This window comes from Prinia subflava, assembly GCF_021018805.1.
Source record: "Prinia subflava isolate CZ2003 ecotype Zambia chromosome W unlocalized genomic scaffold, Cam_Psub_1.2 scaffold_22_NEW, whole genome shotgun sequence".
In the NCBI taxonomy this organism is placed as follows: domain Eukaryota; kingdom Metazoa; phylum Chordata; class Aves; order Passeriformes; family Cisticolidae; genus Prinia; species Prinia subflava.
In genome coordinates, this window is record NW_026960606.1 from 2,996,490 (window position 1) to 3,068,258 (window position 71,769).

Sequence of the window (71,769 nt, forward strand, 5' to 3'; positions counted from 1 at the left end):
CCATCTGTATAAAAGTGTACCAGAACCGCCCTCGGGGCAGTTGCAAGAGCAGACGCAGGCGTGAGAGATTGCGCTTGCTGCTCAATAAACATCGCTGCCTCACTGCCTTCCACCCTGCCTCTGCTTTGTCACTTTAAGACCGCTGCCAAAGATCTTTCATAACAAGAACCCACAGGAATCAGTATCGTGGCACGGCGAACGAACTGATCCTCGTCCCGTGTTGCGGTGCCGGGGTTGGTCGTGCGTGGAGACGCTGAGGTCTCAAAACACAGCACTGTGACACACCTCTAGTGTAAAACTATGTGTTAGGGATAATATTGGAGCTATTTCCATATAAGAAAACAAACCCAGGGACCAGAGAGGTATTAAAACCTCAAAAAAGCTTTAGGGAATAGAAACACAAGAAGGACTCCATTCCTAGAGACATTATGAATTCAAGCAGCAGCATGGCTACTGACTGTTTTATCTCCAGACAAAGTATAACCAAAATGCAATCAATAATCAATACAAGTTTTTTCCACTCTCTCAAGCCCTGCAGTTGGACACCAATAACAAAATGTATTGTCTTGGTTTAGGGCAAATTTGGGAGGAAACCTCTGAAAAGGGTCTCTCTGGAAAGCAAACCCAAAAGGCGCCTCCCCTCAGCCGGTCTGGGAAAAGAACTTCAGAGAAAAGTGGAAAAAACAATTTATTTAACAAACAAAATGCCTACAAGCATAAAGAATGAATAATATGAAACAATAAAACCTCTCGCTGCTCCAAAGAGAGATGGCAAACTTGAGAAAATCTTTTCCATAGGTAGCTCGGCTCACTCAGTTCTTTATCAGTCTTAGTCCCTCTGGAGGTCCAGGCCCAGTGGGCAGCAGTTGCGAGCCCTCGGTGCTTCTCTGGGGTTTTCAGTCCAGAGCAGATTTAAAGAGTCCCAAGAAAAGGGAACAAAACAGTCCAGGGAACTTCTCTGCCCTAGCTAGCTAAAACTAACTAAAAAGCAAAAAAAAATCTTTGTCTCAGCTGCTGGTCTGTGCTTCAGACAAACCACTGTCTGGAGAGGAATGTGCAGGAGTGAGAGATGTTTTCAAAACAAACTTGGTGCTTCTTCATTCTTTGCTTTGCTCTCAGAGCCAGTCTTAAAGGCACAGAACTCAATATACAGCACAGACAGAAGAGACGATTGGGGATACAAGCATCATAAAGTCACCCTAGGACACGACTTCACCTGCCTGTGCTCTCTCCAGCCAACACACCTGTGTCCAGGCCTGGCTTGGAGCCCCACAGGTGATGTGCCAGGAGAGCCTGGCACACATCTGGAGCTCTGCCCCTGCCAGCTCTGTCACCTCTTGCAAGCAGACGATTTTTTTTTCCTACTTCAATTACCAAGCAATATTGAGGTTCAGTGGTGGGTTTTTTTTAGTGTTTTCCCTTGTTTTCCTGGGGATTTGCAGCTTTCTCTAACTTATGGGGACCATGCAGGCAGGCTGCAGGCAGGACTGGTCCTCAGCAGCTGGGGCTGCTGGACTGTGGCTGTTTGGTGATCACCTGCTGTCACTCAGGAGCCTCACTCTGCTGGGTTGCTGTTAGCAGTGGGCACAACATGAAGGACACAGTGAAATGGGCTCTGCTCAGAGCCTGTCCTGCCCTTAGGGACACTGTGCCAGTCAGAGGGGTGTCCTGCCATTGCAGATAGGTAACAAGGACACTGCTGCTCACGTTGCTGATGATTGTAAGCTATTTCTGTTATTACTGTTGAAATAATTGTGCAGTAATCCTGTGTAGTTTTGCTCCCCTGAGGCTCCCTGCACCCTTTCCATAGTCTGGCTCCACGACCAGCCCGCAACCCCTGCTGCTCTGGGTGTAACCATCACACTGCAGTTTGCTGCACTGCCTTCAATTATCCAACACGCCACCAGTGACTTGTTCACTAGGTTTGCCTGGACTGGATAACATTTGATTTGGGCAGTCAGTATTTTGCTTTTTTGCAATAAACTTGACTCCAAGACTTGAGCATGGAGCTGTTCTGTGCAGTTCCTTAATCCTCCTGTGGGAGGAGGGTGATGCTCCTGCCGCCTGTGCGCTGCAGGGGATGGCAGTGAGTGGCAAACTGGTTTAAAGCTTGATTTACTAATGTGTAGCCTGGTGAAACAATTTAACTTCTGTTTCAAAAGGTCTTCTCTGCCTCCTGCCCTCACCTGGCTCCTGCTTGGCAGCAGCATGGCTGCTGGGTCAGGAAAAGCCTGTTTTGCCCAGAGGCTGCAGTGACTTCAATATATATATATGTGCATTAAATATAGATGCATGCAATATATGCACATTAAATATGCATATAAGCAATATATAGAGATGCATTAAGTATATATATTTATTTTTGCTTATGGGCTCTTTCTCAGGCTTGGCCAAAACCCACAGAGCTGCTGGGCAGTGATTGGCACAGGGCACCACTCTGATGGTTGCAAAGCGCATTTGGATACTGTGATAAATGATGTGGGATAATTCGTGTTTATAATGTATGTGTAATATAAACCAAGTTGTGCTCTTTAAAATAAATGGTAAAAATCATTCGAGCTGGGGGGATAAATGGATTCGGGGATTCGGGAATTGAAAATGGATTCAGGAGGATTCGGGAATTGAAAACGACTCTGCCTGGAACCCGGGAACGACTGAATTTACAACAGAAAGGAGGGGAGGTCCAAGGAAGATGGGTCTTCTCTGGAGATGGAACTGCGAACCCAACCATTACCACTGATATGGATTTCGCTCCACCATCCAGGATGTGCATCTCAATGCACGTATTTAATATTCATCTCCCCTTGGAAGAACTATTCAACCGACCAGACTGCACGAGGATGAATCTACATGAATATGAAGAAAAACTGAAGGGACAAGGAGAGTATGAAGTAATACCCTGTCCTGTGGAATTGCATTTTATTGAAATGGTATGCTCTGGCTCACCCTTCGAAGTGTATGGTTTATCTCAAGTCTGTAACCTCCCCTGCAGTATCGTGTGTCTCTAACCCCATTGGCTTGAAGATCTATCCACGCCCACTTTGAATCTGCCTGTTAAGGGTGCAAATGGAGAGAGCTCGCTCTCTTTGCCCTGGAGGCCTCCAGAGGCTCTGCTCTTCTCCCCTTCCCTCTCCCTTTCCCTCAATACCCCTCCTCTCCCCTCTCCCTCAGTGACCATGTTGCCTTCCTGGGGTCGAACTCCAAATAAATCCTCATCTCATCAGCACCCTCACCAGCTGTCTAGAGTCTCCTTGCCTGCCTGCATGCGAACACCAACAAACCTAAGGCCTGGGGAGCTCCCGGGGAACCTTCCCTGGGGACCCCCCTCAAAATCTAAACTGCAACACTGTCCCACTAAAAAAACTGTATATAAACAGAACTCACAAAACCAAAGATGTGAACAGGGGAGCTACGGTGCGATAGAGGCCGCAGCTAAGGTTCACCCAGTGCCGATCTTGGGACTCGACACTGATTCTTTGATTGCTGGATTACTCAAAATTCTGTTCATTGATGTTATAAATGCCAGGACAATTTATTACCAAATTCAATATTTTGGTTTATTAAAAATTCAAATCACAAAATTTGGAATCAAATTACAGAATTTTAAGTAATAAAAAAAACCAAAACCCCACAAACAGCGACACTTACTTGACAGAATTTCTCCCGGGAAAAATGAGCCAAGGGTGACCCAGAGACAAAGACCCTGGCAGCCTGAGTCTCTAGCTGGGTTCACACCTTGCCCACCTAGAGGCTTAACTTAAATACCCTTAATTTCACCCTCAGCAGCCCTTCTCCCATTTTTTCCACTAAGCACCGGCCATTAGCTTTGTTTATACTAAATCCCGAAAGGGTCCCCTGGCCCATTCAAATGCTAATGTCCAGAGTTAGTCCTTGCTTTGAGTAATTGAACCGTCGTAGAAGTGTGTGATGATTCCTCTGCACGTAGCATTTGATCAGTGGGAGTCCCTGCTTTGCCTCTTGCACGTAGCATTCGACTGGTGTAAGTCCTGGTAATTTTCGCTGCACGTAGGCAGGGGTAGGTTGGTCAGTGTTCATTGTCTCATCAGTGCCTTGTGTTCTCACCTTCTATTTTTGGACCAGGGAGATCAGGAGAGGTGCTTTACAGAAGTCCGTGAAACGTGCGGGTTGAGCAGACACACATACCCTTATACAACATATTACAGTTTCCAGTCTATAATTATTTATAGAACATGAATTAAATAACCCTATTTTCCACAATTCCCCCATTTCTCCTTTTTTGTCAACAATTTTAATTCATGTTTTGCATTTTGCCTAATTGTTCTCCTCTATTACTGCCCATTAACATTCTTTTCCCAAATTGTATTTCAAACCTTTTTAAAATCTGAGCAGCCCTTTTTCGTTGATTTTTCTTCGTATTCATACTTCTAAAAGGTCCCATTCTCATGGTAAATCTGGGATTTACCAGGATCCATATCATTCCCATAGCACATAATCCTATTATCCCTCCTCCCCCTTTTATTATCCACCCCCACATTGGAAAACGGGTGTCCGGATCCTTTAGCTTGCTTAACCTATTTTCTTCTTCCCCTTTTATAAGACACTCCACCCTTTTTGACTGCACATTTGTCCAATTTTCTATTTCGGTCCAAATTAAATTGGTTTTACTTTTCTGAGTGTTGCCTCCCACCAGTCCCATTACCCTTTGCAGTCTTTTTAATTCAATTTGTATACTGATTAGAAATTCGTGGATTCTTATTCCAGCTTCTGCTATTTGAGCCGGGTTGCATGTGATAACCACTCCCTCCAAGGTTCCTTCTGAGGGGGTACTCTTGAAAGAAGAGGGTATTTCTGGCCACAAATCTTTAGACAAGGTCTGTGGGCTGGAATTTCTTTTAATCAATTTTCTTCCCGTATCCAGATTTCCCTTTTGAGGGTGCTCCATTTTGGACATTATGTCAACTTTAAGACCGTCCTTTCTAGGAATCCCCAGGCTGAGTCCAGTTTCATTGTACTGACCTTTTGTAGGTATTACAGTTAAGCTTATGGTCAGTAGGGAAGTCCACAGACGAGTTCCTCTGTTTGTACCAAAGCCCATTGGGTTGCGACCAACGGCTGGTTTCCAGGTTCTTCTCACAGCAGGAACAGGTTGCCTGGACCCCCTTCCTGATCCTTCCTTCATTTTCTGCTGGGTTGTTTTCCCTGGACGGCTTGAGATGCCCTTTTGTCACAATAGGAGCTTCACTGGATCAATTTCTCCACTTCTATGCTTTTCGCACTCTCTCTCTCCCCTGTCGGCCGAATTCCAGGTATTTGCCAGATTAACCCACACTACTCCCAGCAGACTGTAATTTCTAAGATTGTATGACCAAGGAGAAATACCTTCCTTCGGGTTACCCTTCCCTCTTTTAGTTCTCCTTTTCGAGTGGTTACAAAGTTTCTTTTGAGGCTCCTTTAGGCTGCGGCTTGATGTTTCCAGGGCGGTGGCATCCTCGGTGCAGCCGGACCTTCAGATCTCCGGGGGAAGAGATGACTTTCCACTCGGGGTTTTCCCTCGGGGCTGTTAATTTCTTAGCCCTGGAGGCGTGTGTCCAACCTCTCTCAGCCGTTCGGATGGCTGTATCTGTAGTTAAAAGGACAAGAAAGGGTCCCTCCCAATGAGGGGTTAGTGACACCGCTTTCCAAGCTCTTATCAGTACTTTATCTTCTGGTTGTATATCATGAATATACATCAAAATCCTGCAACTTTCCCAGATTGAATTTACCAATTAAGAACACGTACCTAATACAAAATTCCAAACCAGCCCAGTAGTACAGGAATATTTTACAGAAAGAATCCCTGCCATGTCTACCATTCAGAAAATCTGAATATTAGAACAAGTTATCTAATAGTACATTCACACATTCACCATAAAAACAATTTTGTCCCTGGATCACTATGATTTCCACCTCACTATTCACACAATGCACTATACAATCCAGAATTTTTCTTTAATAAAAAATGATTCCAACGCATCATCCAAAATTTAAATAATTCAATACAAAATTCAAAAATCCTTTTTGTACTGTTCCAGAGAGAAAGTAAAACTAACAGGATGGTTTTACCAATACATCTGAAAAATGGCTGCTTGGTACATGGATTCTGTACAACAAGTAAATAATAAACACTAAGACAACCTTAAACCCCATAAACTAGCTCCAGGTAATATGTTTCTACTGAAGAATAGCTTCTTAAGTAAAATGCACATGAGATAAAAATTTTAGACATCAACCATAATCCTGGGGAATACTTTTAACAAGTCATAAAAGAAATGAGGTATACCAAATAAAAGGAAATGACCTCACAAATGACAGAGTCTACTCCTTTACCACTTATAAAATATTCTAGACATATAGAGATGCTATAAGAACAATACTGGCAGCAATATAGAAATGGCATCGCCTCAGACACTTCTAACTTATTGCGGGTCTGAGCTTCTTCAGTTTTTATCAAAAGAAGTGAATAAAGTAGCAAGACTAACTCACCTGTTTTAGATGGAAGGCATCAAAAGCTATAGTTAAAATGCATCAAAATACTCTGTAATATACCATGCATTACTTAAATTCGGAATTTAAGACTCGGGAAAGTTTTCCAAAGCTAGGAGTCACTGTAAACTTCAGGCCCCGGTAATCAGACAGCTTTATCTAGTGCAATTGCCAGAACATTAACACCACTGCTTTTTACCTCAGTCCTAAAAAAACTCCACAAACTTAGCCTCTCTTAACAAGCAAACTCGAGTTAACCTATGCCTAATTCCCAAAGCAAAACTCCAGTATTTGCTATCCATTCTTGCGTATTATTAAACCTAAATACATGGCTCGAAAGACCACAAGCAAACACCGACCATACTTAACACCGGTGACACAAGAGCTGCCTCTCATACATCACTTACTCTCCACCCCTGAAACACAGGCACCAGGGCAACTTCAAGGTTCACATCCTCCAAATTGAGGAGCAAGTAAAGAAGACATAATATCAAAGGGACAACACAAACTATCTCCTTCTAAGGAGTCAGTAATTAAAATTAAGAATCCCTGTTCCCACTAGACAAAATACATACAGAATAGGAACTGCAAAGAATAAAGAAAAGACCTGTAACTACCAACAGAGAATTATACCACTTTCCCAACTTAATGCTAGAATCCTGACTCCAACTACCATTCTAACACTATCTCGACAGAAAGATTTAGTTTCCAGCCTCTCAACAGCCGCTTTAATTTGGACTCCACCAGGCACATGCTTCAACCTTTTAAAAGGAAAACTTAAACAAACAAAACCCTTGCAATACATTGTCTGCCTACACAAATGCCATATCCCTGCTCAAGCTAACAATCCGAATTCAAAATGTAGCAATTGTTTCATAGACGAACTACATCCACCATACTATCAACATTTTTGATTTGAACGAAATCCTCACATGCAGCAGACAGGCAACCAAAGGGAAGATATATTTTCAGCTTTTCAAGAACAAACACCTAGGTATTTCCCACGCATAAGTATAGCTCTCATTCTTGGTCTCTTTTCTCAATACTTTTATCCATTTTTGCTTCCTATTTTGCCTTACATTGCAGTTTTCTGCCCCGGGCAGCCTCGTCTAGTCACTTTAAAACTGCCGCTTTCCTTCGTCTCCCAGCAACCATGGACTGACTCGCCCTGCCGCTTGCGGGAAGGGGCGGGTTTCGTTCCTTTTCCCATGTTAGCGAAAAGAGAAAAAAAAAAACCCCAAAAAAACTCCGCCGATCTCATCCAGGAGAAAAAAAAACCCTTTAAAGCAAAAGACACAACTCTAGGGAGCCTCCAAAATGTATTCAGCCTGAAGTAAAAGATCCACCACCACCAAGGAAAAGAGTAAGCAAGATTCCTTTTAATTCCTTTTTCTATCTTTTTCTCCTTTTGCAGACTTGCGTGAATTCTCACATTTCTAATTTGCACACTTCTCAACACCACCAGTTATTCTTTAATGCATTCCAATTCACCTTTGGTAATTTCTGTTTTGCTCTACTGTCTAGCTAAAATTTCTTACGGGAATGCTTCTTTTTCCCCATTTTTCCTCCCGGGCCGTTCTTGCTCTCACACCAACTGTCCCACCCTGAATCCCTTCTGGGTTCTTCTAGGTCTCCTTCGGGGGTCCTGGTTTTAGCCGGGGTTCTAACTGGTGTATACCTGTCTGATTTATTCTTCCACCCTTCGTTTTCCTTACCCTTCTTCTCTTTTTCTCCATAGTTTAGTGTCGGTGGCCGAGGTGCGGGGTCAGGACCAGAAATGGGGGCAGGATTCCCTCTCGGGGATCTCCTTGAGCAGGAGGAAGGTTTCTGGAGTGGCCGCTGAGCTCGGGGCTCCACATGGGTCTCAGATGGCAGCGCTAACGCTGCCACTGAGAAGGCCGAGGAGGAGGAAGGGGTAGGGGCTGACAGGACATGGGCCACCGAGCCGTGAGAGAAGCTTATCCCGTAGTCCAGTTTATTCCATGTTTCCCTTTCCTTAGAATACAGCTTTACTCGTACCCCATACCATAACAGAACATATGCCAATTCCTCAAATTCTCTCCTTTTCTTCTTTGCTACATGTTCCCACAGAGCTTCCCATGCCCATTCGTCAAAAGTACCAAACACAGGCCATATAAGATTAGGTCTTATCTCCTTTCCTCCCCAAACATTCATACACAAATAAATCATCCGATCGTTAGATGCCCTTCTCCTAATTGGGCATTCTTGCCAATCTTGCAACAACTTTCCTAATGGACTTTTCCGAGGGATTTCAAGAGCAGCCCCCGCTGAGGTTTCCCTTAAGGAATCCTCCCGATCTCTACTGAGATCCGATCCCATACTCCTCGTGGCACAGAAGTTATGGGATACTATATAAAAATTAAATCCCGAGTTTCCGAACTCGGTGCCGTTAACTTAATGATCCAACGGATGACCGTTCCGTGGATGTTTCGGTTAACCGCAGGGCTCTGTAACCGCCACTGAAAAAATTGACGGACCCCACTCGGTCGCGGTCAAGAAGGCTTACTAGTCCCCGAACTCGAAAGGGACGTCCTCTTTCCTTCAGGACCCCTGGTGACTCCCACACCCCGTCGGGTAACACTCACACACGAAGCGAAATATCACGCGTTCCAATCGCTTCCCCGTCGGTCGGCCGTGTCCCTCGCAGGAGCAGCGGAACCGCGACCTTAAGGTCCGCTCTCGCTTCGTGATAAATCACGTCTCGTTCACGCACACTCACACACATACACGTTCTCAAACACTTGGTCACCCCACTCAACCACGCTATACTTACTGTCCTTTTCCTGCGTGGATTCTTCGTGCACTTAGACTTTTACGAGTGAAACAATACCGCGGTTCCAGGGGAAAACCCCTGCTGAGTTCCCGAGCCCTCCCCAAGCTAGCTTGTCCTAATGCCTAATACCTTCGCTATTGTGGGTTCTGGGTTCGTAAAGCCAGTTCGTTCTTTCGGACTTACCTGCTCTGCCGGGCCGCTTTTTACAGCGGGGCACCCCCCGGTCAGAAGCAGGGATCCGTAGAATATTCAAAACTGGCCCCACGTTGGGCACCAAAATTGTTATAAATGCCAGGACAATTTATTACCAAATTCAATATTTTGGTTTATTAAAAATTCAAATCACAAAATTTGGAATCAAATTACAGAATTTTAAGTAATAAAAAAAAACAAAACCCCACAAACAGCGACACTTACTTGACAGAATTTCTCCCGGGAAAAATCAGCCAAGGGTGACCCAGAGACAAAGACCCTGGCAGCCTGAGTCTCTAGCTGGGTTCACACCTTGCCCACCTAGAGGCTTAACTTAAATACCCTTAATTTCACCCTCAGCAGCCCTTCTCCCATTGTTTCCACTAAGCACCGGCCATTAGCTTTGTTTATTCTGAAAGAATCCCTTGGCCCATTCAAATGCTAATGTCCAGAGTTAGTCCTTGCTTTGAGTAATGTATCTGTCATAGAAGTGTGTGATGATTCCTCTGCACGTAGCATTCGACTGGTGTAAGTCCTGGTAATTTTCGCTGCACGTAGGCAGGGGTAGGTTGGTCCGTGTTCATTGTCTCATCAGTGCCTTGTGTTCTCACCTTCTATTTTTGGACCAGGGAGATCAGGAGAGGTGCTTTACAGAAGTCCGTGAAACGTGCGGGTTGAGCAGACACACATACCCTTATACAACATATTACAGTTTCCAGTCTATAATTATTTATAGAACATGAATTAAATAACCCTATTTTCCACAATTGATTATTTAAAAATTAATAAAATAATTTATTAATTTGGAATTGGCTTTACATTTATTACAGATACTGAGCTGCACATGAGACAGTGGGGTGGGGAGAGGAGCTGAGGCTCCCTGGTGGGAGGGAAGCTGTCCTAGGTTTTGCTTCTCCTCCCCTCCATCATTTTTCATACTCTCATAGGAATGCTCACTGCCACAGATGCTGACCAGAACTAATATTCTCTAAAATGTCTAGCTCCTATGCAACCCCTTCTGCACGTGATGTGCAGTTTGTCCACTCCTGTGGGCACCTGTTGCATCCTGCTGACTCCAGTGTTTTTTTTCCCCAAACCTCAGTTGTGTTGTTCAGGATGGAATTCCAGCTGAAACCCATTTAGTCTAAAAACATATCTCCTTTGGCCATCTAGCCTAATTGATAGCACTTCAGAAACATTTGTCCTGCCCTCCTTAATGAAAGCTTAGTGCATGATCCAGTTGTTTGTAAAGAGCTTTTTGTTTTCTTCCTGCAGCAGAAGGAGGGATAAGCTGATCTAGCTGCGTATTTTGTTCTCAAATCACTTTTTTTCCCCCATCTTGAACAAGATTCCTGTTAAACTCCATTGTGGCCTTTGCTGAGTAATGCTTTGCTGCAGGCTTTTTGCTCCTGTTTTCAGCTGAATTTTCAGGATGTACAGGTAAAAGGACTCCAGCCTTGCTTATGGAGGTCTTGATAATTTCTTACTGTGTGTTTTCAAAGAATCTTTTCATCTGGCATGTCTTAAAGTGTGCTGTATACCTGAACAAGATTCTGTGAGATGATTGAAGTGGGAAACAGAGACATTGCTCACTTGGTTGATGTAATTTGTTTGTAGTATTGTGGCAAATGCACTGATTTGCAAATCAGAGGGGTCCTCTGTTTCTTGTGCTGTAAAGGACCTAGAAAAGCTGAGTAAGATGTGCAACAGGCAAGACCAGACAATTTGAAGCACTTCTTTGGTACTGCCATCCAAGATCTCTTCAGCAGTAATACAAATTAAATACAGCTTGACTGCAGCAACGCTGTGCTCTGTTGCTGGAGTCTCAATTAGCTTAAGAGGGGGAAAAAAAAAATCTCACTGCCAGGAAATTAAATGCAGGGGGGAAAAATCCACTTTTGTGAGCAGCCCTTCTATCTTTTATTATGATTTCTGTGTAATTTCTCCCCAGCTTCATACAAAGCCAAGCAGCTGCTATCTATAGGTACTCAGACTGCACTCGGGGAGGCTGCAAACCCAGCCTTGAAATGTAGTATTAATACATCTTTTTCTGTTTGCTTTAGGTGGTGTTTTGCATGCCACTTTTGTTCAGTCTGAGTTGTGGAAGGTTTTCATTCTTTTTGCTTTTTCCTCCTTCCTTACAGCTCACCTTTTCTTACATTGTTTGCTCAGGGAGGGAGTGCAGTAAAATTAGCTGCGATGCCCAGAGGGCTGTTGTCCTCAGAGCAGCCAAATTAATTTTGTGGAGCACATAATTTCCATGGGATGGTTTCTCCCAGGGCAGTTGAATGGATGGAAGTGGGACTTCCCACTTGACAAGTACCATTGCAGTAAGTGCAGGATGGGAAGCAGTCAGGCAGAGAGAGGAAACCTTGGGTGAAGGAGCTTGTGTTGGTAACTGAGAGCAGGAATGCTCATGTCTTGATGCCTGGCTAGGGAAAGAGACTGATGGGATGGAGATGGCTGAGTCATCTCCAGGGATGCTGGCCTGCTCTCCAGCATGAGATCCCCGCTCTCCAGCACAGGACGGGGTTGCTCTGCAGCTGATGGTGCTGGGGTACACCACAGTGAAACCCCCAAGCTCCAACCCTGAGGTCCCAGGGCCAGTGAAACCTCAGCTCCCTGTCCCTGTGTCTTTGCAGCTTTCCTGGCTGCCGTGCTGGACAGTGCTTGGTATGGGGCTTGCTCAGGCTCTGCTCTGCTGCCTTCCTCAGCCCGGCCAGAACAGGAGACAAAGGATTTCCTGAAGATAAATGTCACCATGAGATCTTCCTAGCTTGCTGAGCGTTTCATACTAAAGTAGAAGTTTGTACCTTCTCACGCTCTTTTCATGTAAACACCAGCTATGTTCTATAAACATAGCCATTGTTTTCACATTCCATGCTGGGACAGACAAGACTGTGTGACAGTCCCCTTGACCAATGTGGTGAGAGGTGGGAATGCCCACTCTCCAATCCATGGGCACCTTGTGAGAAGTATAAAATAGGAAGTAATAAACAAAGCAGGAGATTTTCTGCCCTGCTGCTCTGATCAACCCGAACTCCAGCTTCGAGTGTGTCTTTCTGGCTAGGCTCACAGCGACAGATAAATAGTTCTAGGCCACATGGTGAGGATTTCTCTCCTGACTGGGTAGATTTCACTGATCCAGTATCCTGGTATGACTGTGCTTGCAAGCCCCAAGGATTAATCTGTTGGTCATTGTAGTACCCAGAGATGAAAATATTTCCAGTGCAGTCTGGGTCATGGGGAGTTGATTTTGACTGTGGAGCAAGGGGTGAAGTAGGTGATTTCTACCTCTTTTCCCTTTTATCTCCTGCTGCTTCTGTGGAAACATTTGTCTGTAGTACAGCAAGGGGCAGAGTTAAAAAACCACAGCTTTTATGGTTTTGGAGTTGAAAACCTTGATCTGAACCCGTGTGAGTGAGGAGCATGGGGAGATGCTGGGACCCATTGTGAGGATTGAGGGCACCCCTGGGTGCTGGTGCAGGACTCGGGGAGTCCCTGCAGCCTGGACCTGCCCTCCCCTCCCTCCTGGTGGCTGTTGTTTGGGAGATAGGACAGCTTCCCTGGGAGCAAGCTTCGTCTAGGGGATGGGTCTGGGCAGCCCTGGGTGCCAGCCCTGGCTTTTGGGGTGCTGTGGTGAGGTACACCCTGGCAGGGCAGTCTGCAGCCTCTGCCCCTGGAGTGTGGACAGCCAGGTGGGCTTGCTTCTCAGGCGAAAGGAAAAACTGGTCTGGGAAATGGGCTTCTCACCAGTCAACTGGCAGCCTGGCTCTGAAATGCTGGGAAAACTTTAAAAGAGGAAAAATGTTTGTAGGTGGCAGAGGTTAGAGTAACATCTGGTCAAGCTGGGATGCATAATGTAGCATTTAGGGTTCTTTTGTTTCCATAACTGAAGAGCTCGGGCTTTCAGAGGACCACAAAACAACTGGTAAACCAACATACTATAGCCCTGCTGGGTGATGCAAGCACTGACAATTGCAAACTGGGAGATTTTTTCCATTTTGCTCCTATTTTAATTTTTGCCAGGCCACATCACTGCTCTGGAGACCTTGCTGCCCTGCTAAAATAGCTGCTGATGAACAGACATGTGTACAGCTTGAGCCAGGGAGAGGAGGGAGGAAGAGTTTTGAAGACAGGAAGACCTCGTATTTGCTTTGTGACCTTTGCAAAACATTTGGCTGTTATTCAAAGTCCTTTTTCTGTTCTCAAGCCTGAAGTGTTCCTATGAGTCTGAATTTTATATGCTGGTGGCATGCTGGTTTAACTTTTCTTTTAGACTGCCAAAAATAAGGATCTGCTGCCTGTATTTCAAGATAAGCAATGGTTTCATAACCCTGGCTGCCAACAGGGCAGGGAAAAAAGAACTGAGATGCTGAAAACTTCCAAAGGTCAGTGGTTGTGTTTGAGCAGGAACAACAGATTTTGCACAAAACAGCAGCACTGAAGTAATGCTGCCCCAATTGATCTGTCTGGGTTTGGCTTTCTGCATCACTTGTGAACCTGGCTTTGTACAAAGTGCTGCTGAAGAGCAGCTGTGATTGCAGCCATTGTGGCATGTTTGCTGGGAAGATGCACTACTGCCTGGTTTGAGGGTAGACTGCCTCCAGAAGGAAAAACAAATTCCTTGCCAAAATGGTCTTTTCAGCTGTCACCCTGTCCATGGCACTCCTCAAGTCCAGGATGGGGCTGGGCCCTTCTTTAAATTTATTACCTAGGGAAAAAAAACTCTTGTATTTCTTCTCTCCACCCTTATGAAATTTTTCAAGTAGCCTTTTCCCCTGTTCTCTCCACCCAGCCATGTCTCTTTCTCCTTTTGTTGGCTGTTCCCCAGCCCACTGTCCTTGGTGAAGGTGATCTCACTGTAAGACCATATGGTGAGGCAGCAGGTCTTGGGGACAGAGGGGATGTGGGGATGGACTCTGGCTGATGCCCCTTGCTTGGCTGCACTTCCACTTGCATTAAGGACAATATGATTTGGTCCAGTGATGCTATGCTAGATCTCACCATGTACTGCTTTATTATCCTCAGGGACGAGTTCTGGGTGTTGAGCCCCATCATGTGCTGGCTGTGGTGTGAAATCCCCCAGGTACTGGCCCTTTCCCCATGACTTGTCTTTTGCTCTTGCTTTTTCTTTAGGTCTGGGGGCTCTCATGGTTGCCCCTGCTGCCCCCCACCTTGGTTGGAGCCGGCTTAACCCAGTGGTCACTCCTTGGTGGTCATGTTTTGTCCCTGGCTGAAATACCAGTGGGAGCTTCAGCCTCAGCACAGGAGAAAGGATACTGGTTTAAATTTCAACCTTCTGTTTTCCCACGGTGCCAGCCTTCCCATCCTGCTTCAGAATGAGCAGCAAAGTCCCATCCAGTGGGAAATGAGATGGGGTAGTGTGCGCCTTCAGCCCTTCCTCTTGGACCTATGAGCTCTCAGCATTGCAGATATACAATGTTGGTTGTTTGTTTTTTCCAAGGTCTGTGCATGTTATTGACCCTGTCATGCAGGCTCAGGGAGAGTGGTGGGGTTGATCCTGATCAGTGGAGTTCTCTCTCTAAATCAGGAGATCTGCCTAAATATGTGGCTGTTGTGGGTAAGCACAGTCTGAGCTGCTGAATTATTAAGGGTATTCTCAAAGCATCACTTGTACCCTCATAGAAATGATTGAGGACAAAGAGACATAGGAAAATTGGCAAGAAGAAATCTTAATTAAAAATATATTGGTTGGGCAATGAGCTTGATGTGCTGAGCAACTTCCTGAGGCTGATGGATGTTTTGGGGAGGTTATGGTAAATTTATGGAGGCTTTTAAAAATTGTGGATGGGTTTTCCTTTGTTCTTCTGAGGCTAAATGAAACAGGAGCTAGAACAGGCTGTTTTGGGAGGTGCTGTTATTTTTGCAAGCTTTTTTTGTAAATCAGGCTGCCTTCTCTACTACTTTTATGATAAATGAAACAATACAGGAGCAATTAGACTTTATACTATTCATGAGATTGAAGTCAAGTAATGTGATTTAATCTTTCGCGTATATTTAATATAAGCTGTGATTTCATTCAAATGTTTGAGCTTTGTAGTTGTGCTGTATAATCTCTGGGTTTAGCAGATGATTTTTTTTAAATGCCTGTGGTTTTTATTAGATCAGTTTTCTATGAGTTATATGTGTTTATGACTTCAAGTTACCTTCAGCAAACATGAAAGGAGAGGTTTATTTTACTAGTTAGTTCTGGTTTTGATGCTTTCTGGAACTGTAGTAAATCAAATTGTGGTGGTTTTTTAGTTTTTCTGCTGCTGCTGTTTTTTTTCTGGAAATGGGGCCAGAAGGTAGCACAGATGCTTGCTTTCCATATGGGGGATATAATTAAACACTCTGCAGCTGCCCTAGAAATAGTCCTCTTGAATTGGCTCCTTGTCAGCGGTGACTGCAGAGCACAGGTTCACCTCTCCTGTTGAACTCAGTCTAACTCCATTAATTTTTACCCGGGTTTGCAACTTTTATCCAGTTTTATCTGGGTGTTGTGCATGGTGAAGTGATGGATTCCCAGAAAGTGGGGAGAGGTGCTGAAGAGGAGCCTCTCCCCATGACAGGCGGGAGCAGGTGTGCTGAGGAAGGACATTTCTGTGGGAGAAGGGCACAGATGGAGAAGGGGAAAGAGGCACGAAGGGACAGTTGCCTGAACTCAGGCAGAGAATTTGGGGACTGCTGTGGGCTGCAAATGTAATTCTGCCATCTCTATGTAATGTTCCAACAGATTCAATTCATCAATATGTTGGGTTATTAATTGCATCCCCTGGGCATTTTTACTCCTGGCCTGATGCCTACAAATCATACTCATTCTTATCTCCTCAAAGAAAAATTTATAGTGAAATGCCAAGCCTCAGGTGAACTTCCATGGGCACATAGTTGGGCTTTTTAAGTTTGGGCAGTGTAAGAAAATAGCCATTATCTCCCCTAATGCCGTGATTTCAGAACTGCTGCTTCTGGCAGTACATGGGCTTTATAAAAGGTGCAAGTATAGGAAGGTCGGGTCACATCAAAACATTTGACGGAACACATTCCTGTGTGAGTTTCTCCCAGGCATGAGAAGGGTGGTGCTGCAGCAGCTGCCCTTTCCCCTGCCAAGCGTGGGCAAAGCCAGGATGGGCAGCCAGCTGCCAGCTTGAGGGATGCTCCTGGCAGAACAGCCTCGCTTGCCTCATCTTTATCTCCTATGATTTGTGTCTGACTCTCTGGCTGTTGTCTTCCAGCTGAGCTCCTTCAGGAGAAATCTGGTTTGGATGCCCTGATGAAAGACTGACTCGCTGATGGGCTTGGTTAGGCACTGGAGGAGTGGAACAGGAGCTCTGAACTGAAGCTTGAAACATTGCAGGAGAGACCTACATCTTTGGGGCTGCTCCTCAGGTGATGCAGACAGGATAGTGGCTCTCCTCAAAAATGCCTCCTTCCCTCCCTCCTCTCAGTTCTTGGTGTCTGCAGTGTCTCCCTGGTGCTGCTGCTGTCTGCCAGCTGCTGGGAGCTCTTCTGGGCTGTAGGGACACAGTACGGCAGATGGGTCTGTGGTCACCTACTAGCATCCCCAGATCCTCCAGGCTTGGTGGGTGAATGCAATGTGGCTTCCCTGGCACTGTCCCCACACCGTGCCCAGTCTGACATTGCTAATCCCTGCAGACAGCTCTGCTTCTCCCAGTGCTCACACAAACACCACGCCTCTGGCCCAGGGAGGTGCAAAAGTGCCTATGAGGGGAATGCAATTGTTTATTTTCTTGAATAATCCTTTTGGCAGGCTTGGCTCTAAACAGCAGGAGAAACTCTGGCTTTTGCCTGCACCAGCTCACTTCAGCACTGTGGACTGTGTAGAACCCCACCAGGCAACAAGGCAGCTGCTGGAATTGCATTTTTCATGAAGAGCAGTCAGAAAAAGTCGTCTAAATACTCTCCCTGCTAATTTGCATGTTTTATAATTTTCCCAAAAGCCTGGCAGTTATTCCCTAAATCTGCCTCTAAGTCTCCATTGAGAGCCATTATTAAGACGTAGCAATCTATTAACAACCCAGCGAGGGCCCGGGCTGGGCTTGTCAAAGTGAGAGCTTATAATTGCTGAGCTCAGCTAACACCTCCCGCTGCAGGCATCTGGTGTGCGCTCGCTTTCTGGGGGGTGCAGAAGAGAGAGATGTGGTGTGAAGCCTTCCAGCTTCTGGTGTGGCTGTAGGAAGGTGACACCGTGGGGTGGTTGAGGGAATGGGAAATGAAATGCGGTGAGTGGTGGGAGCCTGGTTAGACCATGGAGGGAGGGCTGGGATGCACCGTGGAGTTAGGGTGTCACTGTTACCGTGGCATTACACTCATCTGTGTAGGTGATGCTGCAGATAAATAACTGAAGGGATTGGGGGACGATAAGCCCTCCTAGGAGCTGGTGCTGATAACTCAGTGTGGCTTGGTCAGCCAACACACCACTCCAGGGTTTGGGTTCTCCTCTGCTCTGAGGCTTCACATACACCATACTTTCTGTGGATAGTCAGGAAATCTTTGTGTATACTTTTACAGCAGTGCTTTAAGCAGAACTTTGTGGTTTCTGTGCCAATGCCTCTGAGTGGCAAACCCTCACCCTACTTCTTCAATCAGCACAGGCAGGGAAAGCTGTCACTTCCTCCCTGTGCTGGAGGGATGCTCACCAGGCATGCATGGCTCCAGAGCCTGGACAGGGGCATGACGGGGACGAGATGTGGGAACATCTGTCTCAGCTGCCTGGTACTGCCGTGGTGTAGACGGATGACTCTGCCTCTTGCTCCTGGGGCACAGGTTGGTGAGACCATGGCTGGCACCTCTGTAATGCAGCAGATACATCAGTTAACCTTTTTTGGGTCTAGTTTGTTGTTTGGAGGAGGTGCTGTTTGTTGCTGCCGGTGGTGGTGTAGCTGGGAGGATGGTGGCATTCCCTAGCTGGGAGTGTGTGCCAGCCCTGCCCATGTTTGGGAACTGGTGGAGGTGGTCAGTGCTGGGGGTGCTGGTGACTGCTGCTGGCTCTGTTGGGAGGTGCAGGGACATCGTGTAGGGCATGAGAATCCTCCTGCTCTGAGCATCAGCCACTGGAAGTGTGAGGATGGCTGTAGTGAGAGCAGTCAGTACGCCTCCCCAGGTATAGGCATGGAGTAAAAACACTTCATTAATTAAAGGTGCTGCAGACATGGGTGGGAAACAGAGGAAGGGAAGAGCTGCTGCTTCCTTTGGGCAGATCCTGCTCCTGGTGTAACAGGATCCATTCAGTTGTTGCTGCTCCAGGTCCACCAGTTTTAACTGTTTAAATTTTTGGTTTTGACACTTGACCCAAGCAGCAGTTAGTCCCAGGCCTTCTGCCTTAGCATGTTTTTCTTCAGAGCACCTTTTCTCTAGCTGGGTTTAGTTTGAACCTTGACAAAGCTGCCTGTGATGAGCCCTTTGGACAAGGGGATGTGTCACAGACAACACGGAAAGAACTGCACGAGGACACACTGGTGAGCAAAGCATGAAAAAAGGCGAGTTTATTTACAAAACTCAATTTATACATTTCCTATGGTGCCTGTCGATTGGAGGATGGAATCCCACGTCTCAAACCACACTGGTCAAGCCAACTGTCAATAGTCTTTCTCCTCATACCTAAAAATATGTAAACAATGAAGGACAGTTAGCAAAACACAGCTATTGTTTATAGTGCAAAGTATGATAAAGTAAAAATTCTGACTCCAATATGAAGAACAATACAGAAGGCTTAGAAAAGTCTTCAAAACCAGGGTGACATCTCACCCTTTTTATCTTTAAAAAAAGAAAACAGAAAAAGAGAAATGAACAATTTTTACAATGGGAAAAAACTGTACAGTGTTCAGTCATTGTTTGTAGAGGAATCATCAGAGTGATCACTCGCGTCGTCTGTGTCCGAATCATCTCCCGAGGATTCATACACTTGACGACCTTCAGTCTGGTCACAGCCTCCACTTTGCCTGTCGGCTGGATTCTGCCTCTGCTGTCGCAGGTCAGAACGGGCACACTTCGAAGGTACCCAGTGTGCCCCAGTATCTGTGGACACACACACATACCCACGCCCCATAACGATCAGGTCATAGGGTCCTTCCCATTGTTTGGTGACTGAATTCTGGACCCAAACCTTTGCTCGAGGCTGATGCATATCGTCTGAAGCCTGCAATGAGAGGAGGTGGTTTACAGTGACAGGGTTACTTGAGTTCTGCGGAACCGTAAGGTAGTTGATGGTGTACAAAGCCTTGGCCAAGCGACTGTGTGGTGTTTCACCCTGCATTCCCCGTTTTTGTTTTTGAAGAACAAGGTTGAGTGTACCCTGAGCGCCATTCTAGAATCGCTTGTCCCATCGGAGAATGAGGGATGCCAAAGTTGTGGTTCACACCCCACGACTGTAGGAATTGCCGTACCTGCTGAGAGGCATAAGCAGGACCATTGTCAGTTTTCACAGCAGGAGGTATGCAGAGAATGGCAAAAGCCTGCCTCCAGTGGGCAATGACATCACGGGCCTTCTCCCTAGTGTGAGCCGAAGCCCACATCGCAGAGGAGAACGTGTCCACCGTGACATGCACATACTTGAGCCGGCCAAACTCGGCAACCTGGGTGACATCAGTCTGCCAAAGCTCCAAGGCCTTAAGGCCCCTGGCGTTAACCCCTGCCGGCAAAGGTGCACCAAGGGGGTGACAGTTATCACAAGACTCGACAATCTCACGAGCCTCAGTGGCCATCAGGTGAAACTGCTTCTGCAGCGTATGCGCATTTTGGTGGAAAAACCCATGCGATGCCTTGGCCTGCGCGAGTGTGTCAGGCTGAGGAGCTGCCCACGCTGGGTTAGCCAACTTGTCAGCCCTCGCGTTACCTTCCGCTACAAAGCCTGGCAAATAGGTATAGCTCTGTACATGCAGAATGTAGTATGGATAAACCCTGGCCTGAATTGCACACCACAAGGTCTTCAGTAAATGAAACAAGGCAGGATTACTGACCTCCTTCAAAACTGAGTACCTCAACCGCTGTACAATGTCGGCAACGTAGGCCAAATCCGTGACCAAATTGAAGGGTGTCTGGTTGTACTGGTTTGAAAGCAAAACCGGTGAGACTCCAAGTCAGAAATACAATTAAATAGAGAGAGAAGAAGCAAACAACAAAAAAGGTTAAAATAAAATAAAATAAAATAAAATAAAATAAAATAAAATAAAATAAAATAAAATAAAATAAAATAAAATAATGAATGCAGTAGTACAAAGGAACACTGACAGAGTCAGAATGCAAACCTTACACTCTGTTGGTCGCGGTGTTGGAAGCAGTCCAAGATAAGTCCTCCTGGAGTGACAGATGTAGCTCCGTTGGAGTAGAGATGATCCTCAAGAAAGTGTCTAGTCTTCCTCTGGGAATCCAGTGGAAACAGGCTCCCCTGATGTTTGGGATTGCTGGTTTTATTCCGGTGGAAAGGCTTTGGCTCCTCCCACTGGGTGGAGCATCTCAGAATGGAATGAAGTAACATTATCAGTCATGTGAGAGGCCTTACAAGGCCCATTCACAGGTGATATCCGTTGGAAGCGGATGGGTGGAGAAAGAGATAAGAAGGCACTGCCTTATCTGGTGTTATCAGGTGTCCCATTAACAGAAGGCATCTGCCCTCTTCCTCCCCCTAGACTTACAAGCGATAAAGAACAATATCTCCCAACCAGTTTCAACAGATGAAAATAGAATACACATTTTTGGTTACATTTTTCAACCCAAGACAAAGGGAAAATTTTTCAAACTCCATGATGGCAGCCTGTTGCCGGAGATCAGCTAGAGTCAAGACAGCACTCAATATGAGTTAGAAATCTTGCTTGTTTATTCAGCTCTTTGGCATATATTTATACTGTGCTAAGCATATCATGCTCCTAACTCTGAACATCATTGGTTAAACCATAGTGTTCACGTGTCCTTGCAGTATACATAATTGGCTTAGAAGCTCTGTCCACGCGGCTGGATGCTGTGAGTCTTCTCCAACTTATGGTCAGTGCATCCTGTCTAGCATCCTGTTATGGCTATTGTTCCAAACTTTACTTCCTCCTTATCTCATCTAAAGAACAGTTCAAGGACGTTTCAGCTTCTACTTATCCTTTAGGCTAAAAGCAGGATTGTGCACGTCCCTGCTTTTCCAGCCATGCATCCACAGCAGCCCTTAGTTCGACCAGTAGGGCTGACCCGTCCTCATGGCCTTCCAAAATCTGCCACTCAGATCCATCCTGCAAGGTAACAATGGCCTTCCCTGTTTTTCCCAAACCGTCAGTGAAGACAGTGGTTCCTTAAACTGGCTTTTGGCTATTTTTGGGTCGCAATGACATTTCAGTGATTTTTGCCACTTGCAACAGCTTATGGCTGGGCAGATGGTAATGATCTTCCCTGAAAAACCCTCTAGAGCACTTGGCAGTGAAACTTAGTTTGCATAGCTCCAATCGAAATCCTCCCTCTGTACTGGGAGAATGATCTTTGCGGGATCTACACCCATCAGTTGCAAACAGCGTTGCCGGCACTTGATTATCAAGCAAGCAGTCAGCTCGGACAATGCAGTCGCTGTCTTATGTGGCTGATGAGGCAGGAAGATCCATTCCAAGACATGCAGGGGGTCAGACCAATCGTCATTCTATTGACCGATGATACCTGTAGGATGTAAATCCAGAGTGGTTATGAACACAGTGATATCAATGGAAGGTCAATGCGGTAAACTTGGCAAGCAGAAACAGCTTGCTGAACCTCCTCCAGCACTTTTAGTGCCTCAGAGGTCAATTCACGAGATGACTTTAAATCAGAGTCCCCTTTTGGTAATTCGATCAAGGGAGATAGTTTTGCATTAGTCAGTCCCAAGTACAAACGTAACCAGGTGATGACACCTACCAATTTTTTGGCGATGTTCAGTGTCTTCACCGAATGCACAAATTGCACCTCCTGGTGACGGATTGTCCATTCCAGAATTTTGATCCCCAAATATTTCCATGGAGGTTGTTGTTGCACCTTTTCTGGAGCCACCTGCAGTCCATGTGAATGCAGAGCATTCAACAACTGAGGCTGTATCCTCAGCAGCTCATCCTTGGTGGACGCAGCCACTAAAATGTCGTCCATGTAGTGGTGGATGTGAGCATCTGGGAACTGCTTGAAAACTCCAGACAAGGCATGGGCCACATACAATTGGCATAACATCGGTGAGTTGCACATTCCTTGGGGAAGGACCCTCCATTGATATCTCTGTGCAGGCTCAGCATTATTTATTGCTGGCACCGTGAAGGCAAATTTTGGTCTGTCATTGGGATGCAGAGGGATTGTAAAAAAGCAATCCTTGAGATCCACAATGAGAACTGGCCAGTCTGCAGGAAGCATGGTAGGTGATGGCATGCCCGCCTGCAATGTTCCCATGCTTCCCATTGAGGCATTCACTTTTTGGAAGTCTTGTAGCAACCTCCATTTCCCAGACTTTTTCTTAATACAAAAAAACAGGAGTGTTCCAGGGACTGGTAGATAGTTCCAGATGACCCTGGTCCAATTGCTCCTGTTCAAGGTCTTGAAGGATGAATAATTTTTCATGAGGGAGGGGCCACTGGTTCTCCCAGACAAGTTTGTCCATCAGCCACCATAAAGGAGGTGTGGGATGGTCTGTGCCCTTCATCACAGTGGCCCCCATCAAAAATCCATCCCCAAATGCACCCCCCATGCAGCCAAAACATCCTGTCCCCAGAGGTTATGAGTGGTCTTGCCAACATGAGGCCAAACCATGACCGTCTGTCCCTCCGGGTGTGTGATGATCACACGCTGCTGGCTCACGTAGCACCGCTTTGTTCCTCCCAAGCCCGTGAGGCCACTGTGGAGGCTAGACGGCCAGGGAGAGAATGGTCATATCAGCCCCCGTGTCAAGAAGTCCACGGAGGTGAATCTCTAAAGGTGTGGCACCAGCCATGGACACTGTACACAGCATCATGGGTCATTGGACAGGACAGCAGTCCGATTCACTTGAGGCGGCCCAGTAGATCCAAAGCCACCGTCACCTTATTACCAGTCATCTGTCCTGTAAAAAGAGGACCTAAAAGGCACAAGTTGGGCAAGATGTGTCCCCTTCGGGATTCTCAAAGGGAGTGTGAGCATGGAGAACGCAGCATGAATCTGTCTGGACAAATTGGTGTCAATGAGCCCCATGTGCACAATGATACCCTGAATGGTAGCACTAGGCCTCCCCATAAGGAAAGCACTCATGCCATCACCCAAAGGACCGAAGGCAACCAGGGGACCCTGTGTATCTTGTCCAACTCTAAGACGACAGATTGGGCTTTGCAGACATCAACACCTGCTGAGCCGTGGGTGCTGGCTGCAAGCCTGCTAAGCAGACCTCCATTGGTTTGTCCGGGGGCAGGGACACTTGTGTCTGAGCACGTCTCTGCTTCGTGCTCCGTTTCACATTTCCTGAAGCCAGAAAAGGATGGCCATTAGCATGCACCGTTGCCTTGCAAACATCTGCGGTGTGATTTGGCTTTCCACACTGAGGACACAGAAACAGGGGAGCTGTGGGCTTCTGCACTTTCTTTCCCTGTTTCTTCCTGCCCTGAGCACTGCCCTGCTGTTGCGGCCTGCCTTGCAGGACTATCCAGGCAGGCTGCACTGCAGTAGCTATGGCCGGTTTCACAGCAGCAGCCACAGGCGACTGCACAGTAGCAGCCAAGGCAACCAACTTGCAACTAGAAGTGCCTATCTTTGCGCAGGCTTCCACCATCTGAGAGATGGACGGATCACCAGGAAGCACGTCAAAGATCTTCCTACAATCAATATTGCAGTTACTTTGGGCAAGGTGCTTAAGCAAAAGTTTCCTACCCTTGGGATCACCAACCTATTCTTCCACAGCAGCAGTCAGTCTCCCTGCAAAGTGCAGGAATGACTCATCAGCTCCCCTAGACAACTGTCACAAATGATTCCTCTGGAGCAGCCATCACTATGGTCTGGACCAGAGCTGCCATGCCTATCTGCTGGCACTGCTCAAGCACTTGGGGCTCAAACCCAACTTGCCCATTGACATCAGCATAATTGCCAATGCCCATGCATCTGGGATCAGTTGGACCTAACGTAGTATTTTGCTCCACTGATCTGATTGCTAACTGAGTCCATTTCGACTCAAAAATGTGGTATTCGACAGGTGGAAAAAGAACACGAGCCAGACTTTAAATGTCACATGGTGTTAATGGATTAGCATTAAAAAAACGAAGCATTTGCATTACTTCAATGGACCCCAGATCATATTTCCCCACCTTATCACAGAACTCCATCACGGCCTTCCAAGATAAGGGTTGGCAGGTGTTATGGGTAACACCAGTAAGGACAGGGAAAGCCTGAAGACCTGGCGGGGTGGCAGCACCTGCCACATCCCTGTCCCGTGGACTCCACAGGGACAGAGGCAGACACCTGGCTGGGAGCCAGCTGAATGCCAGACACTGGAGATCCAGCAGTATCAGCAACAGCAGCAGCAGAGCTAGAGAAACTCTCTTCAGACTCCAGGGGGTGATGTGTACACATACACTCGTCCATTTCTTCCACCTTGGGTCTCACCTCATCCCAAATTTGCCCGAGGTCCCTCAGCTGCACTGTGACGTTACAAGGAGGGAGTGTCCAGAAGGAGGATCCCGGAGCGTGGGGTCCCTTGGCCCTGGGAAGGGCTGGCTGCACCCCAGCTGCTGAGGGTGCTCGTCAGCCCATAGCAGGCAGCAGCCCCCCACGAGCTGAGATGCATGGACTGTCTGCCATCCAGTAGGGCAGGGGCCGGCGAAAAGCCGATACAGGCCTCACCTCCAGTGGTGTCCGCCCCCTGCACACTCTGCACAAGCGGTGTAGGGGAAGAGGCACCCAAGGCGCCACGCCTGCGCCCAACGGCGCGGCGGGCAGCTCCTGTCCTGATGTATCCAGAGGATATGTCATTGAACTTCCGCAGTTCGGGCAGAGCATGGTAATGGACTCATGCTCGACAAGAGGCAGGGGCCGCACCGCGTGTTCCTTCCTGCCCGTCAATGCTGGAAAGGCATGAAGGGGAGGCACCCCCACCCCAGTCCTCTGGCACAGTGGCACAGGAGTTGGCGGGGCCTGCCATGATGACTGCAGGGCCCCGCCCCCTTGCTGTTAGAGTGGCAGCGGCGGGCTCAGGCCCCCCCTCATCTTCAAAAATTCAAAATCCAAATCGGAGATGGAGAAACCTATCAGCGCAGCAGTCAGAGGGGGAGGAAAAGAATCCTCCAACCTTGGAGACTGGAGACCGAGCTCAGACTGAACTCCCGTGTCCAACAACACAGCCCCGCCTCCTTCCAGCCCCCCACCGCACCCTGGGGAGGGGGGGGTCACTCTGAGAATCTACCAGTCTCGGAGTTGGCGAAATCCAATTTCCGCAAAAAGAGATCAACCTTTCACCTCAGAACTTACAACCTGGCTGCCTCCAGCGTAAGAGCGGAGGAGAGGGAGTCCAAGAGGCAGTTGCCAAGGCTACACCACACCTCCCCAGGAAATGAGTCTGCAGGATTGTAAAAGAAACCACGCCCCCGGGCCCACAGAAACAAACCCTCAAAATCTGCCGAGGAGACAAGAATGTGCTCTTGTTCCATAATAAATTTCCAAATATCCAGAGCTACGGAGACCTCTTTCAAAACCGCAGGGAGAGGCATTATGCAGCAGAAAGCAAGGCAAAACTGCCGAACAGCAGAGCCACAAAGCCGAGACAAGGAGGGAAGGGCACGACAGAGCTCACCCAGACAGTCTGACTACACACACACAAGGTCACCAGATGTCACAGACGACACGGAAAGAACTGCACGAGGACACACTGGTGAGCAAAGCAGGAAAAAAGGCAAGTTTATTTACAAAACTAAATTCTATACATTTCCTATGGTGCCTGTGGATTGGAGGATGGAATTCCACCTCTCAAACCACATTGGTCAAGCCAACTGTCAATCAACTTTCTCCTCCTACATAAAAATATGTAAACGATGAAGGACAGTTAGCAAAACAGGGCCAGTGTTTATAGTGCAAAGTTTGATAAAGTAAAAATTCTGACTCCAATATGAAGAACAATACAGAAGGCTTAGAAAAGTCTTCAAAACCAGGGAGACAGGGATGCTGAGCCAGATCCAGGGCTCTCCAGGAGCATCCATCTGCAGCAGGCTTAGCCCATGCTGGGCAGCTGACATGGGACAGGGATTTGGCATTTTTGACACCTGCTCTGGTAGGGTTTCAAAGCAAGCAAGCTGTAGGGTTGAGGATTAGTATGACTTAGTGGAGTATGAAGAGTATCTGCTGGTGTTTTAGCAGCCCTGCTGCCTGCTAATGCCCTCAAACCATAGACTGTGAGAAATGTCATCCCTGTTCATGTTTTAAAATTCAAAGCCTGAACTCTAAGGAAATCTTACCTAACACCACTCTTTCTTCCTGACCCCTCTTTCCCCATTTTCTCTTACTGGGATTTTTAAATTCACTGTGTATTTTTAAGTTCAGCATCACAAAATGCTTCCTGGTGTCAGCCAGGTCTTTTCCCTTGGCTGTGAGCATCTGTGGCAAGGACACTGTTATATGAAAGGGGAAACCTGGACAGAATGAAAAACTGATTTTTAAACTATTGCACAGTTCTGTTGTTTTTGAAAATAAAGTTTTCTGGTCCACTGAGAAACTTGAGTGTGCTGGGCCAGCCAGAGCTGGAGGCTTATGGAGCTCACAGTGCTGCCTCAACAACCAAGAGCTTCCAGTGGGCTGCAGGGACCTGCCTGGCCTCAGCTTTGTCACAAGTTGGGAGAGGTTTTAAAAGAAGTTGCAAGAAGTTGGAAATTCGATGTTGAAGAGTGTTCTAGTTTGATTTGAAACCGGGTGGAAACACCAATTCATGTAGTAGTTTCACGTTCGCCAGCTTTAACTTTTTCTGGCTGGTGCACTAAATTTCTACTTACTTTTCTTTCTGTGAGATAGACCTTTGGGAAGAAAAAGGCAAAACAGGCCCAACTTAAAAGTTGCAAAGATAGTTTTATTAACACACACTAAGGGAAGGAAAAAAAAAGGAAAAAAAAATCGACATTAAAAAAAAATTCAACCTTTCAAAACCCTTTTCTCTTTCTCACAAGCTGTTTACTTTCCCATAACTAACACAGAGAGACAAAACTATGATTTTCAGTCAGTTTCACCATTTAAACATAATCTTCCATCACTTTGGGAGAGGAGTCTCTCTTGATGTCCCCATGTAATTTCCTCACTGTTTTCTTTTAGGTTTTAACTGCCACAAAAAACAGCCACCCAGTAAAAACCCTGCGTCTGTGACCCCTCCCATTAGCAGTTTCCCAGGCTGCTCATGGGTCATGGGTCTAGACTTTTGCATATTAGGGTGTCACTTTTTAAAGATGCGCAACTCAAAGGAACAAAGGATTCTTCTTCTCAGGGAACAGAGATATCTTCCCTCTTCTTCACCAGCACAATGGACTTATCTCTATCTCTGTTCCAGCATCTCATAAGATCAGTATCACTTAGTCTATCACACACACCTTTGTTCAAAATCTACACACACATTTGCGCAACATCTCCCTAAATGCATATCTTCCCATGATTTGAAGGGATATGTTAGTCCAGTTTCCATGGTTTACATCTAGAGAAGTCCAGTAAGAAATGTCCACTTCCTCAATCCCTTCTTCCAATAATCTTTATCAGTTCTTTCGCTGATGTCATATCATGCTGTCTCTCTACATGTTAAATCAGTCTGGCCTTCCTTTCTCTCTCTCAGGGAAAGAGTTGGAGTTCTGAAAGCTTCGTCTTGCCAAGAAAGGGTTAAATCTGCCCAGGTCTGCCATGGTCAATGTGATCAGCTGCTCTGAAGAGGCTGGGCTTTTCTTCTTTCCCCCCTTTCCCTCTCAGTCCGGGAGTCACCGGAGGAGGGGGAAGGGGGGGGGGAAGTCCTTGCCCATCCCACGGTGGCAATCAGGGTGGGCTCGGCCCAGCTGGGCCCAAAGGTGTTATCAGAGGCCCAGCTCCTGCTGCTCCCTCCTGGCTCATCTGGCTCCAGGCCTCCAGCCGCCTCCCCGGCAGCTGGCCAGGGCCCAGAGGCCCGGCCAGGCCAGAGCCAACTCTCCCCCAAGAGGAAGGGAGCAGCAGGGCCAGGCCGAGCTGGCCTAGGCCGTCCTAAGGGAAGGCTTGGACTCACTCAGAATTTTATATGGGTATTCCTCAAAGTCGCATCTAGCTTCCTCAATGGTCCAACAATATGTCAATATTTAAAAACGGACTCTGATAGGTGCCTGTCTCAAAACAATTCCAAGGTCCTGACAGGGAACTGTTTCCACTTTAACTAAAAACCAAACTGTGTCAACGTATAACAAAGAGTTACATTGAAATAGACGAGTTCTGCTACTTGTGGTGCATTCAGATACTTTGTTTACTGTGTGTTAACATCCTCTCCTTTGGGTCGGGAGGATCTGTATGTGGTTTGCAGGGTGCTGTCACCTCTGGTGGGTGTCCTGGAAGGGCTGTGGGATGTCTGGGTCTCTGCTAGAGCCCTGTGTTGCTGATCACAGGAGTCCTGGGGCTTTGTGCAAGGGCTGTTGTCATCCTGCAGGGCAGCCCTGCTTCGCCGCTGAGGTTATTCTGCTGCAATTCCTCTCATCCTGCTGTCATCAGTGGGGCTGTCATGAAGCCCCCATGACATGAGGCTGACATCCACTTGCGATGTCTCATTCTGCTTTAAATTAAACCCCCAGCAGGCTCAGATGGCTTCCCAGCACCCTGTGTGTTGTCTTGTGAAGTTTGTGATGTGAAACTGTCTGCTTCATCATTTGTGATTTTCACTGAGATTTTTAAACAGCAGAAGCAGACCCTTTTGGTCTTTTGAGCTGAGTACTAAATCTGTCTGTACCAGTGGTGGTGAGACATTTTACATGGGCTTGAGGGTTGGACAGAAGAGTGAGTGTAAGGGAGGGTGCAGTTGCCATCGTTCTCCATGCAGTTTTGGATGTCATAGGTATTGAAACTAATGATGATGAAGTAGAGTCCCTATCGGTAAAAATTAAGGGGAAGGCCAACAAGGCTGACATCCTCCTGGGAGTCTGCTATCGTCCACCCAACCAGGATGAAGAGGTGGACAACTTATTCTATAAGCAACTGAACAATGTTTCAGGATCATCAGCCCTTGTTCTTGTAGGTGACTTCAACCTGCCAGACATCTGCTGGGAACTTAATACAGCAGAAAAACAGCAATCTAGAAAGTTTTTAGAGTGTATGGAGGATAGCTTTTTGTCACAACTGGTGGGCAAGCCCACCAGGGGAGGGACTATGTTAGACCTATTGTTCACAAATAGAGATGGACTGGTGGGTGATGTGGAGGTTGGAGGCTGCTTGGGGCGCAGTGATCATGAAATTATAGAATTCTCGATAATTGGTGAAATAAGGAGAAATATCAATAAGATCTCTACACTGGACTTCCGGAGGGCAGACTTTGGCCTATTTAAGAGACTTATTCAGAGTTCCTTGGGAAACAGTCCTTGAAAACAAAGGAGTCCAGGAGAGATGGATGTATTTCAAAACAGAAATCTTGTGGGCACAAGAACAGACTGTCCCTGTGTGCCGAAAGAAGAGTCGACGAGGCAAACGTCCAGTCTGGATGAGCAATGAGGTTTTGAAGGAACTTAGAAATAAGAAAAAGATGTATCATCTTTTTTAGGAGGGACTGATTTCTCAGGAAGTATTTAAGGGAGCTGCTAGGGCATGTAGAAAAAAAATCAGGGAGGCCAAAGCTCAGTTTGAACTTAACTTGCCAACTTCTGTTAAAAACAATAAAAAAAGTTTTTACAAATATATCAGTGATAAAAGGAAGGGTATAACCAACCTCGGTTCCTTGTTGGATGAGGCAGGCAACTTAGTAACTAAAGATGAGGAAAAAGCGGAAATGCTTAATGCCTTCTTTGCCTCAGTCTTTATTGGTAGGACAGCTTATCCTCAAGATAACTGTCCTCAGGGGTTGGTAGGTGGTGCCAGGGAACAGAATGGTCCTCTTGTTATCCAAGAGGAGGCAGTCAGAGAACTGCTGGGACACTTGGATATTTATAAATCAATGGGACCAGATGGGATCCACCCTAGGGTGATGAGGGAGCTGGCAGATGAGCTTGCAAAGCCGCTCTCCATCATTTATCAGGAGTCGTGGCTCACTGGTGAGGTTCCAGGCGATTGGAAACTGGCCAATGTGACACCTGTTTATAAAAAAGGTAGGAAGGACGATCCTGGTAATTACAGGCCAATTAGCCTGACCTCAGTACCAGGTAAGATAATCGAGCAGTTCATACTGAGTGGTATCACACAGCACTTACAAGATGGCCAGGGTATCAGACCCAGTCAACATGGGTTTACAAAGGGTAGGTCATGTCTGACCAACCTGGTCTCCTTCTATGACCAGGTAACTCGTCTGGTAGATGCAGGAAGGGCTGTGGATGTTGTCTATTTAGACTTCAGCAAGGCCTTTGACACTGTCTCCCACAGCATACTCCTAGATAAGCTGGCAGCCCACAGCTTGGACAGGAGCACTCTGCTGGGTTAGGAACTGGCTGCATGGCCGGGCCCAGAGAGTGGTGGTGAACGGTGCAGCATCCAGCTGGCGACCAGTCACCAGTGGTGTCCCTCAGGGGTCTGTACTGGGACCAGTTCTATTTAATATTTTTATAGATGACATGGATGAGGGCATTGAGTCCTTCCTTAGTAAATTTGCAGACGACACTAAGCTGGGAGCTTGTGTTGATCTACTGGAAGGGAGGAGGGCTCTGCAGAGAGACTTAGATCGGTTGGATGGATGGGCAGAGTCCAACAGCATGAAGTTTAATAAGTCTAAGTGTTGAGTTCTACATTTTGGCCACAAAAATCCCCTACAGCATTACAGGCTGGGGACAGTGTGGCTGGACAGTGTTCAGGCGGAAAGGGACCTGGGGGTGCTGGTCGACAGCCGGTTGGATATGAGCCAGCAATGTGCCTTGGTGGCCAAGAAGGCCAATGGCATCCTGGCCTGCATTAGGAATTGTGTGACCAGCAGGAGCAGGGAGGTCATTCTTCCCCTGTACTCGGCGCTGGTGAGACCACATCTTGAGTACTGTGTCCAGTTCTGGGCCCCTCAGTTTAGGAAGGATATTGAGATGCTTGAGCAGGTCCAGAGGAGGGCAACGAGGCTGGTGAGGGGCTTGGAACACAAGCCCTATGAGGAACGTTTGAAGGAGCTGGGGTTGTTTAGCCTGGAGAAGAGGAGGCTTAGAGGTGACCTTATTGCTCTCTACAACTTCCTGAAGGGAGACTGTAGACAGGTGGGGGTTGTTCTCTTCCACCAGGCAGCAACTGACAGAAAAAGGGGACACAGTCTCAAGCTACGTCAGGGAAGGTACAGGTTAGATATTAGGAAAAAATTTTTCACTGAAAGAGTAATAAAGCACTGGAATTGTCTTCCCAGGGAGGTGGTGGAGTCACCATCTCTGGATGTGTTTAAAAAAAGACTGGACATGGCACTTAGTGCTATAGTCTAGTTGAGGTGTTAAGGCATAGGTTGGACTTGATGATCTTAGAGGTCTCTTCCAACCTCATTATTCTGTGATTCTGTGATTCTGTGAATAAACCCAGAGCTGAAGGATTCTCCAGGTCAGGACTAGGAAGAGATGTATAGGTGCTAAATTATATTCCTAATCACTTGAAGTGCTTGATAAAGACATATTATCCTTCAAGAAGGAAAAATAACCTGGCATGGGCTGCAGACAGACAGCAGCTGTCCTGCACAGGGCAGGAGTGCAGTGATCTGTCCTGGTGGGGTATAGGGTGGGCTGTGGTCCTAGGAGCTGATGGCTGAGCAAAGGTGTGTTTGAGGCTCAGCACATCCTTGGTTTTGCTAAATGACATTGTGTGTTCTTCATTCTCTGTGCTTTGGCTGGGGCAGAGGTGAATTTTTGAGATCCAGCTGCTTTATTTCCAACGAACAGCACAGTGCACTCAGAAGCTGGGAGCTATTAATACAAATATTTGAGTTATCTTGCGCTAAAAGCTGTTTTTGCCTTTTCCTGCATGCCCCGACTGTGCTGGGGAGGAGAAGCGGGTGGGGACACGCACCGTGGTGTTTGGGCACCGCCCCATTTTGGACACTGAGGCATATGTGGCTCAGAAGTTCTGTGACAACAGGATCGTGTCCTCCAAGGTGAGCTCCCCCTGCTCATCCAGGGGCATCATCTGCATAATATCTGCTCGTGTACTCACCCTGCTTTTGTTTGGTGGTGGATTTGGAAACTGAGAGTGGGGATTCCTCAGGGATGAATGCAAAGATGCCTCTGCAAGTGGAGCAGACTGGTACAGCCCTTACACACAGCTCCAGTCTCTCTCTTAGTGTTTTTGTGTTGTTTTTTTTTTCCCATCCTATCAATGCCAGTGGGGCCGTGGACAAGTTCCTTTCTTGTAGGCTGGATGAGAGCAAAGCACATGGACACGTTGATTTTGTGGGGTTGGGGTTTTTTTGATGTTTTATAAAGTCTTCTGGCATCCCCTTTGGGAAGAAAAAGACATTAAGTGTATAATACAGCATGAGATAACAGCAACTCAAATTTGCAAAAGGGACTACCATTATTTTATAAAGGGACATAAAAATATGATACCCTCTTTTTTTTTTGTTCTTTGGGAGTTTTCTTTCTTGAGATAGGACAAAAATAACCATGCTCTGTTTATCCCTTTAGATGAAAGGGGGGGAAACATTCATATGGTATTAATGCAGATTTTGTTTATCCTGGAAAACTGTGATGACACCCATCTGCCTTCTGCTTATCTTTTTTCCATTACATTCATGAAGCTATTTCAAAAGATGTGAGGCCAATTTGAGTAAAATATCAAACAAGTGGCATTCCATATTGTCAGCACAGCTGGATACGTATCTAGCTTAGGATTCGTGATGCTCAGCATACACTTAGGCTTCAGTTTTGCTGTACTTGAGCTGCAAGGGGGGTTTTCCCTCTCCTTTCTTTCTTTATACATTTTGGATCTTATCTGTTTTTGTATGTCTGGGTTTAGATTTGGGAAAAGTTTTCAGTTTGTCCATGTTTAACTTGTGTAGCATTCCTATTGACATTTCCCTGGCTCACAGGAGGGGCCTTGAGTGAAGACACCTTCCCCTGTCTCAGTTCCCTCCCTGACAAATGGTATGCCTTAGCACTAATTTTAGTTCTTCCTTGATTTATTTTTGAATGTTATGTCCTTGCTCTTTTTTCCTTTTATATTTGCTAGGCCTGGGACCTGACCAGTCTCTTTTATAATTAAATGGACATTGGTCTTGAGACTTGACTGCTTATTTTTTTTATTTCAGATTGACTGAAAGATAGATGTTAGACCCATTATTTTCCATGTTGTTCTTAAATTCCACATGCTTTCCAGAGTAAATGATTCAGCAGCCTTCTTAAAATTATAATGAAGCACAACCTAATACTGAATTTGTATGGGCAGCATGGCTTTTTTTTTTTCTTTTTTTCAGAAAAGCAGCTCTGAGATGGTTTTGGGAATTTGGAAAAAATATATCCACTGTGGGTTATGTTGTAATGAAATCACGTGTCTACAAATGCCTTTTTAGAAGTTGTCTCACTGTGGGACACTTCCGACTGTTCAGTGCTCCAGCAGAGAGAGCTGGAGCTGGAAGCAGAAGCAGAAATTTGGTGGCATCTCAGCATCCAGCTGCATTGTGCTCCTGGGCTTAGCTGTGGGACCTGGATCTCTGCCTGGAGCCCTCCAGGCTGCTCAGCCACCTCGCTGTGCTTCCCTTGCCATGTTGAAGGAGAGCTCCTTTCCTCTTGGATGCTGATCATTCCCGTTCTGTAGCTCTAGTCCCTGTCAGCCACGTGCCTTGGTCTATTTGTGAGTCCTCCTCTCTCCCCACAGTACAACCTCTGGAATTTCCTCCCGAAGAACCTTTTTGAGCAATTTAGAAGAATTGCCAACTTCTACTTCCTCATCATCTTCCTCGTGCAGGTAAGAGCTTTGATGCTAAGAGCGAGTTTTATTTAGGCACTGATGTTAAACACAGCTCGAACAAGAACTGAGCTTTAAAACTGTGCTTATAAGAAGTTTGGAAATTTTTGAGCTGGAAACTGTGTTATTATTCTGCCACACCATCCAAAGCATAAAAATAATTAAAATATCTGGGCCTGTCTGAGATGGGGTTTGAATGACTGCTGAAACACTGAGAAACCATCTTAACAGTTAAGATCACTCAGCCACTGAAAATACACTTGATGCTACACAATTAAGATTTTTTTTGTCACCATTACTACTTCTGTTTCATAACTATATTTCCCCAAGTGATATGATATTTTTATGTCTCAGATATTATGAGTTCCAAGCAGGAGAGATAGGATGTACTCAGTAAAATTCAGAAAATGCATAGGATGAGTTTTGGAAACCTGCAGTTTCAGGAAGTTGCTCTGCATGGGTAAAACAGCAATTTTATTACAGCCACAAACTTTTCCTGCTGTGCTTTGTGGCTTGAGTGAAGGGGCAAATCCTGAGGAATACTCATTTTCTCTTCTGTCATCCAAGAAAAGCAAGCTGTCAAAATGCACTGGGGCAAAGGGAGTTTGGGAGAATCACTGCAGTGCCTTTGCTCACCTTTTAAATCCTCAGGCCTGGGGCTCAGCACACAACCAGCTCTAGGGCTGGAAATAGGCACCAGAGCTCTACCCCAGCAAATGAAAAGGTATTGTGTGGCTGCTGCAGGGTTTTGGTGGCTCAGGACTGGGTTATCACTCCCTCCTAGGCTGCTGTTTAAACAATGAGTGCCTGAAATGTTTTGTTCATGCAGTAAAGGGTTCTGGTTTCCAGTCACTGGTTGCTGCAGGAGTGGGGATCCCAAGGCACGGCCATGTGTGACACAAAAGGCCAATTTACTCTGGTGTCAGCTGGCTTGCCTCCATCTCTTCATTTCGCTGGCATTGCTCCATTTTGTTAGACCCAATCTGTAATTTGCCTTGAACTGAAGCAATACCCTGGAGTCAGGATGTCCTTTTTGTGTAGCTGGCCACTTAGTGACATGCTATTACATTTTATCTATTGACCCTCTGGCCGTGGAGAACATGGAATATTCCTGATTGTAGTTACAAACTGGGTTTCAGCCTAGCTGCTTGCCCATTTTAGGCACAGGTCTATGCAGGTGAGAGAAGAGCCTGGCTGTTCCTCCTTGTCTTTATTCTGTGAGCACCTCTAAAATCAGGAAGCAGCCCTCATGGTCAATTTAGAGAACAAACAAACCCAACTGAGCAAAATCCAGCCTGACAGCACTGATCCACTGGCTGCTGTATAGAGCAGCTCCCTGCCCTCAGGTGCTTGTCATTCTGGAGATGTCACTTGCCTTAAAAAGGCACTCAGGGCCACTCCATTCATTTTAAGTACCAAGAGTTATACCTTGAAAAATGCCTCCTGTAGCTTAAATGTTCATGCTTATATTTAAATTTCTGTAAATTAATGGGGTTGTCCCTCCTGATTGCTACATGAGGAGTGAAGTGTCACAGTGCTCTAGGAATTGCCTGGTGCAGCTGCCCTATCTGTTGTGAAATGCTTTATCAAAACATCTATTTCTCTGTGACTCCAGATCCAGCTCTTTGTGAGACACAGTACGTGCATTAAACATAAAACACGCTGCACACAAACAGGGATACAAAGATATAGCTATATATAAAAGATAGATATAGATAAAAGAGATAAGAGATATGTATGGCTGCTCCTTTGGTTCATCTGTTGCAGCTCTCAGGAATCTGCAGGTAATCTCCTGGCAGAAGGGGCTGGCCTGGAGTGAGCACAGTCCAAATGTGTTTGTAGACAGACTAAACTGGTGGCAATAAGCTATTTTAGGAGGTAGCAGGAATGAAAAGAGTCTCTTTGAGGAGGAAAGTGGAGGTAACTTTTGGAGTGTGGTTCTTAGTGTCCTAAGGAATCTTGTAAGAAGAAACTATTAAGTAACAGGAGGACTGTCACTTTTAAGTGGATTCAAATTAAGCTGTTGAAGTCTTAAACCAGTCCAAAAATAGTTTCAGAGGAGTCTGCCTTTGTCCTGGCTTGTTGCTCATGTGTCTCTCAGCTTTTCACCAGCCACTAGGGGAAGAGTAGTGTCCAGCCATGGGGTTTTTGCAGGGAGTCCATACTCCAAATACATATATGAATTATTCCAGGCACTTCATCTGATATTGTGTTCCTATATCTGTAATCCTGTATCTGTGTGGACAGAAGTTGTATTGTTTTTTTTTTTTACATAAATACATACAACTACATCTCATCCAGTGCAGGAAACTCTCGTGCTGGTCAGCAGGAGGTCCTCTACTTTGCCCTTCTCAGCAGAAAGCTAAAGTTCTTCTTGGATTCCCAAGACCTGTCCAATTTTTGCAAGATAACTTTTGGCTTATTGGCCTAAGCTTCATGATACTGCCCTGGTGAGTGGCCATCACATGTGCTGTGTGCAGTGTCTGATACTTGGTGCTATCCTCACTCAAGGCTGTTCCTTTAGAGTGTGGTTTCTACCAGACTTTCTGCTTGGAAACATTTTACACCCATTTGAGTGAGCCAAGGCTTCGTGTACCTGGAAACATTTTTGGTATTTATCTTGGTTTACCCTCCTGCTACTTAACTCATCTGCCATTTGTCTAGATGCTTCTTGTGGGGTATCTTTTCCACTTCAGAATCTTCTGGCTTTTCTCTCTGGGTTCAGTAGTGCAGGGTAATATTGCAGTATACAGCATTTCGTAGTCAAAAATGTCCATGTAGCTGATAAGGGGAGTCCTGTCCTTAACAAAGCTTTTTACAGGCAGCCTGAAACAATAAATATCCAAATGCTGCTTCCCTTTCTCCTCTGCTGGGCTCTGACCTGCCCGCAGTGGGATGGGCACCCTTTTCCCCCCATAACCAAAGTTTTGGTTTCTTCTGCTGCCTAAAACCCAGGGCTCAGCAATACATTTTTCTCTCTGCAGGTGATAGTGGACACCCCAACCAGCCCGGTTACCAGTGGCCTCCCGCTCTTCTTTGCCATCACTGTCACAGCTATCAAACAGGTATAGGTGTCAGTGTGGGGAGGAGAAGATGCTCTTTGAGACAGGTAGAGAAACATGTATGTAAATGTACTCAGAAGCCACCAACATGTGCTGGTAGGTTTGGTGCACCCTTCTTAGAGGGTGAGGTGGGCACTGGTGCTTTTCAAGAGGCTGCATTTTGAGTGTGTTGGTGTCTCCTGTTCTGGCAATGTAAAGCATGCCTGTGCTGTTGAAAGCAGGCCATGAGGGTCAGTAAAGCTTTCTGCTGTAGGTCTGGTGTTACTTGAATGTTTTTCCTCTTAGAAACACTCTGAGTTCTTGCAGAGACATGCTCCAAATACAGCCCACACTCTGCTCCTGTGTTGGTAGGTGGAAAGGACAGGTTCTGTTCAGCCACCCAGCTAGTCATAAAAACATGCAGCCCTCATCTTCTTGCAATGTTAAGACCTTTTGCCTATCACAGGCACACATGCCAGTTAAAATTTCCTGATTGAATAATAAAAAAAGAAGTTTCTTCTACGGGGGCTGGAAAGGGAGAGCTAGAATAAAATCTACTTCAAATCTCAATGTTTTATTCTTCCAGTAAAGACTGAAGAGAAAGAGTCTCATCCTGCATTACCATAGGAAAGAGTTGCAGGCTACTGAGTGTATTATTCATATTATCAGTCTGTTCTTACCAAAGCTGAGAATAATAGAAATGTGTTACAGTAGTTTAGCTGCTCATTGCATGCCCCACATATAGATTATTTTTCTGTTATTTTAATCTGTTCTGAATCTGTCAAATATGCACATGAAGTTTTTAAAATAAATTGATTCAGTCTGAGCCACTCTGGGTGATGTTTTGTCAGGCATGAAGGAGGTCTGAGGATGGTTGACTTATTCATTGTTTTAATGTGTCCCTCTCATCCTCACTCCTCCTTTTTCATTAGTTTACTCACTTTGTTACAAGTTTGTGTTGCCTGTGTCTGTGCCTTAGGGGTATGAGGACTGGTTGAGGCACAGAGCTGACAATGAAGTGAACAAAAGCAACGTCTGTTGTTGAAAATGCAAAGCAAGTGCGGAAACAGAGTGAAAACATCAAGGTAACTGTTAACTGAGAACTTGCATGTGGTTCTCTGCAGGAGATTGGGACATCTGAACACACAATCAATATGATTGAAGCAGAAGCCGTTTATTGTTTACATTAAGCTACAGTTATAGATTCTAAGCTGCTTGTTCAGGTGATCATGCATTATTTGATTGGTGGTTCTGTCTTGTCCACGTGGCCAGCACACACCCTCCAGGAAACATGATTGGTCCCAGGTTATCAATCTGTGGGCCTCCTTTATCTAGGTCTTGCATTCTTGGTACTCAGTTTCTCAGACTCTTCTTTTCTTATTTTAGCCCTGTTGTTGTCTCAATAACCTTGACGAATTCCTGAGAGTTCTGATAACAATAACTACAGGTGGTTTGATAAGAATACCTACAAACAGTTTGGCTGGTACACAGGATGGCCTAAGTTATGCAGATACATTGCTACAGTTCTCAGTGAGGCTGATGGGAACACAGAGCTGTGTTCTGAGGGGACAAGGGCAGGGAAGGAGGGGTGTACTGGGTTAGAGCTGCCCCAGCGTGCTCACTTTGAGATGAGATGCTCCCAGAGCCGTTCCCAGTCAAGGAGTGAAGCTGCCTTTGATTGCTTTTGAAAAGCTGTCTCACAAAAGCTGTACCAGGGCTGACTAGTGACATATCTGTCAGCATTTGGCATTTCCCCAGGACAGGCAGTCCTCTTCTATTTCCAACTGTCCCAAGGACACCAGAAAAGTACACTTAGCTTTGGCATTAATTTATCGCACCACACTTAAGGCAGGTACAGTCTCTTGCCCCATCAAGATTTAGCAGAGAAATAAATACTAACAGTGCCACATGGATCGCCCCATCAGGCTGTGGAGTGATGTTCAGGGATCTGTGCACCTCTTGGACCCCAGTTTACCTTTTAGCCAAGGTGATTTCTTTAAGCTTTGAGAGACGCTAAATCATAATCATCCAGTAACAACTGAGAGGACTTTTCATGTGAATATTTCTTTTCTCCTAGGTTGGAGACATAGTAGAAGTGAAAGCAGATAAGACCTTCCCCTGTGACTTGATATTTTTGGCCTCCAGCAGCACTGATGGGACCTGTTATGTCACTACAGCGAGCCTTGATGGTGAGTCCAATTTCAAGGTGAGGGGGCTGTGTGGGGCAACATGTGGGAACTGGTGCTTGGGTACCTGGAGGTGGCACTGCTTGCAGGGTGGGAGCTCTGCTCAACTGGAGGATGCTGCCATGGAGCTCACCCCTGTGGCTGCATGGCTCTTTAACAGCTCCTGCCTCTTGTCTGCTTCCAGGACCTCAGCAGTGAAGCCCTGGGGGATTGTTTGTGCTCTATTTTGTCTCCAAGGGCCATTTCTGCTGGTGCTGCCCCAAATTGGATTGCCATTTATCGACACAGCTTTGCTGCCCATCACAGGCAGCCCGTTAGGGCTTCCCTGCTCCAGCCACACTGTGAGCTCTGGTGCATCAGGGGAGCAGTGCCTGCAGCTCTCCAGCTCCTTTCCAGACCTGCCAACACTTACTTAACCAAGCATTTCCAGTGTGATTAGGGACTTCTTTGAGGCAGCATATCTAGATTCATTTGGGGAATTTTTCACCAGCATGAGAAAAGCATTGCTTCTGGGATTTTCTCTCCCTTTCCCTGAAGCAAGCAGTGAAACTTAATACTAGTCTTGTTCAAGATGAATATCTTCAGTTTATTTTCTTTCTTTCTCTGAACTAGGGAAAGAAGCAACAACAAAGAACTTATATATGTCAGAAGACATGAACATTTGGTTGCACTTGAGTTTGATAAATATTTATACAGATACTAGCAGCTGCAGTAGTAGGACTGGAAGATACTTTAAAATGACATGATTCATTCCAGCATACTCTGAAGTCAGTGGGAATACCACTGTGGATCTGCTATGTTTATCTGGGATTTGTGGCTCTTCTCTATGGGTGGCTGTTAATCGCTGGATAAACTGTGTGGGAGCTGGTTGGCACAGTGCTGGTTCCACTAGTGAGGAGGAGTTGGAGCCTTGAAGTGGCTTGAGGCTAAAAATAGCTGACCATGTTAAAAGGCTATTGCTTATTTGTGTCAGGTGTATTATATGCATCAGCTCACATTACTTTTGCAGAGTCTTGGCTCTTACTAACTTGTGAGTCTGGAGATGCGGTGCTAAGTTTCTATATCAAGCACTGTGGTGTTTTTTTTCTTGGTTTGTGGATTCCTGTAGGTAAGTGGGAGCTGTTTCCTGTTTCATGATGAGGTGAAGATGAGTTTGAAGGGGAAGAGGGAATAGAAAAGCCAGCTCTGTTTGGGGAAATAGATCTAACATTAGAAACCAGGGTTTGCTGCAAAAGGGGATTGAGGGAAGTATGCTTGGGTAATCACCAAATCTCATCTGCTGGAGTATCTGCTGCTTTCCTCATGGGGCTTTTTCTGGTAATTAGGGCATGTCAGGTTGAGGTATGGGAGAGGTGCCTGATTAAGTGAAACTAGAATAGAACTGTAGAAGAGATTTTGTCAGGGCTGTCTTTGAAGCACAAATCTTTGGCCATATGTTAGCTAAAAGAACATGTTTTCTAAATGCACTGAGGATCATGGAATTGATTGGGAGGCAGCTTTTAAGTATCACTCAGTAATTGCACAGTGTCTCTGCTGATGAGAGCCCTGCAAAACCCCATGCAAGGGCTGGGTTTGGTATTGGGCACTGCAGGAACAGTTTTGAATTATGCTTCACAAAAGCTGTGATCTATACCAGAGATCCACGTGTGCTTGAGCATTTTCAATTGGAAAAGCCAGGCAGGTTAGCAAAGCAGTAGGAAGGTGGGGATTTCTAATGCCATGATGATGGCCTGTGTAACATGGTGGTGCCTCCCGGGATACACAGGGAAGGGGACGCACACGTCAGGAGTGGAGGAAGCGTTTTAATGAATTTGTTTATGAAGATGGATTGAGGCAGCCTGCTGTGCAACCCGCCATGACTTGGAGCTCTGAGTAGCTCCTATAAATAAAGCCTGAAAGGCAGCAAGCAGATCCTTTGTGGGCTTTTCAGTTAATTATGAGAGATGAACCTTTTCAGCAGCAGCTGCTAAAAATAGCTCGGACACTACCAGTGCTCCACCTGATCCCTGGTACTGGAGCTGGTGTCTAGTTACCATCAGGAGCTGGGGCAGGTGGTCCCCAAGAGCCTCTTCTTCACAGGGCCACCTGCAGCCTCCCCTCTACCCCAACTAGGGCAAGTCCCCAGGGAAAAACCAAGTATGCTCTGCTTTTGGTGGATGCCTTACTGAGAGACACGCAGCAGCTGCTTGCTACTGTGGTTTCTCTTAAGCGTTAGTGACTTCATTCTTTCGCTGAGAGATGCTTCAACTGCTTTGTAGGAGCATGGCGAGGGCTTGGGAGAACTGCTGGTGCTGACAGGCTTGTGCAATGTGGCATTTTAAGTGTTAGGGTATAAACCTTGGGGATAGGGTTGTTGATGGGGCTTGTGGTGACGCTGCCTGTGCTCCTGTGCCCAGACTCACTACGTGGTGCGGGACACCACTGTGCTCTGCACTGATGAAGCCATCGACACCCTCATGGCCACAATCGAGTGTGAACAGCCACAGCCTGACCTCTACAAGTGAGTCTGTCCCTCCTGCATCCTCCCCTGCCTGTCCTGCCCTGCAGCTGCCTGCTGTCATCCCCCTGCAGACACCTCAGCACCATCACTTGGCAGATCTGCAGTTCAGCAAAGCAAAGACCAGTTTTCCAAAAGGCCATCAGAAACCAAAAAATGTCTCAAGGCAGTGACAAGCTACTGGACCTCCTCTGTATGAGGATGCCAAAGTCTTTAAAGCTCAGTGTCTTTGCAGAAAAGCCTTCCTTGTGCAACACTTTTCGTGGTATAATGAGCTGGTTTTTTTCAGCTCAGCAGTAGTAATGGTCCATGTACCTATTTTTAGGCCACTCTACCTTCCCAGTAAAATGCATTGGGCTGAATGACTTCCAGGAGTAAGTGGCCTGTGTGGTTAAATCCCTTGAGGGAGGTCTTCTGGGGTGTGTTGCAGTCTGCAATGGGGATGTGCTGGGGTGTGTAAGCACATGGGCACCCCTGAGTGTGGGGAGTGTGTGGCTTCTCTCTGAGCACAGCCACCCCTCTGAAACATTAAACTCTCCAATTCACTTGTCTCTGTATTTGCTTCCATTTCCTGTCAATGGCTTTTCTTTGCTATATTTGTGGTATCTATAATGTGTTTGTAATACAAGTTTCTCATATTTTTGTCACAGATTTGTTGGAAGAATTATCATCTACAGAAGTAACCAAGAGCCCGTAGCCAGGTTGGTCTTGCAGCTGTCTGTTGGCCCTCTTCAGAGGGGTTGGGCATCTACAGAGAATTTCAAGGATCTGAGCTTGTCCTGCCATCATTTGGGAATATTATTTTTTTCTTTAACCATTCCAAAGATTTCATTTTAAAAGGAGGCCTCCCTTCTGCCATCCTGTGATTTGTTTGAGCCTCTTTTAGGGAAGCAATGCAGGTAATGCTGATGGGGCACAAATTTACCAGGCAATGACAAAAACTCAAACATCAATCAGAGTGTTTCATGGAAAAAAAATGAGCAAATAATGTTCATAAGCCATCTAAAACAGTTGGCTCTCACTAGAGCATGTTGGATGGATTTTGTGCTCTGGTGGAATCTGTTCATACCCTGGAAGCAACAAAGGGTCACTGGGGGTTTCAAAGAGAAATAAAACCACAAATGGAGCTGTCAGCTTTGATGGTGCCATTGATTGATTGAGCTGGAATGGACAGACTTCTGATGATTTTAACACTGCATTTTTATATAAGTACTGGAACATACTGGATCTGAACATTTTGCAGTTATTCCTCAAAAGCCTTATGGAAAATTCCCCAATAAGAGTGGAACTTTGTGCATCAGGGATAGCATTTGTAAGATGAAATGGAAATGTAATTATATAAAGAGAAGAATAAACTCAAGCAAGGCCCCAATTTAACATACAAATCATGTAATCAGACATAAGGAACCTTTGTTTATCTTTATATCCTATTTCTGATTCTAATTTATAAAGTAGTTTGAATGTTCTTTGAGTGATGTAATGTTATAATTTCTTTTATGTTTAGGTCTTTGGGTCCTGAAAACCTGTTGTTGAAAGGTGCTACCCTCAAAAATACCAAGAAGATTTATGGTGAAGTTATTTTTGTTTGTTTATTTAAATAGTTCTGATAAGTAATGACAAATGTAGATGTTCACTGCTAAATCTGGAGAGGGAACATACTTCTCTACAGCATGTCTACCTGGGCTGTACAGCTGCAGTTTTCATGCAATGCTGATTGCAAAGTGACCAGGGTGAAATTAGGAGGCACTGGTTCTATCTTCAGGGCTGCCCAGTTGTTTTAATACACCAGAGCAAGCTTTTCTTTTTGCCTGAGACATGATGAGCAAGGAGTTGTCCCCAGAGCCTTTGCTGGGAGCACAATCTCATGCTGATGATGGAGGGTGACAATCGTGATGGGAGACTGATCCTTTGCCTGACTGTATGTGATCCATGGGCTCCTGCTCATGCTCTGGGATACAGCAGTGACATTACTTAGCAGTCTCAGAGGTTTCTGTAGGTGAACAGTTCTTGGGTAATGCCTCTTCCATCAGCTGGGATTGGAGTTTGGTGTAAACACAGATGCCCCTGATGGCCAAGTGCCAGCTGGGTCCCTCTGGGGCTGCCGGTCCCTTATGAGCCATGCTTTAATACCCTGTAGGAGTTGCAGTCTATACTGGAATGGAAACAAAAATGGCTCTGAACTACCAAGGGAAATCTCAGAAACGGTCTGCAGTAGAAAAGTGAGTATTTATGCTCAGAAAAAAAATTGATAAAACCTGTTGGGTTTAGATTTGTTTTTAATGGATGACTTGTAGAGAAATAATTCCCTAATCTGCTGCCTTTTGTTTCAGATGCTCTCTGATTGCATAGAAAAATCTGGGTATTTGATAAAGCATATCTTGCAAGAAGCAGCATCATTTAGTAGCTTTTCTAAATTTAAAAACAAAATTAAAAAATGTTAAAATATACGAACCTGACCCTGAATATCAGCAGTGTCAAAAGCACTTGTTCTGTAATTCCCTTCTTAAAAGTAAGGAAGTCTTATTCCTGCCTATTTACATGTTTTTCTCTATAAAAATAGCTGCAAGAATTTGAAAGAGAAACCTGTTTTTCAGATCTATCAATGCTTTCTTGATAGTGTATTTGTGCATCTTACTGGGCAAGGCCACTGTATGCACGACTCTGAAATACGTCTGGCAGAGTAATCCATTTAATGATGAGCCTTGGTACAATGAAAAGACTAAAAAAGAGAGAGAGACGTTCAAGGTAAGTGGATTTGTATTTCAGCATCTCCTCCAGCTTTACTTATTCTAGCTGTTTTGTTTAATCTGATAGTGCCTGCTGCCAGCCCTGGAAGTCCTGTTTGCTCACAGAAAGTGCTGTTGTTTCCTTCGATCTCTCCTGCTGTTTATGTTTCTTTTGTGCTCTCATGCTTGTGCACAGTGATATTTGTGTGGAGCAGGGCAAAGCATAAGTAAATAATTTATAATATAGAAATGCAGCTGATTTAACCTGGGTCCTTATCTGAACTCGAGCTATCTTTCAGCTTTGAAATGGTAAACTTTAATTGAGGTCATGTCAACTAGTTTGTTAAACTTGCCAAGACATGGGCAGTCAAGCCTGAGAGAGTTGAGTGTAAGTGTGTAGAGATGTTCATTTGATGGGTTATTGAGGAGGACTTACAGGGATGTCACTGCACCACTTGTACCCTTGCCACAGCTTGACTGGTCTCAAGCCACCTGCTCCTTTTTTCTGGTTACTTGGGGTCAGGATGAGCCTGTAGCAGTATATTCTTAAGAGGAATATGCTTATGAAATACTGTTTTGGTCACTATGAAGCAGTGAGATGTGCTCGTGTAGTTGCGGAAGATAGTGGGATTTTCTGTACCAAAGGAAAATGGGATTTAGCCCTGTGTGTCAGCTGTATTAATTTTCATGTTTTTTCCTATTTAACCTTTTCTGAGAAGCTGTCTGGAATCCCTGAGATGTTGCTGTAAACTGCCCCTGTGTCCTGACAGCCACAGGCTGCATCTTCTCCTCTTTCCTTTGCAGGTCTTGCGGATGTTCACGGACTTCCTGTCGTTTATGGTCCTCTTCAATTTTATTATCCCTGTCTCCATGTACGTTACAGTAGAGATGCAGAAGTTCTTGGGTTCCTTCTTCATCTCCTGGGACAAAGAGATGTATGATGAAGAAATACAAGAGGGGGCATTGGTGAACACCTTGGACCTGAATGAAGAGCTTGGGCAGGTCAGAATGTGCTGTGTTTGCATCTGTCTGGATGAAAATGTGGATGAAAGTGCCCTCCCTGCAAAGAGCCCTTGTTGTGGCAATCCCTTGCAGTCCCCTCAGGCCAGGCTTCACCTGTTTTGGTGGCACTTTCCATTGAATGTGATTCCACTCTCTCTGCAAAGCAGATAAGGTTATAAATAGTGCATGAAAGAGCAGGAATTGGGTCGTACCAATTGTTTCTGTATTGGGGAATATCAGGCACAGCGCTCTGTGTGTCAGGGTGCTTTGCTTTTACTGCTTCAATTAAAAATTAAAAATCCTCTGTCTCTTTGAGGATTAATGGAAATGTCTGCCCAGTCATCTCCCTGGGCGTGCAGAGCACATGTAGCTGTGCTGCTGCCGCCTTGCTGGGGCACCTAGACAGCTCAGGCTTCCCTTTTTGATCTGCACCTTGAGAGATGAGTGCAGGGCATGTGTAGTGCCTCCTGCTTTTGATTTTGCTTTAAAAACAGTAATAAAAATATAGCAATCAGCTAATTGAAATACAGTTCCAAGATGAAAATCCCCCAAAGGAGGCAACAGACCTGCAGCAGCAGTTCTGTAAGCACTAGGGCTGTAGCAAAGGACCCAAGAAAGTAAATGAGGGGAAAATGAAGAGCCTGGAGACAGACTTTAAGTCTTCAGAAGCTGCCTCCTGCCACCTATGCAACAGGCTGAAAAACAAAGGAGCAAAGTAGCAGAACAACACAGTGATATGGTGGGGCACCTGCGTGTGTTTTGCAGAGTCAGGTTAGGATAGCCAAGTACCCTCCAGCACTGGCACAGATGCACTGAAATGCCCCAGGCTCTGTTTCTGAGGGCTCCTTCCCCAGCCCTTGTGGCAGCTGCCTGGTGCTTGCAGGTGGAGTACGTGTTCACAGACAAAACCGGGACGCTGACAGAGAACAGCATGGAGTTTATTGAGTGCTGCATAGACGGGCACAAGTACAAAGACTGCATTTCAGAGGTGGATAGCTTCTCCCAGACTGATGGACCCCTCAAATACTGTGGCAAAGCTGAAAAGGTAAGAAATGTGCATGCTGATGGCTGTAGGGGTTTTGTGGCCAGCTCCTGGCCAAGTGTGGCATTCAGCTGGTAACACCCTCCCTTCCCTCCCTCATGGCCAGAGCCGCGAGGAGCTGTTCCTGAGAGCCCTCTGCCTGTGCCACACGGTTCAGATCAAGGAAGCAGACCAGGTGGATGGGCTGATGGCACACCCAGAACGCAAATACACCTACATCTCCTCTTCCCCAGATGAAATTGCTTTGGTGAAAGGTGCAGAAAAGTAAGAATGTGAAGATGTTGGCTTTTTAATTCCCTCTCTCTGGTGGGAAGGAGGGAGGTGAGGGTGATCTGAAGGTGATGCATCCCTTTCCACGGTCTCTCTGGGAAGCATGTTATGATACCATTGCTCGACCTGACCTGCAGTCCTGTGAGCCTGTGGGTTTAAATGAGCTCTCCGTTAAAGGGATGCTCTGTAAAGGATCTTCCCTGAGCAGCTCCCTGAGGGGCCATGGTTTGCATTCACTGAGAGTAGCCCCAAGATGCTGCCGTGCCCAAGTGTGGTAGAGGCTGCTTTGCTGGAACCCACATGGCCCTGTGCTTTAATCCCCTAGAAACAAAGACCAGTTACCATGTGCGCATTCCAGTGAAATTTTTTCCTTGTCATGCAGTGGCAATATAATAGGATGGTTACTTTTGTCAACCCCACATTTGAATCCTGCCAGAGATGCTCGAGGGCAGGCTGGGTGGAGCTTTGAGCAACCTGGTCTAGTGAAAGGTGTCCCTGCCCATGGCAGGGGTTTGGGACCAGGTGATCTTTCTAGCCCAAACCATTCAGTGATTCTATGCTCTTGCCAGCCCCTAGGTTTTAGATGGAGGCTGTTGCAGCTGTGTATACTTGCTCATGGTTTCTAAAGCTGCCAGAGACCCAGTGGACCATGTCCAGAGGCTCTCTGTGTCTGTATGCTCCAGTGCCCAGGCTCTCCAGGGGATGGGAGCCAGTGCCAGGACATCATAGCAGGCTCTGCATGGAGCAAACAAACATCCAGCCATGCTCTTTAGCTCGGGCTCACTGAGCTCTGCTCTGCAGTGCAGAAGGTGAAATGAGAACATTGTTATGTATAATATGTGCCAATGGGTGTTTTCAATGTTGTTCTGTCCTTTTGTTTATTGACAGGTATGGTTTCACTTTTCTAGGACTTGAAAATGATTTCATGAAAATTCAAAACCAAAAGAATGAAACTGAGATGTAAGTGCTGCTGGGGCTGCTGAGGAACAGGGCTGCTCTTCTGCACCACTCCCACCCAGCTTGAGTTTGGTCAACCTGACAATATCAAAGCTGTTCCTTGAGGGCTGCCAGACTGTGCTGACCTGCCCCAAAACTCCTGTCCCATTTACAAAGCCCAGCACATCAAGGTGTAGGTGAAAAGGCTCACTTGCAAAAATCCATGGATGGTTTACTGATGTCTAAATTCAAGTCCCTCAAGAGCCTGCAATCCTTTGTATGTATCCTTCATCAGTACCAGGTTGTGCAGGTGGCTCCTGGGATTCACAAGGTGGCTGCTGACCTTATGGGCCGTGGCTGGGGCTCACAGCAGAACACTGTGAGCCTAAACTCGTGGTACAGCTCCATTCCCTGTAACCTTTTTTTTCCCTCCCAAGCTGAAAATAGTTAGATTTTACCCTGTGCTCACAGCTTGGTGGACATTTGTGAGTCACTGACCTAATCCCAGCAATCCCTGAAAACTTGCCTTCACAAGCAAGTTTCACTTCTTTCCTCATAAAGAAACTCCTTATTTAAATGGGAGACTCAGTGTTACTGTTTGTGGCATGTGGTGCCCCATTCCCTGCTGAGCCCCTGCCCAGCCTGGGGTTTGGTGCACTGCTGGGTACCCACTCCCTTAGTCCCATGCTCACAGCACCACAGGACTACTGGAATTTGGGTTTTTTCCTTCATTTTCTTGTGCTGTAGCTGTAAAACTCATTTCCAGGTGGCTGATGCAACTTGTAGGATGTATTGATTTCTGCAGCTCATTGTTAGTGATTTTCTGTCTCAAATAGTTATTTTTCTATTTTTCCTTTTCTGAGTCAAAGCTTTTTTCTCTTTTTCTAAAGGTACCAACTTCTCTATGTGTTGAACTTTGACCCTGTCCGGCGCCGTATGAGTGTCATTGTGAGAACCACTACAGGTACAGGCAAAGTGCTTTTGTGGCCTCTCATACCTGTGTGCACAGCTATAAAACACATCCTCCTTATTCCTGTCACCCAGAAAAGCTGAGTGTTGTTTTCTAGGCTGGTCTAACTAAATTCCGTACTGAGTCTGGTTGCCATAGAGTTAATTTTCCTTCATAGCAGCTGTTTGGGAACAACAGCAGATCAGGGGATGAGAACAGGGACCCATGGAGAGCTCCCTGCCTGCCTTGTTCCAGGCTGGAAAAAGTTCAGGGAAGACACGTGAGAATGTCCCCTGGGTGGGATGGGGTTTCATGGGAATAACAGACAAAAATTCAGAGGTCACCATCCTTCTCAAGTGTCAGTCCTGTAAGGTTTGGGATGCTGGTTTTACCCTCCCTGGAAAAGTTTCCAAGGCTTACAGATACAATGTTCAGCCTGTTGCAGAAAACTTGCTCAGAGGCAGGTAGGGACACCCAAAGTATCAGCCAAGTCAGCCAATGGTTTTTCACAGGCTGGTCAAAGGCCATTTTTGGTAGGCAGTTGGGTTTCTAGCAGTTCCCTCTTCAGTCCTCCCAGATTTCCTCCCTCTGCAATGCTTGCTATTGATGTTGTTTAGTCTTTCTGCAGCTTGTGAGTGCTAAAAACTATTTATAATTTGCTTTTAGGAAAGTTGCTTCTCTTCTGTAAAGGAGCAGACTCCTCTATTTTTCCAAGAGTGCAGCAAGAAGAAATCCAACAAACAAAAGTCCACGTGGACCGTAATGCTATGGTGAGCACACGGATGGAATTTGGCTGGCTCCTGGGGTCAGGAAAGCCTTATTCCAAAAATAGGGATGTGACCTTGCTTTGGAGGGAAGTGTTGAAAATGTGTCACTTTACATTGTTTTCATGTCAGGCTTCTTTCCTTCTCTATTTGGTTGGCTTCCACCTTTATTTGATATACTTATATGGTCTCCATCACAGCTGTGTCCAAGCATCTCCCAGGCAAGTTAAAAATAGAAGTAACATCAGCAGCCTGGTCCCAGTCATGGTGGTACCCAGTCCCTGCTCTCCCTGCTGGCTTCATGCTCTCTGCCCTGGTCCTTCTCTTATTTTCTTTCTGCACATAATAAGCAGTACCATGATTGCTCTGGTGGGAAGAAGTTACTGTATAAACAGAGGAAATTGCTCTTTTGACACAAGCCAACTAATTATCCTTGTCCTCAGGGTCAGTACTGCCAGAAGCACTGATGGTAGACAAAAGCATCAACCCTAAAGTGAGGAGCTGTAAAAAAATCTGGATTTAGGGCATTTGTCCACTTTATTTTCTTTCCCTCCTGCTGCCAGGATGGCTACCGAACGCTCTGTGTGGCCTTCAAAGAACTAACTGAAAAGGAGTATGACAAAATTGACAGACAGCTCAATGAAGCCAAGATGGCTCTGCAGGACAGGGAGGAGAAGATGGCCAAGGTTTTTGACGACACAGAAGCAGACATGCACCTGATTGGGGCTACTGCTGTAGAAGACAGGTAAACAGGTGATTCCACCACCAGCCCTGTGGTGCCTGTGGTTTCTCTGTGAGTGGCCTTGTGGCCCAGACTCGCCGTGGTGGAACTGAACAGCCAGGCAGATGCTGGCAGTGTCCAGGGCAATAATTACACCATGGCACAACCCATTTCACAGTGCTCTAGTTGCCTAAATTGGCTGGTGTAGTAGGAATTGGGATTTATTAATGAAACTACCGAAATACTTGCACCTCTAGAGTGAATTAAGCACACAGCATTAATTTGCACATCAAAACAAATTCAATTCCACATTCAGTTATAGTAACTGCAAGTGTAAATTAAACTCTTACTGAGGCCTAAGAGTCAAGAGTATAAAGCAGTGATTTCTCTTTTTGCCTGCAAATAAAAATTTGGTATTGCTGACTTGTAATCCTTATTCCTGTGGCAGTGGTCTCCCCAGCATGGGAAAAGTTTTTTAACTTCTCTTGAGCTGGTGTTTTCTACCTGCAGAATCAGAATCAGGGTCATGTGGATGAGGTGTGGACCAACCTGCAAAGTGATGCTTTGCTTCTGCTTGCAGGCTGCAGGAGCAGCTAGGAGAGACCATTGAAGCCCTGCATGCAGCTGGCATGAAGGTTTGGGTGCTGACAGGAGACAAGATGGAAACTGCCAAATCCACCTGCTATGCCTGCAGGCTCTTCCAGACCAGTACTGAGCTGCTGGAGCTGACGGTGAGAACGGTGTGTGAGAGTGAAAGGACAGAGGATCAGCTCCATGAGCTGCTGCTGGAGTACCACAAAAAGCTGATTCAGGATGTTCCCAAAAACCAGGGAGGCCTGAAGAGGTAAGTGGGCCAGAGGACCATTAAGTGAGCCAGCTGTACACATTTCAGATGTAAATTTGGTATTGAAGTAGGATCATGCCGTGGCCCTGGGGACTGGTTACTTGCAGACACTAACCCAAAACCAGTTTTTTTTTCATTAAGATGATACAAGCAGCTAGGTTGACTTCTTAGTCTGATTAAGTTTCAAACGTGTTCATTGTTGTGCCCCAGAAGCTGGACATTGAGTCAAGAATATGGACTGATTATCGATGGCTTGATGCTGTCGCTGATACTGAACCCCTCTCAGGACTCTGGCTCTAGCAATTACAAAAGCATATTCCTACAGATCTGCCTGAAGTGCACTGCAGTCCTCTGCTGCCAGATGGCTCCGCTGCAGAAAGCACAGGTATTTACCTCTCACTGCCTGAAGCATGTCACTGGCTGATGTGACACATACTGAATTCATCAGCTGGGACTTGACCTGATCATCCTAATCAAGCAGGACTTCTCCAGGCTATGTGTAAGCCTCATCTGAGCTTCAGAGCACAACAAAAGCACACCATTCTTTCAAATCTGAATGCAAACCCTTTGTTTAATATGCTGGCAGGAACCTGTAAACCCAGGCCAATTAGAAATAAACAAAACCTCCCAGTTTGCTTTTTTTTTTTCCCTTTCCAAATTTGTCAACTGGAGTCTGTGACTTCCTCACTCCAGCAGATGATGTCCCAGCCTGATGTGATGTGTTTTTGCACCCTGAGATGCGTGAGAGAACCCACCTTTGGGAAAACAGGGTCTGGCAGAAGGGAAGAGCAGGATGTTGCTGCTGGGGTTTGTTTTGAAATACTGTCCTTCAACTGTGCACAACTGGATTGGGGTTTTGCTCTGGTTGTGACTGCAAAGCAAGTAACAAGGGCTTTTATTAACCTGAACTCTCCAGGTGTTATATTGCTGCTGTGAAAGCATGATTGCTTGTCCTGGGGGGAGCAGTGGGAAGGTCTCCGGAGGCTTTTTAACTGAATTTTGGGTTCTGTTGCTGTCTTTTTTTTTAATCTTCTAGATTGTGCGAATGGTGAAGAAGACAAAAGGAAGCCCGATAACCCTCTCCATAGGGGATGGTGCAAATGATGTCAGCATGATTTTGGAAGCACATATTGGAATAGGTAAGAGTCCCTGAAACACCCATCTCACAGCCCAGACCTGTCTGCTCTTGGCTGGGGTTCACTACTGAGGTGCAGTTGCTGTTCCTGATTGCACATGGCCAAACCAATCCCACTGGAAAATGTGGGAAGTCTGCTCTTGCTTTCTTTGGAGGCAGAGTTTAACTCCAGATTAATGCTTGAGATCATAGAATCATAGAATACTTTGGGTTGGAAGGGGCCTTTAAAGGGTCCAACCCCTGTAATGAGCAGGGAGATCTTCAGCTCCATCAAGCTCCTCAGAGCCCTGTACAACCTGACCTTGAATGTTCCCAGGAATGGGGCATCCACAGCCTCTTCGGGCAACCTGTGCCAATGTTTTACTATCCCCATTGTAAGACAGAGATGAGATCATCATATACTGCTCACCTGTGCTAGTACCATTCTCTCTGTCAGAGATACACTGCAGATCATGTTCAAAAACTGTGACCAAAGCAGTGATGGTAAGGATTGCTTGGGGCTCAGGAAAAAGTGTGGCACAAGCAGCAAATAGATGGGTGATTAGTGGCAGTTGCTGCAATGGCACTGCAGTGCAAGTGCCAGCCTTCAGTGCTAACTGGTGGCAGCAGCTCAGAACAGGGACCCACACGTGTTTGCTGGGGCTGAGTCCCAGATGTGTTGTGTCTGCACTGTCCATATGACTAACAGCAGGCTGGAAACTCCTCCTGCCTGCAGACTGGCATCTGAAATATGGGAGACTCCTGTAATACCGCTGAAGAAGGGTCAGTGAAAGAGAAAGGGCATCTTCTTTATTTGGGGCTGTTGGAAATGCTGTGGTGCCCTCTAATGAAGGGAATCCAGTGCAGTTCATTTGGATGTGGCTTTTGTGAGCAAAACAGCTCTGTGGGGATGTCTCAGGAGGCTGAGCAGCTGCAGAGGAATAACTGAGCAGTGTGAGATGCAGGCCTGCCCACAGGGAACCAATTCACAGAATCACAGAATTAGTAGGTTGGAAGAGACCTCCAAGATCATTGAATCCAACTCATGCCCTAACACCTCAACTAAACGATGGCACTGAGTGCCACATCCAGCCTTTTTTTAAACACATCCAGGGATGGCGACTCCACCACCTCCCCAGGCAGGCCATTCCAGTACTCCATTACTCTCTCTGTGAAAAACTTCTTCCTAAGATCCAACTTATATTCTCCTTGACACAGCTTGAGACTGTGTCCTCTCGATCTGTCAGTTGCTGCCTGGAGAAAGAGACCGACCCCCACCTGACTACAACCACCTTTCAGGAAGTCATAGAGAGTGATAAAGTCACCTCTGAGTCTCCTTTTCTCCAGGCTAAACAACCGCAGCTCCCTCCATCATTTCTCACAGGCCTTATGTTCCAAGCCCCTCTCCAGATTTGTTGCCCTCCTCTGGACGCGCTCAAGCGTCTCAACATCCTTCCTAAACTGAGGGGCCCAAAACTAGACACAATACTCAAGGTGTGGCCTCACCAGTGCCAAGTACAGGGGAAGAATGACCTCCCTGCTCCTGCTGGCCACACTATTCCTGAGACAGGCCAGGATTCCGTTGGCCTTCCTGGCCACCAGGGCACACTGCTGGCTCATGTTCAGTCGGTTATCTGTCGCTCTGATTTTTCAGCTTTCTAAAGTTTTCATAGTTTCTAAATTCTTTCTCACACAAGTGTTATAAATAGAAGTAACGTTTATATTAATACAAGTATGTTTTTCATTCTTCTCTTGAGGAGAGAACAATCTGATGGACTTTGGGTTTGACCAATGTGGTTGGAGAGGTAGCAACCTTATCCTCCAATCCATGGTCTGGGTGAAAATACTATATATATTGAACTCAGATAATAAAGGTCGCTCTTTTGCCCTGTGAACTGGACGGAGTCCATGCATTCCTTTCGTGTCCTATTGCGACAGGTTATCGACCACAACCCCCAGGTCCCTTTCTGCCTGGGCACTGTCCAGCCACACCATCCCAGGCCTATAATGTTGCAGGGGGTTATTGTGAACAAAATGCAGGACTCGGCACTTGGACTTATTAAACTTCATCCTATTGGATTCCACCCATCCATCCAACCGTTCCAGGTCTCTCTGCAGAGCCCTCCTACCTTCCAACAGATCAACACACGCTCCCAGCTTAGTGTGATCTGCAAATTTACTAATGAAAGACTCAATACCCTCATCCATGTTGAACAGAACTGGCCCCAGCACAAACCCCTGAGGGACACCACCGGTCACTGGCTGCCAGCTAGATGCAGCACCATTCACCACCACTCTCTGGGCCCAGCCATCCAGCCAGTTCCTAACCCAGCAAAGAGTGCTCCTGTCCAAGCCGTGGGCTGCCAGCTTATCTAGGAGTATGCTGTGGGAGACAGTGTCAAAGGCCCTGCTGAAGTCCAAATGGACAACATCCACAGCCTTTCTTGCATCCACCAGGCAGGTCACCTGGTCATAAAGGAGATCAGGTTGGTCAAACACGACCTACCCTTCCTAAACCCATGTTGACTGGGTCTGATACCCTGGCCATCCTGTAAGTGCTGCATGATAATACTCAATATAAACTGCTCCATAACCTTACCAGGGACTGAGGTCAGGCTAACTGGCCTATAATTACCAGGATCCTCCTTCTTTCCCTTTTTGTGGATGGGTGTCACATTGGCCAGCTTCCAGTTATCTGGAACCTCCCCAGTGAACCAGGACTGTTGGTAAATGATGGAGAGTGGCTTTGCAAGCTCATCTGCCAGCTCCCTCATCATCCTGGGATGGATCCCCATCTGGGCCCATGGATCTATGAATATCCAAACATCTCAACCCTTCTCTGACTGCCTCCTCCTGAATAACAGGGGGACCATTCTGCTCCCTGACACCATTTACCAACTCAAGAGGACAATTGTCCTGAAGGCTAGTCTTCCCACTAAAAACTGAGGCAAAGAAGGCGTTAAGCACCTCTGCCTTCTCCTCATCTACAGTTACTAAATTCCCTCCTGCATCTAATAAAGAACAAAGGTTGGTCCTACCCCTCCTTTTATCATTAATATATTTGTAAAAACATTTCTTATTATCCTTTACAGAAGTTGCCATTCTAAGTTCAAACTGAGCTTTGGCTTCCCTAATTCTTTTCCTACATGCTCTAGTAGCCCCCTTAAATATTTCCCAAGAGACCTGACCCTCCTTCCAAACATGATACATCCTCTTTTTGTTCCTAAGTTCCTTCAAAACCTCCATGCCCAGCCAGGCTGGACGTTTGCCTCCTGGGCTCATCTTTCGGCACACAGGGACAGTCTGTTCCTGTGCCCTCATGATCTCTGTTTTGAAGCACGTCCACCTTTCCTGAACTCCTTTGTTTTTAAGGGCTACTTCCCAAGGAACTCTCTAGATAATCCTCCTAAATAGGCCAAAGTCTGCCCTCCGAAAGTCCAATGTAGACGTCTTATTAATATTTCTCCTGACTTCACCAGTTATCAAGAATTCTATAATTTTGTGATTACTGTGCCCCAAGCAGCCTCCCACCACCACATCTTCCACCAGCCCATCTTTATTTACAAACAACAGATCTAACATAGTCCCTTCCCCTGGTGGGCTCACACACCAGCTGTGACAAAAAGTTGTCCTCCACACACTCTAAAAATTTCCTGGACTGCCTTTTTTCTGCTGTATTAAGTTCCCAGCAGATGTCTGGCAGGTTGAAGTCACCTACAAGAACAAGGGCTGATGATCTTGAAACATTTTCCAGCTGCTTATAGAATAAGTTGTCCACCTCTTCTTCCTGGTTGGGTGAATGATAGCAGGCTCCCAGCAGGATATCAGCCTTGTTGGCCTGTTGCCCTGGTTTTTCTGAGTTTTTTTAAAGCCTTCTACTTGTTCATAAAATGGAGTCAGTTCTTTTTTTTCTGTACAAAGTTAACGGTCAGTTTTTCACTTTCTCACACTTTGGAACGTAAACAACCTTTCTTGTTTTTGTTCACTGTCCTTTGTTTACATATTTCTAGCCTGAAAATAACATTGGTTGACAGCTGGTCTGGCCAGTAGGGTGAAGGGGTAGTAACCCCAGAAGCCAATCCATAACCAGACCCACAAATGTATAAAAATGGAAGAAATAAACAGGCTCGGCCTCTTTTTGGGGAACAGCTTTTCACTGCAGACCTCCTTCCTCCGTGTTGTTGTTTTGTGTGCCGCTTTCACATTGCCCTTCCCCTTAATTCTTACCCACAGACATTCAATTTCATCATCATTAATTTCAACACTCATAGCATCAAAACCCTTCCTAATATAAAGGGCCACCCCTCCACCTCTTTTCCCTTTCCTATCTCTTCTGAAGAGTTTGTAGCCATCCAGTGCAATGCTCCAGCTATTTGAGTCGTCCCACCACGTTTCCGTGATGGCGACTACATCATAGCACTGCTGCTGCCCCATGGCTTCCATCTCCTCGTGTTTGTTACCCATGCTGCGTGCATTAGTATACATGCACCTCAGCTTGGCTACTGATTTCACCCCTAACTCAGGTTTATCACCCTTGGGCCTGCTTCCAGATAGCCCAGTGTCCTGGTTTAGGGCAAATTTGGGAGGAAACTTCTGAATAGGGTCCCTCTGGAAAGCAAATCCAAAAGGCTCTTCTCCCCAGCTTTTCTGGGAAAAGAGGTTCTTTGGAGAAAAGTGGAAAAAACCTATTTATTTAACAACAAAATGCCCACAAGCATAAAGAATGAATAATACGAAACAATAAAACCTCTCGCTGCTCCGAAGAGAGATGGCAAACTTGAGAAAATTCTTGCCGTGGGTGGCTCAGCTCACTCAGTTCTTTATCAGTCCTAGTCTTTCTGGAGGTTCAGGCCTGGTGGGCCACAGGTGCCAGCTCTTGGTGCTTCTCTGGGGTTTCAGTCTGGAGCAGATTCAAAGACTCTCAAGAAAAAGGAAAAAAAACAGTCTAGGGAACTTCTCTGCCTTAGCTAGCTAAACTAACTAAAAAGCAAAAAAATATCTCTGTCACAGGCACCGATCTGTGCCTCAGACCAACACAGTCCAGAGAGGAATGTGCAGGAGAGCTGTTTTCAAAACAAACTTGGCACTTCTTCATTCCTTGCTTTGCTCTCAGAGCCAGTCTTAAAGGCACAGAACTCAATATACAGCACAGACAGAACAGATGATTGGGGATACAAGCATCATAAAGTCACCTTAGGACACTCAGCTGCATCCCCTTCCCCCTTCAAGCCTAGTTTAAAGCCCTCTCAACAAGATCTGCCAGTTCATTAGCTAAAATTCTTTTGCCTTTAACAGAAAGATGGAACCCATCTGGTTTAAGCAGGCCAGGTGCCATAAAAGTTGCCCCATGATCAAAGAATCCAAAATTCTGCCTATAACACCAACCTTTGAGCCACTTGTTGATAATGTGAGTACTCCTATTCCTTTCATCGTTCTTCTCAGCCACCAAAGGGACTGAGGAGAAAACTATCTGTGCCCCTGTCCTATTAATCATCTGACCTAGTGCTCTAAAATCCCTTTTAGTTGTCCTGATACTCCTCTTTTCAGTCTCATCACTGCCAGCCTGGAGTATCAGCAGTGGGTAATAATCAGAGGGCTGAATCAGCCCAGGGAGTCTCTCAGTAATGTCCCGTACCTGGGCCCCAGGGAGGCAGCAGACCCTGTGGGATGGGTCTGGACAACATATGGGGCCCTCTGTTCCCCTCAGAAGGGAGTCACCCACTACCACTACCCTTCTGTGAAAAATAGGGTTATTTAATTCATGTTCTATAAATTATTATAAGCTGGAAACTGTAATATATTGTATAAAGGTATGTGTGTATGCTCAACCCGCGTGTTTCACGGACTTCTGTAAAGCACCTCTCCTGATCTCCCTAGTCCAGAAATAGAAGGTGAGAACACGAGGCACTGATGAAACAATGAACACGGACCAACCTACCCCTGCCTACGTGCAGTGAAAATTGCCTCAAAAGCAAAGATTTACTCTGATCAGGTTGCATAGGTGCAGGAAAGTCATCACACACTTCTACGGAGGTTAAATTACTCAAAGCAAGGACTTACTCTGGACATTAGCATTTGAATGGACCAGGGGACTCTTTTCAGGGCTGAGTGTAAACACTCTTAATTGCCGGTGCTTAGCAGAAACAATGGGAGAAGTGCTGCCGAGGGGGAAATTAAGGGTTTTTAAGTTAAGCCTCTAGGCGGGCTAAGGTGTGTACCCAGCTAGAGACACAGACTGCCAGGGTCTATGTCTATGGTTCACCCTTAGCTCCTTTTTCCCGGGAGAAACTCTGTCAAGTAAGTGTCACTGTTTGTGTAGGTTTTTTATTGCTTAAAATTCTGTAATTTGATTCTAAATTTTGTGATTTGAATTTTTAATAAACCAAATTATTGAATTTGGTAATAAATTGTCCTGGCATTTATAACACTTCTTTTCTTTTTGATGTTAGAGGTGGTGATCTGTTTGACAGATGAATCATAATTAGGAGGCAGATAATTTTCTTCTAAATCATCTGGCTGACTCTCTAGATCCAGTGTCATACCTATTCTGAAGTGGCACCTGGCTAGGGGATGGGGGTCTGGAGGAATTTTTATTATTACCTCCCCAAGCAGGGACCCATTCCCACTCCCCTTCATCTACCAGGTGTCCTTCCATTGCCTGACAATGGGAGGCATAGGAGCCCTCTGGCTCTTGGTGGGCCTCCCTCACAGATGGGAGGGCTGAGCTCCACCAATCTATTTCCCTTTCACTTTCCCTGATACTCCTTAGTCTTTCAACTTCCTCTCTAAGTTCAGCCACCAGTGAAAGGAGATCATTCACCTGTTCACACCGCAGGCAGGTTTCCTCCTCAACACCCCCTAAGAACACTGATAAGCTCAAACACTTTGCACAGGAAAGGGTCTGTACATACACATCCTTTTTGGAGGGTCCCATTTGGTTACATTCACTTGTGCTAATTACAGGCTTTGACCGTGTAGAAACCATTACATACAGAAACCCCAAAACCAACAAACAGAAACACCAGAAACAACGGACAGCAAACCGTACAATCAGGGGAACCTGCAACCCTGCCTGATTGCCCTGTCTGTGCAAACTGCCACGCCCTCAGAGTCGTGCCATACCCGTGTTTGCCCGCTCCTGTTCGCCACGCTCCCTAGGGGCCCTCTTATAATCAGCCTCAATCACCTCACAATTGCCGGAGGAAGCCGCACCCTCCTCCTGCCTGAGTCACAGGTGCCTTCCTTATCTTTCATCAGGTTTGCCTAGACACCCTTCACCACACTCATACACAGGAAATCACAGCAGCCTAAATACAGCTTAAAAACTCCAGAAGCAAGTCTGAGTGTTTTGGAGCCAAAACCACACAGAAAGTATTTATGTTTGGTCTCCAGGGGCACTTAGGAGGGAATCTTGGGCTTTGTCATGCCTTGAGACACTGAGTGATGTGAGCAAACCCAGTGGGCAGCATCCAGATTCCAGCCCCTTTGGGACTAACCCCTTGCCATGCTTCTGTCTCCAGGGATAAAAGGCAAAGAAGGATGCCAGGCCTCCAGAAACAGTGACTATGCTGTGCCAAAGTTTAAACATTTAAGAAAACTGCTACTAGCACATGGGCATTTATACTATGTAAGAATTGCACACAAGGTTCCCCCAATGCCATCACCTGGAAACTACTGTAAAGCAAGGGAAAATAAACACATTTTTTTCTGAACTGAAAGTGGAAATGCCCAATTCTGGCATTCCCCCACTGAGCAAAAGCACATTTACAAATCCACCTAACTGTATTCCTGCAGCAGGAGCAGGCCTGTTCAATGCAAAGTGAGATGGGGAGGATATTGCTGGTGTTTGCTGGCTTTCTCACCACCCAGCCCCTGGACAAACATCCCTGCAGCAACAGGATAACTGTGCTGTGTGCTGGGTCCCAGGGAACAGCTCTGCCCCAGGACATCCTGACTCACCTCTGCTCTAAAACCAAGTCCAGCATTGCCTGGGAGGAAAAAGGGATTCAGAAAACAAGGCAGCCCCACCTAGTCACTTCCACCAGCACTCCTCACACTCCAGTTCCAATGGCCTTGAATTTCCTTACGTTAGGGAAGGTGGCAGAGGAGCTGGGCGAGGCTGTGGCAGCAGAGCAGGCTGAGGAGGGACCCACACTGTGCTCAGCACGTTCCCCAAACAACCACTGTTGCAGCAACACATGGCTGTCCACAGAGGGCACCCGCCGGTTGGTGGCTCCAGGATTTCCCTGCAAGTCCTACCTGCCAAAACCAACACTAACAAAAGGCTCCCACGACAGCACAACCAGGGGCAATGTCCCATCTCTAAACCCCCCATCTCCATACACATGGGGGAAGCTCTGTGTCTCCAAGCATCCTCTAGTTCAGCGGTGAAGAGAGCGCTTTGGAAAACTCTTTCACCATGTTTTACACTTCAGTTGTTCCCTCCCACACAGCCCTGCTGTCACTTCACTTTTGTCCTGGTACATGAATGATAAGCCTTTAAACTGGTTGTAGCAAATGTGATGTAGGGAGAGGAAGCACATCCCACATACTACTAACTGCTCCCAGACTACTACTGCTCTGTGGCCCAACCAGAGGGCCTGGGCTGATGCAAGCACAGAGCTTTTGGAGGCTGCTGTGGTTCTGCCATGCTCTGAGGGAGCCCAAGCCATTTTAGAGATGAGAATGACCATAAAAGACTTGGGATTTTTACAGCTTTTATCTCAGTCTAAGGCAGATACGGACAGGTCACCTTCTACTAGAAACAACTAACAAGTTTCCAGTACTGCTGCATGTAGGGAAATGGTTAAAATGTGGTCCCAGATCAGGCTGAATGCTCAGAAATAATCAATAAGGGAAAAAAACCTTCTGATTTATTTTTAATCTCATGATTTGGAGCCTCTTAGTCAACTTTGTCTCTTTCTCAATATTTTATTTTAAGAACCTGTGTAGATGCCAAATCATGGGTCTGGATCCTGCAGCTATAACCACACAAGCGTGCCTTTGTGGGGATATTTTGTCTCTGTATGACCATTACACAAAGGTCATCTGCCAAAAGCTGATTAGGAGAGAGGGCTCATGCTCAGAAGAAAACCACTGCCTGCTTTCACCTGGTTCCCATTACATGGCTCATAGCAAACGTGCACCATCTGTGTCCCCATCCCCATGTCACCAGCTCCTGCTCCAGCAGCGTGGGTGTTCCACGCTGATAGCAGCACAAGAAGCATTTAATCACATCCATTCAAGCAGCATCCTTTGCTAATTGACCATGACCACCCCTGCCTACATTTATCTACTCCATTTTAGGGTGCAGGGAAACGAACAGGGTCAGGTGGGCAGGACAGCCAGAGCAGAAGGTGCTGTTGGCACCACATCAGAGGGGCATGGACACAAGCAGCTCCTGGGAAGCAGGTGACACTCTGGTAGAGTTCTCACCTGTGACCGACCCCCTGACAAATTCTTCCTGCACTCCCAATTGTGCCTTTCAAAGATGTCAAGAAATCTGGCATTAGACAGGAAGCTTTTTTTTGGTCAGTGTGTCCTTTCTGTGCCCAGCACAGCTCCAAGCACTCTGCTAGCTGCAAACAGATGAGGAGTGATGCCTTTGCCTGCTTTTGACTCCTGACAAGGTGTGCATCCTCCAGTGAGGCTGGAGTCACCCAAGGGGCCACTTCCCTTCCCGGTTTAGGAAAGACCTCACTGCAAAAATACCTGTAACTCCCCATAGGAAAATAGGAAAATAATGAATAACTGAGAGCTTCACACAACTTCTGAGCAGATCACTATCCATCAAAGGAAACATCGCTGAGGCAGCTACGACCTGAGATAAGGGATCATATTGCCTTTGCTTCTCACATTCAGGGGGTGCATCCATAGAACAACAGCCACTTCAGTACAATGCTACATTCCCGGCACAACCTGGCATTCCGAGGTGTTTGAGGACCAAGGGACACGGGAGGGATGTGTCTAACAGATGCACACCTTGCCCACATCTCCTGCCTCCCTACTTCAGACCCTGGGAACAGGCAGTCACGGCCAGCAGGCTGAGATACAACTTCCCAGGGAAGAGTTCTTTAGTTCTGGCCACAGGAATCCGCGCAGGGGGCTCGCACTGGCGAACATCCTCCTGTCACCAGCAGCACCTCCGGTCTTCACCTCACACTTTGAGCCACGCATTCCGGTGACATGTTGGGCAATGTCAGCAGCGCGGGGAACGAGGCTTCTCCTGAAAACCTGGGGCCGTTCCGCACCCATCGTGCCGTCCATTGAATAAATAACAGAACAGCAACTCGAATCCTCAGCCACCCGCGAGCGACGAGCCCAACCAAGGCTTCCGCGGGCAGCAGGACCCGGGCGCGCATAACGCGCTCAGCACCGGGGAGGGATGGCGCGGGGAGGGATGGCGCGGGGAGGGATGGAGCACCTGCGGGCACAGCCGTGGGGCCGGGAGCGGTGCCGCTGCCCCCACGGGTGTCCGGGGAAAGCCGCTGTCCTCCCGCCCGCCGCCCGGACACCTGCGAGCCCCGCCGGCCCGGCCGCCCGCACTCACCGGCGGCGGCCTCCAGCAGCGCGGCGGCGCGGAGCAGGCGGTAGTAGCGCTCCATGACCCCGCCGAGGTGCCCCCCGGCGAGGGCCCGCCCGGAGCCGGGGCTGGGGCCAGGGCCATACCGCGGTCAGCGCTCCCCGCCGGCAGCGCCCGCTCCGCGCTCCGGGCCCGCCGGGCGGGGCCGCTGGCTACGCCCGCTCGGGCATCACCGCAGTACCACCCCGGTACCGCCCGGCAGTGCCCCGGCCATCGCCGCCCCTGGCCGCGGGCATTTCTTTCCCTTTTTATTAGCCCCTTCCCCCGCTTTTTCCTTCCTGGTTTGTTTGTTTGATTGGTTGGTTCGTTCTTTCTTTTTTTCCTGCCCCTTTTTCCCCCTCTTCCTTCTCCTGTGATTCTTCCTCGTCCTCTTTCCCCCTCTTTTTTTCTCTTTATTCCTTTTTCTTTCCCCCATTTTTCCTTTTTTTCTTTTCACCCTTTTTTCTTCTCTCTTTAGTTTTTCCCCTTCCCTCCCTTTCTCCCCCCTTTTCCCCTCTTTATTCCCTTTTTCTTTCCCCCCTTTCCCCCTTTTTTTCCTTTCCCCTATTTTTCCTCTTTTGTGCCCTCGTTTTAGTCCCTTTCCCATTATTTCTTTCTATTCCCTCTTTTGCTTTTTTCCTCCTCCCCCCTCGTTTTTTCTTCCTCCCCCTTTTCCCCTTTCTTTCTATTCCCTCCCCCTTTATTATTTTTTTCTTTAATTTATCACTATACCCAGTGCTCCCCAGCAAACCACCCTGCAGCTGGATTTACTCCCTGCCTTAGTGCATATAGCACTTCTGTAGGAAAAAAAAAAAAAAAAAAAAAAAAAAGCATTTCCATCATCTGCAAGCAGCATTCTAGCAAATTCCTTGAATGATTTATGAGAACTACATCAAACCATACTACAGCCAGTGCTGGCCAGAGCTCAGCGCTGGACTGACCCATCATTCTCTGTTTTCCTGATGCTGAGGTTCAAACGATGCCAGCTCATTCTCAGTAGGAGCCTGAGCTGCCCAGGAAGGCAGCATGGAGAAGTAGATGTTCCTGTTTTTCCAAAACAACCTTTTAATTATGCTCTTTACTATAATAGCAGCCTTTTTCCAACACTTCAGCAGTCAAGACTATTAATTAAAGAGCCATGGTCTAACAGTGGTAATATAAAACCCAGCATCTTTTGGTAGGCCCTTCTTACACTGATACAGAATTTTTCAAAGAAAAACAACCCATTCAGTCAGTGCTCCTTGTTCGTGACACAGCAGGTTCTCACTACCAAACAGTTTGGATAGATGATTTTCTGTCTGGTCATAAAGCACTTCTTGTGTGACAGGGAGAATTCATGTGCAGTTACTCATGAAAAAATCAGCCTGATATGCAAGGCTACAAGTCAAGAAAGAGCCTTGTCACACTCCTGTTGCCCTGGTTTTTCTGAGATTTTTTAAAGCCTTCTACTCGCTTATAAGATGGAGTCAGTTCTTTAGTTACTGTACAATATTAAGGGTCAGTTTTTCACTTTCTCACACTTTGGAACATAAACAACCTTTCTTGGTTTTGTTCACTGTCCTTTGCTTACATATTTCCAGCCTGAAAATAATGTTGGTTGACAGCTGGTCTGGCCAGTAGGGTGAAGGGGTAGTAACCCCAGAAGCCAATCCACTACCAGACCCACAAAATTATAAAATGAAAAGAAATAAACAGGCTGGGTCCCTTTTTCTGGGGAGCAGTTTTTCACTGCAGACCTCTGCCTCCGTGTTGTTGTTTTTGCATTCCGGTCAACACACTCCTGCTATATTCACATCACAGGAATGCTGTTTGTCCTAAACTGCCACAGCTCATGGAGAAATGGGACCCATCCAAGTGCTGAAAGTCTGTTTTTCTCTACCACTGTGCAGGGGATGCTCTGCTGTAACTGGGACTCATCCCCACTGAGTGTCACTTTGGACACAGGATTTTGGGAAAATGAAGCTACCCAGTAGAAGATGCAGCTGTCACCCCCAAGGTTTTGCAATCAATCCATTTCTTGCTCTGTGAACAGAAGGCAAAGTCATTAAGACAGGATCTGGATCAGGTCTCTGCAGCCAACACATCCTACTCAAGCCCCAGGTGGGCTGGGCCACAGCCCTGGGTGCTGGCAGGAATCCTGCACATCCCAAAGCTGCTCCTCCTCCACACAGTTCAGCTGACACAAGCCAGCCTCAGCCAGCTCGCAGTGTGGAAAAGCTGCATTCACTCAGACTGGAGGGTAATTGCTCATGGTTTGGGACCCTGGCTGCTCCAGACCCTCCTTTGGGGCATTTCACTACACATGCCCAGCTATCCCAGCAAGGCATTCTGCACCCTCCAGCTTCCCACATTTTACACTGCCAGAAGTTCCTTGGCATGTCCGGCTCCTCCAGAGCTGAGTGTTACTCTCTGCCTGCCCAGGAGATGATAAACTGAGAGAGAAGGAGCAAGGAGACAGATTAAAAAGGAAACAATGACAGCCAGGAACATGGCTGTTGCTTTCTCAGGGATTTCTCATCCAGAACCCATAGCAAAGTTCAGCACTCTGAGGGTGGCACATACAAACTTGTGTGTAAGAGGCAAGAGCCCTTTAAAGTTGTGGAAAATCTTGAGAGCACCTGCAGCACCTGTTTGCAGAGATTTATTTCATGTGGGTGCAATGCCTCATCCTTAAATCTAGTCTTAGGGAGAAGGTGTAGGAAGAATTCTAACTAATTTCATTAATTCCAGATCAGAGGCTGAAAAAACCTACTCAAACAAAATTCAAAACCTCTTGAATTTGAAAAAAAAACCCAACTTTTTTTTTCCCTTTTTGACTGGAGCTATTATTTGGATTTGAGAACTCACCCTTCAAAAACACCTGTTTAGTCAAGTGCTGAGAACTGGAAAAACAGAGCTGGCTTAACACAGGTCAGAGTCAAAGTGATGTCCAAGGGAATTGCTCACCTCTGGAGTAAACACAGCAACAGCAAATTACTTATGCAGAAGAGTAATTAAACTCAGGTTGGCTTTCATGAATAGGAATTTTAGGAGGATTTCTTGTGCAGACAGCAGCATCGCCCTCATTCCAGGGGTACTGCCCAGTGTGGGTCTTTCCAAGATGGTCCAGGTGGAGCAGACCCTCCATAGCCTGGCAGAAATCCTGGACAGCCACACCTGCACAGATTTAATGAGGAGGAGGATTTCTTGTCTCCTACTTGAATGTGGAAAAAAAAGGGGCTCCACTTGTTGTGGTGTGGGTTTTCTGCTTTGAGTTTTCAGGCCAGCTTTCTATTTCATTTGTGTGTTATGATTTAAATTATGCATACTGTTATGTGTCAGTTCTCTGTATCCCTGCCTCTGTTGCTAGAATCTTCCTTGCCAATCTTCCCTAGCTCGATATATCATTTGCTATTTTGTATCATTACACTGCTTTTGCTATTCCCATTGGATTTAGTTCAGTATTACCCGCCTTAGACTCCTCCCTGAGTGCACTTTCATTGGTTGTTTGCTTTGTATTGCCTTGTCTATAAAACCCACGGCGGGAAGTGTGTTCCCAGTTCTTGGGGTTCAGCTTTTAGGTTTTATTCTTCAGTTGTACCTTTAATAAATCTCCTTAGTTTACCCCAAGACCTGTCTCGCCTCTGCTTCATCTCTGCGCCCCAAAAGTACTCGCTGAGACCATCGGAGTTCCTGAGCGGGGAGGAAAAGTCTCCCGGGGGGAATGTGTCGCAATCCAATGCTGCCGCGCGTGTCCTGGGAAACGCACACCGCGGCATCCACTGTTCTCCCACTCTCACTTTCCCCCTGCCTTATTTGTTGTTACAGCTCCTGGTTTTGGACAGCAATTCTCACAGGTGTGCACACACACACTTTCTCCAGGCCACTGTGTATTTTCCAGCTTAGCAGGTTATCCCCAGATGTCGCGGTGCCTTTAAGAGAACTCAGTCTCTCTGCCTGCCTAGGCTAGCTCAGGCTCCGCGGCAGGCTAAAGGGTACAGCCAGGCAAGTCACACAAACCGGCTGATCCCTGTGAGTTCTTGTCCTGAGAAGCTGTGTGAGGTGGTGGAGAATGCTGACAACGACGGAGAAGAAGAAGGGAGGAGCCAGTCCAGTAAAACAACAGATTTATTTGGGGGTCCCAGGGGACATCCTTACCACCTGCCTGATGCTCAGACTGCCCCCGAGGCTCTTCTGACCTGCCATTTTATACAGCAGTGTCGTGGGGCGTGGTAAGGAGGTTACAACCAATGGGTTTCAACTAAAGAGGTGGTACGAACATGGGGTGACATTACAGAAACCAATCAGGGACAACAGGGAGGGGTTTACAGAGACCATGAGAAAAGATTGACAAGTAACTGAAGAGCTACATGACTTTGGGGAATTGCAGGATAATACCAACAGGGGAAAATGGGGTACAAGGAACATACCATTGTACAATCAACCTGCACAAACCCAACAAACCTACCATGAACTTAATTCCACACCACCACACCCAGACATGTGGAAATTTAAGAAGCAAAACCCAATCCCAGCAGCGAGAATGCTGTGGATGCATGTCCTACAACAGCTGCAGGGGACAGCAAGGGACAGGAACACCATGACTCTTCCACGTGCCAAGAGCTCTCACACGCCAACAGCCTGACCTTAAAAATTTGCTGACCTTGTTAAAAATCACCTTACAACATGACATTGCTTTTCCTTTCTAACAAGAAGGGCTAAGCGGGTGTTTTAAATGCTAATTTTGGTGCTTTCTGAAATACTTGGTGACCTGTGGTCATCTCCCATTGCTTACATTTACAGCTTTTGTTCTGTCAGCCTGGGTAGCCAGCTCAGAGTAAAATCCTCTCCAGCTCTTCAGACCATTTTCACTATCACTCACTGGCGCTATTAAGATTCTCAATGTGTGTATCTGGTTTCCAATAGTACGAGCTGCTTTGGAAAGGTTAGAGTTTGTTTTAAATAGCTCAGCCATCTGTCCTGCAGTGCCTGATGGGAGCTGCAGGGATCGAAGCAGCCAAAACAATTTTTTTCAAACTGTCAGTTTCTCATTACAAACATTTCAGTTAGAAATAGACCCGTGTCCTTAAAAAAAAAGTTAAGTCTATATATTTTTCTTGTGCATTATACAAACGCTGCCAGTCGTGCTTCAGCACTTTCCTGTGTTGTTGGAATTTCATCAATGCAAATATTGGGCCTGAACCTCACCAGCACCAGGCACTTTGCAAACCTCATTTGTGTACTTCAAGGCTTTGAACTAAAATATACTTCTTTATTACAGACAGCCATGACACAGAACCAAGAACCAAAACAGAACAGTAAGGAAAATGCTTCATGAATGGAAATCAGGCACATGAACCTACATTTTTCTCAGCCAGTTCCTAAATGTCAGCTGAAACCCTGGGTTCACCTATTCTAGAAAAATCAATTTATTCACTTAATTCACAGGATTCACTTTCTTAATTAAACATTTGTTTTGAGGAAAATGAGATGAGAGCACACAGGCTGGCTATGTGCAGCCATGGTTTAGTTGAGGTTAGGTTTCAGTTGGACTTGATAATTCTGGAGGTGTCTTCCAGCCTAATGATTCTGTGATTCTGTTATTCTCCTCCCCTGTCCCTTTGTCCCCCTTTCCTGATCCTGCCTTGTGTTAACCTCGGGCAAATCACCTACCTGCCCCATCCCCTCTTCCTTCCAGTCAAAATGTAAGCGTGGGACCCTGCTCTTGTTCTCCTATACCATCTGGATAATAAACATCATTTTGAGGGAACCTTCTTGAACCCTTTCTTTGAATCTAGATGTCGAGGATATCCAGGACCCAGTGAGCAGAGAACAGCTCTGCTCTCTACTGTTACTTGGACTGCTTGCTGTCTAAGGATGACCATTCCTGACCAGCGTGGCCAGGGTGATAGCTAGCCAGAGCCCCCTGGCCCCTTTGCGTCAGCCCAGAAAGTCACCAGGAGACATGGAAATAGGTTACAACTGTGCTGATATGAAGGTTCCCTCCGTACCAAATAAATGCTGCTTTGCTGGGTGTCCAAAGGGACAAGCAGCTGAGAACAGGCAGATCATGGAGAAGCTCAGTGTGATCCTTTACATTTTCATTTGATCAACTTCATTTTTGTTTCCTAGACTACAGCAGCAGCCCTGTCGTGGTTGGGGGGGGGAGGTGAATTCCTCCAGAGGGATGTGGGCAGTCCAATCAGTGATCAGCTTTTCTGCTGGCACCTAGGTTGGTCACTCAGAGGTTTAGACACGCCTCTGAGGACACAAAGAGTTAAAAGCAAGAGTCTGAGGGGCTCGGCCTTCTTTTCGGATCCGGGTTTTCAGCAGAGAGACGTCTCCAGTCTCCTTCCCCCGCCTGGCCACGAGGCTGGGTGGGGGAGGGGAAACACGTGGTCGGCTCAGGTAAGCCGGAGCCCCCCCCGGGGGGGGGGGGGGAAGAAGAGAGGGGACAGGACTGGAACTGAGCTGCTCCCGTCCAGGATGGAGGGGTGGAAAACTGTGGAAGTGCTTTCTGTGTGTGCTCACCCCCCTCCTCCCCCCAAACTCCGAGAGAAAGTGCTCAGCCACGTGGAGGGTTGCCGAGCCTGGGAGTGCCTCCGCCTGCAGCACCCTGCCGAGAAAAAAACTGTTAACCCTTGCTTGGCAGAAAGAAACTTTTCTTAGACATTGATTCTCATGACTGGTGGTTTCGGAAAGAGAGAAGCGGCCTGGGACCGAGATGATAAAGCATGATTGGAAGGAACTCGATAGAAGAATGAGAAGAGTAGCTTTTTGAGCCGGACTTCTCTTGCATAATGTCAGCCATGGACTAAACTTGAGTCTCTTTTGAACATAAACTGCACTTTTGGGTGGATGCAGCTGCCCCTTGCTTTTGCTACAGTGACTGGCACTTGAAGAATTAGAGCGAGCAGAGAAAAGAGGGGGAGGGTGAGGTAGTGCCCTCTGCCCTCAGGGCAGACCTGCTCCTGGAACCCCGGCCCCTGGGTGAAAAGGGAGAGAGCTCGGCATGCAGCATCCTTAAAAAAGCCCTGTATGTAGTTTTGGCCTATGAGACAGCAGTGAGAGCGCTAGACATAAGAAAAAGAGAGTGTCACCTTAGCAGACTTCTCCGGGCAGTGCTATAAGTGACATAGAAACACATAAGGGGTAGACCCGTGTTTTCTGAGGAACAGTCTGTAGTGCGAGAGAGACTCCTCTCTCCCTTGCTGAATTGAAGATTAGTTTGTTTTTGAGTGGTGATTGTTTGATCTAAAACCCAGGGGTTGGTCTGTAAAGAGTGATGAGTGGGAAAGTAGAAACTGAGAGAAGAAATGTTCTAAGAAGTTTTTTTTCTGTCTCTGTGTGTGTTTAAGAGTATTTCTGTCCCTGTTCTTATGTAATTAATAAAGTTTTAGTAGGTTTTTTTTTGTTTTCAAGATTTAAGCCTGCTCTGCTCTGTTCCTGATCACATCCCACAGGAGTTGTTAGAGAAAAAACATATATTCATAGGTGCACTAACATCTGGCCAGTGCTAACCCATGACAAGCCCCTACATGAAAAGCTGCTGTTCTTCATTCACAACAGAGCCATCTCCAAATGGATTTCATAGCAGCAATGTTTGTTCAGTGTTGTGAGTGTGAGGCAGCTTGACAGATGTGTTACACAGCTGCTGCCTGCACATGCTGCGGGCCTGTGTTGTTATGATTTTTGGACGGCACAGGAATAACAACATGACTCTCGATATGATGGTGAAAATGAGAGCAAACTTTATTCTTCTAAATTCTACTTTTATAGAGTAGTTCGGTACAAAGAACATGATTGGTTATTCAGCGTCTACACCCTATTATAAACATCTTTTGCCAGTAAACATGTTGGAAAAACACCACCTGCGGATGGTTTCTCACTTCCCAAGGTTTGTTTGAATTCCTCCTTAAGATTTTCCCAGGCCAGAATGAGAAAGTTGCTCGCCTGCCTTTCACACAGACACTGGCAGAGCCAGAAGCCTAAATTCAGACCACTGTCAGACCCACAGGACTGTGAGGTTTGGAAAAGGAAAGAAAACAAGAGTTGCTAAGAGCAAAGCACTTCAGAGTTTAATTGAGTGTTACAAGAGGGATTTGGACTGGGACAGAAGCTGTCCCGTCTCTGGGTGTCACTGCAGACTTCCACCATGCATGGAAGTCCCTCCATGCCTGTATCTCCTCGAAATGGGTTATCACTGGCAATGAGCATCTCACAACCTCAGTCTGTGCAATGATCTCGAGGTTCATCCCTCTGGAGGGGCCCTGTGAAATGTCCTGGACTGTGCAAAACAGGAGATGGGGACAGGACAGATTCAGCAGGGCTCCTTGCTGAGCCACACTGGCTTTCCTAAGTGGGGTAGAGAGCTCTGAATTCCCCCTTTGTCTTTTCCCTGCTTGGCTTCACGCAGTCTCCAGAACTCTGTATCATGGCAACAATCTCCCCCCTGCAGAGGAGTCTCTGAATGTAATAACTGCAGCAACATTTTATGAATGCCCATTTTAGAACCTATATAAAAACGACACTACACTGTTATGACAGTTTACCATCTGGATGCTGCTGATTTTTAGTAAGACCCTAAAACTTGAGTGTCGCTGTTAGCCTCGCTCAAAAAGACACATGGAGTCAGGAATTTGGGAGAGCAG

At 46.5% G+C, this 71,769-nt stretch overlaps 1 protein-coding gene across 1 annotated transcript; it reads left to right on the forward strand.

Moving 5' to 3' along the window:
- Window positions 1-23,230: 23,230 nt before the first annotated feature.
- LOC134564841 (phospholipid-transporting ATPase IG-like) lies at window positions 23,231-52,486 on the forward strand. Its single transcript, XM_063424061.1, is given in 21 exon segments — window positions 23,231-23,321; window positions 29,469-29,659; window positions 34,397-34,486; window positions 37,471-37,551; window positions 38,507-38,562; window positions 38,564-38,612; window positions 39,605-39,733; window positions 42,110-42,213; window positions 42,861-42,911; window positions 43,715-43,779; window positions 44,348-44,429; window positions 44,805-44,955; window positions 45,741-45,938; window positions 46,822-46,983; window positions 47,087-47,244; window positions 48,139-48,210; window positions 49,077-49,150; window positions 49,802-49,905; window positions 50,463-50,644; window positions 51,201-51,464; window positions 51,675-52,486. Coding segments are annotated over 21 exon segments (2,568 nt in total). The 3' UTR covers window positions 51,889-52,486.
- The last annotated feature ends 19,283 nt before the right edge of the window (window positions 52,487-71,769 follow it).